Genomic DNA, 72,089 nt, shown 5'->3' with positions numbered 1-72,089 from the left:
CCGGTTCTTCTCAAGGTCATATCTCATGCGGTTGACTGCATCCAGCTCGGCCTTAAGGCTATCATTTGCAACAATCACCTCCTCGAGCTCGGCTCTAAGGCCTTCACATATCCGAGACCGCTCCTCGGCTTTCTCTTCGAAAACCCGACTGCGCTCGGTGAATAAAGCGGCTTCGGCCAAACCCATAGCATCAGCTTTCACCAAATCCAGTTCTTCTTGAAGTCGTGAAACGGTGGTCTCGAGCTCACCCAGCCTTAAGGAAAATTGGGTTTTATCCCGGCTAAGGCCGACTTTGTCAGCCTCAAGGATCCGGTTATATTCGGTCATAGCGGCTAGATCGCTCTTCAAACGGCGATTTTCGTCCTTGGCCACATCGAGCTCAGGGCGAAGGTCGGCTAGAGCGGCCGCCCGGTTCAATTCTTCCTCCTTCTCCCGAAGAAGATGCCGGTATTTCTCGGTTTCTCGGCCCTGAGCATCCAGTTAGCCCCGAAGATCGTCCATTTCGTGTTGGGCACGGATGAAGGCTTCATTGACCAACACCACACTCTGCAGATAAAACAAGTTTAAAGACTTAGACAAAGTGAGAGTAAGACCCCCAGAAATATTACATGAGCATGGTTTAGAATCTTACCCGGTTGCCCGCGTGCATACCCTCATTCATGAGGCACTGCCAGGTGACCCCGGTCATTTTACGTTTATCCGAATAGGAGACGAGGGGTCGCAAATAACTCGCTACACCCACCGGACGCGACAAGAAACTGCAGTCCTCGGGGACAGTGATCACTGCCGACCGGGTTCTCCTTGGTTCCACGCTCGGGCCCAGGAAGATATTCACCAAATTATCCCTAGCGCCGGATTCAGATGATCGGCTGGCCAACCTCATGGCCCGGGGAATAGGGAGATGATCAAAGCCCGAAGCCTCACCGGTGGCAGGGGGAGTCCTCGAAAACATGTCGTCAAAATCGTCCACCCGCAGAACCGGGGTAGATGAGCTTGGAATAGCCTCAATGTTTTCGGCGGAGGCCGAGGGCTCCGCAGTTGCAGCAGGCTCGTGCTCGGGGGACGGACGAGCTCCTGTGGGAGCGTCTCTCTCCGGTATAGGGGTGGCACTTTTATCAGCTTCAACAGTTGCCGCTTCCCCGGACCTTCTCCTTTGTAGGGGAGTGTCTTCCGAGGAAGTTTCACCTGAAATGTCGACAAAGTCAATCGACCAAAGAGGAGCTAGTGAAAGTATTTCTTCCGCACCTGAATGGGGAGTGGGAACCAAGAGACCTTCGCCGATAGAAGGAAGGGGTGGAACGGAGACCGCCTCCTCCGGTATTGGGGCCACGGAGGGAACGGAGCCGACTCTCCGAACGACGATGTCGGGCTCTGTCTCTTCCCGTGAAGGACGAGCGACGCTTCTTGCTTTCTTCGTTTTCGGCGTCTGCCCCTTCTCGGAAGGCCGTTTCCTTTTTGCGGCATCGGTAAGGACGCGGGAAGAACCCGCTGTGTCAAATTCGGACTCCGGAGCTGGAGGGGCGGCCCCCGATTCCGACCTGGGGGCTACCGAGCCCTTAGGCAAACCTAAAAACAACAAGATGATAGCAAAAATCAAAGGGCGGAACGAATAGAGAAGAGTGCAGCAGAACAGGAATGGAAGGCTACCATGATTTTGGGCGATCCATCGGCCACGAGACCAGTGAGCCCATGTCCGGTCGTCATAGGGATGCTGGGCAAGGAGCAGGGTGACCCAGTCATGAAGATTCCGGATGACCGGAGGAACGTACCCATTTGCTGGCAAAAGCAGGAAAGAAACAGCGAGAAGGCAGAATCAAAGTTTGACAAAGCAAATATCAAAGCGATCATTCGAGACTTAGGGCTTACGCTTATTATTCCACTTCTCCGGGAAAGGCATATGCTCGGCTGGGATTATGTCCTCGGTCTTCACCCGGACGTATCGCTCCAACCATCCCCGGTCTCTGTCTTCGTCCATTTTCGCGAAGAATGGATTCCGGCTGCGCTTGGCCAGTTCTATTACGCCACCCCGGAACAACCTCGGGGAGTATAGGCGTATCAAGTGGGCCAGCGTGAACTCCTTCTCGGCTTTGTTGGCCAATGACCGGAGACAAGCCACGACCCTCCAGACATTTGGGCCGATCTGGGCCAGTGTGACGCCGTAGACCCGACACATGTCGAGGATAACCGGATCCACCGGAGGGTCGAGCTTGAGAGTGAAGGGATATGTGTAAACATACAAAAACCCTTCATGGTGGTCAGAAACAGATTCATCTGGTCCGAGGGAGAAGACCCGAACCGGACGGGTTTCCCACCCGCAATCAGCCCGGACTACGTCGAGTCTCTCCTCGGTGATGGATGAGGGATACCGCCTCACGTCGAATCCCCTGTCTGAAACGGAAGAAGGCTTTTCGACCTCAAGATCCTTGCTAAAATTGAATTTGGCCGGTATGATATCCGAGGTCGTGGGCTCGAATCTAGCCGGTGACGAAGGCTCGGCCCCCGGGGACGATACCGGCGGAGCTTCATGAGAAGTGGATTCAGACATCTTATGTCACGACCCGACTAGGGGCCGTGACGAGTACCCGATACTTGTACCGAGCACTCCTTATCTATCATGTTACCTTTACCTCTTAGCAAGCCGTGTAAACAGAGCCATATTTTTTTTTTGAGCATTAACATTAGCAGCGTCATTCTGAACATAGACCAATAAACTTCGTTATCACTTTATACAACAACATTAACATGCCAAAACACCATATATCTAACTGTACTTGACTGACTGTACATATCTGCCTACGAGTCTCTAGACATAGTACACTTATACATAGAAAGGGTCGAGTACTATCGTGCCCGAGATTATATATACACAAAATAGTACCACTGAAATAAGGCTCCGGAACGACTGGAGCGCTGTAGAGTACTGCTGGCAGAGCTCCTAAGGATCAAGTCCACCTGTCTGCTGACCTGCGCGGCATGAAACGCAGCACAAGAAGGGACGTCAGTACGAATAGTGTACCGAGTATGTAAGGCATAGAAAATAATACAAGCAGTAACATAGAGTACGATTAATAATATCATGGAGTCACAGGGCATATAACGAGGCGAGAAAGTAACCTGTGCATAGGAAGGCCCCTTTTCAGGCCGGCTGTCATGTAGGCTTGTCCTTTCGTCTTTGAAACGTTTCTTTTCATAAGCATAGGAATTAACATTTATGTATTACTTATTCTCGTGTACAGAAAATAGTACATTTCAGTAACGGTACCTTTTGCTCACATTTACAGACGCCGAATACATCGGCTCTCCCAAGCCCCCTCCCCAACGGTGTCCCAACACATTACATCATATATATGTAGCATACATTATATATATATACAGACGCCGCGAACGGCTCTCCCATATCCCGCGTCCGGGCATCCCGCGTCCAGGATGGAATCCAGCTGAATCAGGTGGTGATATAACAGTGACCCTTCCCCATTCCCCATACACATATACACGTCTCATATACAATTTCTTATCTTATTTATATATACATATCCATACACATATACCTGTTTTATATACATATATCATATAAGCACACAAGAGCCAAGGAAAATCATGTATCCATCGGAGTGACGTAAGGTCGGTGACCTCCGATTACGTTATGGAATGCTAGTTATAGCTTTGTCTCACCTTGAAGGAACAAGTATTTTAAGGCGAGACTATCAACGGAGAATAGTATTACAGTAACCGTAGAATGAAATCGTGGGCATCATAGATGACCGTCATAGGCTTTGGAGTCAGAGAAAATAAAGACATAGCTAGGAAATATAAATACGATTCAAAATTAGTGCATCACTTTCATGTTTACATAAGATACTTAGCTTAGTCATCTTAGTCATAGAGTCGTTCCAGTCGTGCTTATCAAAGGTACATTCTCTTGTCTAACATTATAATTATCATTATCCTCATAGAAACATTCTCGTTAGAGTAGTCATAGTACTTATCATTCGGTAACAAGATTGGGATCAAAAGTCCCTTTTGGATTTACTTCAAGTAAGTCAACCACGACTATAGGAAAATCCGAGAGTAACGGGCCCACCTCGGGCCGGATGAGGTAGCGTATACGATTCACGTATGTTACGTGTCATAGCGTTACTTGTGAGGGTCTTAGGGTAATCGGGTCCCATTTATACAAGTTTCTAAGGGTGTAGGAGGTTTTTCCAACAATTGACACACTTTCTAGTTCAATTCTATTGAACAAAAAGGAGAAAACTTTAGGTGCGGATTCCGGGGAACCGGGTTGTCCCCGAGGCTCATACCCAACATATTACAACTAAGACATGCCATAGAAAGAAGGGTGAAGCCTTACATACCTCTTTCCGCTCCTTTAGCTATTCCAAATTCACGTTGCAATCTCGTCGAAATCTACAAATTGGTCATTTTTACCCAAAACTCTCATTAGCATACTTAGAGTAAGAATCTTAAGGAAACACTTGGCTACCGAAATTTCGGCAGCATCTCCTCTGTACATACACCATCCTCAACATTCAACATAGCCAAATTCTCAACCAACACAATCCGGGAATTCAAACCCGGCCAAACTATTAACATAATCAACAATCGCACTAACAATTCACATATTTCCTTCAATATACATAATCTCCCAATTATCAATACTTCACCAAAGTTATCAAACCTTTATTTGCGATATGAAGTCTACGATGATTACAACTTCATTTTTATTATGGAATCCATGACAACAACAATCAAACACTACATAAAAATCAATTCGATTGTCCAACACAACAACACTACATTCGGCCACCATTATCAATCAACACAACAACCAAAATACTAACTAGCACTTGCTTACCATTTCTTCATGCTTTAACACATATACACTACTATACATACAATATACACGGCCATGCACACACCATATATCTCACGGCCACAACACAACATCAATATTCTCCAAACTCATTCAACTTCCATTTTCCACATATCATTCACAACAATAACAACCAAACACTAGTTAAAACAATTGAAGCATGGCTCCTACACATACATATATGTACACGACCATATATTATATTCTTCTACTTCATGAATTTCATCTATTTAAGCATACTACAACACATATAAACCATGTATAACATATAAAACAAGATTGAAATTCACCTTTCTTCTTCAACTTCTTCACTTGTCTATGATTGGAAACTTGTATGATTATGAGTTGTTCTTGCTCCAACAACAACTCTACCTTGTTAAGCACCCTTTGCTTGGTAGGAAATGATTTTTGGAGAATTTTTATCAATTTTTCCTTGGAATTTCTACTATGGCCTAATGGCCTTGGGGTTTGTCTCCTCTTTCTTTTGTTCTTGCTTCACCTTGAATTTTCTAGAACTTGTTATGATAAAGATGACTTAGTCATCTTATTTATCCTCAAATTTAATAAATTATGGGCCAAACCAATACACATGGCCGGTTGGGCCTCTCTTTCCCCTTAAAATAAATGTCAAGCCCACTTTGTATTTTGACTAGTTCTTATAATTTATGAAAACAATTTTTTTCCAACTTCTAATTTTGCCCTTCGTCGTAAAAAAAATGCGGGATATAACATCTTAGTGGCAAGAAAGAAGGGAGAGGAATTTGAGAAAAACGGGGGAACTGGTGACGACTATAAGAGGAGGAAACAGAATTGGCTCTTTCGCGCGATTGTGTGAATCAAAGAACCAGCTACAGATCGAATAGGAAGATTGATTGGGTGAAGTGGAGATGAAAAAGTGCAGAGAATGGTGTGAAGTTGAAGAGGAGCAAATGCGTGAAAGTGGAGAAATGAGGAGGTGAAGGGCCTTTTATAGGCAAAGAAAAGGAGCAGTTACCGAGGACGACCAACCAAGGGGCGCCACGTGTCCCGTCATTAATTTGGAATGACTCGAAGCGACGTGAAAAAGACGGTTGGCAGAGGCGAACCATCCGGAGCGGGACACGTGGCCGATGAAAGCGGAGACCTTGCGCAACCGTTCCCGCCAAAACGAGAAGATAACGACGAGCTGCAAGAATCACCAGTTTTCGGGGATAATCCACTTCCCGTTACTCCAGTAGACCGCAGATCCGGGAAGTGTGGGGCTATCTGTATACGTTAAAAACCGGATATAAGCCAAACCGGTGGGACCGAAACCGAAGGAAAGAATAAGAATGCACCGGGTACTATTAGCCCTTGACCGGGGGAGTGTTTGGGCCGGAGTGGGGCATGGGCATCGACCGATCTGCCTTCGGCATTGTCGGAACGCCCAAGCCCGGAAACCCGAGTATCCGAGAACGACGACTCGAGCATTCATGGCCATTAGACCGAGTAGCCGTTGGTCCGAGTAGCCGTTGTTCCGTGTGGCCGTCGCATGCGGACCTCGCGCCAGTAGCGTGCTGCCATAGTCAACTACCTACCATGCGTGTGTCAGACGGCGCCGTCAGTCCAATCCCACCAAATCCGTGCAGGGCTGTCCTTGTCATGATTATTTTATTAGTCCTCATTTATGTGAGATCCAGAAGTATGGCAGTATAAATAGAGCATGTTCTCCTCCCTTAAGGGGGTTGGCTCCTTTTACTTTCCAAGAACATATGTAATAGAAGAATCATATATATACAATCTCTCTCTCATTCGATTCGGCCAGAGCCACCTCTTTTTATTATTATTGATTTCCCTCACCAAGTATTGCATATTGTTCATAAACGTTTATATCCCTAGCAAACTATCATCGTTAGCCGTTTTACTAAGGAGCCCTCAAATCTTTATTTTCTTTATCTAACACACATCAAGAACAAAGTATCCTATATCCGCTTATAAATTTAATTGCTTATCCGAATCCGGGATAAACAAAAATAATGATCGTCAACTCCCAATAAGTGCGTGAAGAAGAAGAAAAATAAAAAACTAACTCAAACTATACACATGGCATATTCTGATTGGATTGCATACAACTAAAATTATTGAACTAATTTTCTTAATCTCCCCTTTTCATTTTAACTTTTCTCCTTTCTCTGTTTTTCCGTTTCTTCTCCTTCTTGCTCTGTTTTTCTGTTTCTTCTCTTCCTTTCTCTTTTCTTTCTTTCTTTCTTTCTTTTCTCTTTCTAATCCAACGCATTACCAACAGATGCTTCTCCCACACATTTTATTCACCTTTTCTTTTCTCTTTTTAATTCTTTCCTTATTAGTAAAATGCTTGGCGTTAAGTTTTCCCTGACCAAATTCACCGGAAAAAATATAAATACTCAGCGAAAAACTAACGTTTTTTCGGAAAAAAAACTCCCGATCTTGTTGGTGCTTAATTAGGAGGTGAGGTTGGGTTTTTAATAGAAAAGAGATCCGAATTTTAAAGGTGTACTGAAGTTTGGTATTTCTGGCATGGCGGATCCGGGACGGCAACCGGTTTTAGTGTTGGTAAAATGTGATTATTTAAGGAATTTTAATAATTTATTAGAAATTAATTAATGTGAAAATATGATTAATAAAAGAAAACCTTTTAATAAGAAAAAAAGATAGTAAATTAAAATCAATATATTGAGATGTGGCACTGACGCGATGCTGATGTGGCGACCCGTGCACAGCACCACCAATACCAAGGTTGGTTATTTATTTTTAAGGGGTTATTAATTTTACTTCAAAGAAAATTTCAATGATTAATAAACAAAGTGAGATTTGATGATAAAAGGAGCCATTTTTCCCTGGCTCTTTGCTGGTTTGATTAGGTGAGGAAAAAGACATAGCATAAATGCTCACATGCCATTGCCTTTGAGTCATGCTTAATTTCCTCAGCCAGGCAAACAATAAGTTTGGCTCCCTTTTTTTCCTTCTTGTTGGGTTTAAGAAAAGTCTACTTAGATGTGCAGTTACCAATTCCTATTCATTTTTTTTATTACTAAATAGAATTACGGGTTTGGGAGGCAGGATCGTCGTCCACTACTGAACAAGAAAACCCCTTCACATTAATTTAATTATTCATGTATCAGCCGAAAAGTTATTGTACTTGTGGGCCCCCAGTTGTTTACCCATTTCAAACCTGATGGAAGTCTCAGTTGAATCCGAGTCTCAGTTGAAATAAGCTCAAAAAAATAATTAGGCCTATTTAATTTAGCTTATCTAAAGCAACTTATTAGCTGAAAACAGGTTATAAGCCAAAAAAAAAAAAAGTTAGACTACCCTAATTTATTTTTTTCTAGCTTATAAGCTGCAAACAGCTTATAGGCATAAGTCCATCCAAACAGGCTCTAACTTATTTGTTAATGGCATTTTAGTCCTTTTAGTTAATTGATAAGTTTGTTCTCTGCTTATGCTTATTCCACGTTAACTTTATGATTTGCTTGGAATGTCTCATACATGTCTCTACATCATCATATTAGGGGACCCACATATTAGTCATGCAGATATAATTAAATAGTCATTATAGATGACTTTATTTTTATATTTTTAGTACTATATAGGGGCCATTTGGTGCATGATATAAGGTGGACATTTCAGCACTAATTTTTTGTATCATATTTAGTACAAGGTATAAATTTATCTCAAGATAATTTTATACCTTGCACGAAACAGAGTATAAAATGGAGCCGAAAACTAATTCTGAGATATCTCACCTTATCCCATCATAGTTGGGATTATTTTATCCCACATTTCAGATGGGATAAATTAGTCTCAGGACTATAATCTCATGATTATAATACCGAAATAATTTATTCCGCGTACCAAACGATCCCATATAGGATGGACTAAGTTATCCCAATAAATGGGATTGGGTGGGATCAGAGTCCACAAGGGATAACTTATCCCCCCTTTTATCCCGTATAGATGGGATTGGGTGGGATAAGATGAAAGTTATCCCACCAACCAAACATGGGATAACTCCAATCCTATGGGACTGATAATCCCATCCTGTCTTATCCACCTACCAAACGACCACTATTAAATATATTATTCCCAAATGAGCTAATCTAACTATATCAGTATTGGTAACATGGAAAATTATAATATGAATGAATATTCTAAATAGGACAAACTCAAGGAAAATATACATATAATTTTATACTTTTTACCTCATTAAATCTCTTAAGCATCGTAGATTAATGTTATTTGATATAACATTTTGTGAGCTTAAGTTTTTACCTGTAGTTTGTTTAACATAGTATGGCTCAATAGGAAATTTAAGAAAGAAAAAAAAAACCTTTAAAAGTTGGGCCATTAAACATGTCATAATATTTGTGTAATCATAGAACTTTTGGAAGCTTGTGTTCTTAACTATGACCTAATATTTTTGTGTCTATTAAACTTCTTAAAAGGATAAAATGAGAAGTTTAAAGTTTATTTTTTTCTTGTTTAAACTTAATTGTTATCAATATAAAAACATATCATTGTTTCTAAAATAGATTTTAAGTAAAAATAAACAATAGATATACTCCCTATGTCCCAAAAAATTGTCTTAATTTCGTTGTTAGTTTGTCCCAAAAAGATTGACACATTTCTATATTTATATATAATTTAATTTTATGAGATGATTTACTAACCACACAAATATCTAAGGCTTATTTAGACCACATAATTCAAAAGTAATTTTTTTAAAATTTCGTGTCAAATCATACTAAGAATTTTTTTTTGACACACAGTAAATAGTAACAAAAAACACATTAATAAGTAAAAGATGATATAATGTTGAGCACGGGCATTTGCATCTAGTTTCTACTATATTAGAAGAGTGGGTTTGGTCATCAACCACCCACTCTTCTAATATAGTTAAACCACTCTTCTAATATAGTTAAAATACTTTAAAAAAATAAATAAGGTGGGGTCCACGTGAAGAAGTAGAAGACAATTGCAAAAAAAAAATATAGGACATTTAAATAGTGATAATAAGTTTAGAAAATGGTAAAGGTACGCTTAGAGAAAATTTAAAGAAGAGAAATTCAAGAAAAAAGAAATAACTATTTAAATTGAACACAAAAACCGCTAAAGAAGTCATAAAACCAAAAAATTTAAAACTTATACCTTTGGGTAAGGATAACAATGCACTAATTTTAGACACATACGTCTCACACAAATAATGAGGAAGAACATCAAGAAGACGAAATATAGACTGCCAAGAAACATATACAAATATTTTCTTAAAATGATGAAGTTAGTCTATGTACAACAGATTCTAACACATGAAAGCGCTTTTCATGTTGTTGACTAGAAAGAGATGATGGCATGACACTCGGTAGGAGAAAGTGTATATTTCTACTATATTAGAAGAGTGGGTTTGGTCGTCAACCACCACTCTTTTAATATAGTTAAAACACTCTTCTAATATAGTTAAAATAATTATTTATTTTTAAAAAAAAAATTAAGGTGGAGTCTACGTGAAGAATTAGGAGACAATTGGAAAAACAAAAATTAAGGTGGGTTCACGCGAAGTAGAAGAAAATTGCAAAAAACAAAAAAATGACATTTAAATAATGATAATAAGTTCAGAAAATGGTAAAAGTTTGCTTAGAGAAAATTTAAAAAAGAGAAATTCAGAAAAAAAGAAATAACGATTTAAATTGAACAGAAAAACTGCTAAAGAAGTCATAAAATCAAAAGATTTAAAACTTAACCTTTGGGTAAGGATAAAAATGCACTAATTTTTAGACATATACGTCTTACACAAATAATAATGAATAACATCGAGAAGACGAAATATAAACGGTCAAGAAACGTATACACATATTATCTTAAAATGATAAAGTTGGTCTATATACAACAGATGCTAACACATGAAAGCTCTTTTCAGTGTTGTTGAGTAGAAAGAGATGATGACATGAAACTCGGTAGGAGAAGGTGTATTTCAAATATTTCAATTGGAGAACCAAACCAAGAAAGTTATATATGAGAGAAGCAGACTAAGTAAAATAATTTATTGATATTTTCAATTAATTGAATTATAATACTTTCTATAATAAAAATTCCATAATTACATTACTAAAAGGTACTCTCTCTGTCCTAATTTAATTGACATAGTTTGACTAGGCACGAAGTTTAAAAAAAAAAAAAAAAGGAAAGATCTTTGAACTTGAAGTTTAAAACAAATCATAGATATTTGTGTGGATTTAAATCATTTCATTAAAGGAAAAAGGGGAAGTTTCAAGTTATATGATCTCTAAATATAAAAATATACCATTATTTTTTAGACAGACTAAAAAGAAAAGTGTGGTACTACTTTTTGTGTTGGGCCCGTGCTAGCATGGGCTTTCATCATCTAATTTTTTTTCCTACTATTATAGAAACATGAGTTTGGGGGTGGTTTTGTCGTCCACCTCCAACTCATGTTTAAAAAAAAAAAAAAGTGGACCCCGTATTTTAAAAAAAGTGGACCCCACCACCTCCAAACTCATGTAAAAAAATAAATAAATAAACCCATATTAAAAAAAATCAAGCAATATAAAAAAAAAAAAGTGGAACCCATATTAAAAAATCAAATAATGTTCATGTAATTTTCAAAGTATCCCCATTAAGTCAATAATGGTGGATTCATTGCCACATGCGTATCAACCCATTAGTGGGAGAAAATAAAATCATTGTACAACAAAAAATGTGGACCTCATATTATTGCTTTTCTTCAAAAGGTTAAGTAGTCAAATTATACAATTTTCTTTCTTTTCTTATATTAGCCTAACATCTAATCTAGATATTTAACTGCTATATTTCCAATTCCGCCATGTCATTTATTTATTATGTTTACTAAAGTAAATTTATTTAAAATATTTATATTTTAAAATACAATATAATTTAATTACTTTTTCATTTTTATTCTTACTCTAATAAATGTGAAAAGAGATTAATGTTGTAAAAGAAAAAATAATATTAAATGGAGATCAAATAATAAATAAGATAAATTAGTCAAATTATAATTCTAACCGATGTTTTCTTAAAAAAAACGTGCAAAAGATAACACGACAAGTAAAATGAGCTAAACCAAGAATATTCACCAAAAATTAAAAAATAGTAGTTCTTCGTATAAATAAAAAAATCAAATTTCTACTTTGTTTCATTTTAAACATGTAAAATTAATTTAATGATTTGAACTAACATAAATTTGATATAGTTTTAGAATTATCCAAATCAAAATTTGATAAAAAAAATAATAAGTATTGTTTAGGTCCAATCTACATACATTAACAATAGAATATTTTACACCTTTAAATTAATCGAACTAAAATTCAAGTGATCAACTGATGCTTAAATATTGCTATTATTTTGTCTCAAATAGGGAAAAATAGTTTCCTTTTAAACAAGTCTTCTCTTTTAAAAAGTATTAATAAATTTTCGCAAACTTTGTATTCGTAGCAAACATTAATATAACAAAGTTTTGGATACGGAGCACAAACCATAGTGTTATATTAATTGTGTTTTGAACATACAACTTATTAGTTATATAGATAAAACATTGAAGCGAATTTTTATTTAAAAAGCTGACAAAATAATGAATAAAATAATTGTAATTTGAGAAATTATATAACTAATTAACATTGATAAGAACAAATTTTGAAATAAAAGAAAAATATATGGGTCAAAAAATTAATTTGATGTATAACTATATAACATAAACTTTAGTAGAATTTAAATTAAATTTTTAAAAAATACATTTATGATGTGAGACTACACGATAATATTTTCACTAAATTGATATAAATGATAAAAATGCTTATTAACAATATATCATTGAAATTGTGAAAGAAGAATAAAAGCAAATATTGTATCATGCTAATAACTTTTTTGCTATCTATTGAGATAAATTACGCATTTGAATTATGCGCTGAACTTTTTACTTTTTATTTGTGAATGATAAATAAAAAATGATTGATCTTCAGGAGAATAATGTATAATGACTTACGGTTGTTGTATAAAATACAATTCAATCTAAGAAGCAAATATATATCTTTGCTAACCTAATAAATTTATAGCATTAAGCGATAGTGAAAAAACAGGTAAATGCTTGATTCTTAGTGCTTTACAACTTAAGAAATAAATGTTCTCATAATTAAAAAATAATAAGTTATGTTACTTTATTAAATTATACTACTAAAGTTTTGATTAGAACCAGTAAAATGTAAAAATTTCAACCGAATAAAATTTTTGAGATAAAATGAAACTAAATAATTTCCTATATGTACTATTTTAAACGAAAATATTATCATACTAATATTACGTTTATGTTAGCTCATATTAAATCTATCGCACGGGCATCAACATTTGGTTCTTACAGAAGCATGGGTTTGAAGCAGGATAGTCGGCATGATTATCTTTGTTCAAGAGTACTTTAGACTTTTCAGGGTAGAAAAAATGCAACGTTTAACCCTAAGACTAGAGAGCCACCGCATTCAAAGTATCTCGCCTCTATATCTGAAGATTTCTCCATTCTACTGTATTTCTATCTCTGTCATACATACTGCTGCTCATCATCTTCGTTTCTTTTTGCCCTTTATTTGGTCTCCTTTCAAAGTGTCTCCATTTGAATAATTTTGGTGAGTTTTCTCCACTTTTTCTTTGTAGAAGATTGTAGAATTTTCTGTATTCTTTGTTCGTTCAATGTAGAAGATTGTTGGTAATGGAACTTGATTGGGTAATTTTTAGTGTTTTCAACCATTTGGACAGTTTACACATCCATTTCTTTGCAGGGTAGTCCGTTAACCTGCAAAGATTGGTGTTCTCTCTTGAGTTCAACTCTTCTCAGCAGCTTTCGATCTATCTCCTTCTCTCATCAGATTCAATAGCATTAGACTCAGTCCGCATTTTGATATTGTGCTTTCTCGGGTGTTTTGTTGCAATTTTGCAAAAGCATTGTTGCAAAAGATTGGTCTTATTCTCATTCTTTCTGCTTAAATCTTTTGTTCGTTTAGTTTTCTGAGTAATTGAAGTGGTACTTAGTTCTTTAGTTCTTAGCTATAGGTTGCACAATTGTATTGGTGATTAACCAATTACTATCTTTCATTTTCCTACTTCATCACTTCCTCTTATGACTGTCCGAGCCAAGTGAGCGCTCAGGCTGATTTTTTCAGGGTAAGCAGTGTTGAATATGAATCTACCCTGCAAAATAGTAGAACAACAACAGCAGCAACATACCCAGTGAAATCCCACAATGTGGAGTCTGGGGAGGGTAAAGTGTACGCAGACCTTACCCCTGAAGCGAAAAACACTAATTGAATCTCAAGCTGTTATATGGTTTGCTTCTATCTGTCCATTCTTATTCTTAGGTACTTACTAGAGGTTCATGTAGTTTTCCGCTCTAAGGTTCTCCTTATACCAAGTGTGGTAGATGGAAGGTTGATCTGCTAATAACTTTACTACAAATTTCCCTAATTGACTGTATTGCTTTTTTTTTTTTTTTTTTTGTGTGTGAATTGAAATTAAGTAGTTGCTTTCTGATATCATTAAAGAGACTCATGCCCGATCTATATACAGGTAAGAACCAACAATTTTTTTAGAACAGATAGCTACTACTCTGTTACCTTCTAAAAAAAAAAAAGGGTAAAGATAGCTACTACTTTGAGGAACTGCTCTCTGAATCTCTAAGCTGATATACAAGCATAGTGACAGGTTTGACCCCGTCACTTTTTTTGAACTAATTGATAGACACTCGGTTTTCTCAGTCAATCACCTTTTTATTCATTGTAAAGTTGTCAAGTAATATTGGGAGCTCTTCTAAAATCTGTCTGATGTGGTTTGGGTGATGCCTTCAGATGTTAGATGTTACAAGTCTATTTGATTGTTGCCATGATCTTCATCCTTACCTTCAGCTTAGTGTGTGTCATACTATTGTGTTGATAAGTTGGGGCCTCCACCTATGTTTTATTATCATGATTCTCTGTCCTGTATGGGCTGGTACTGAGCTGTACAAAGCTAGAGAAACTTGCTGATTCCCTGGAAGGTAATATACATTTGATAATGGAATAATGATCAGAAGTATATGCTCTCAATGACAATTTTTTTTTATAGTTTTGGGACTTCCATATTCACGATATGCTGCTGAAGATATCCCAGTCGTCAAGAGCATAATACAGGTGTAATTCAATCTCTTCCTTCATGTCACTTGATATTATACAAACTTATTTTACACTGATGTATGTGTATAGTTTATGGTATCCTCATCCTAATATCAAGGTGCTATATGTATAATCTTTTAGAGTGTATGGAAAGATAACTTCTTCCTTCTCTGTTTTTCTTTTCTTTTTTTTTTTTAAAAAAAAAAATCATTTAGAAGGTAGGAGAAATATTCTTCATCGTGTTTGTACAAATTCGGATTTGGCTTTAGCTTATTAAGTTGCAGCCTCAAATAAGTGGCTGTGCTCTTTGAAATTTTTGGGGTATACCTGCCATTGTCAAAGTCATTTTCGTAGGTGATTTGGCTGTGCTTCTTGGCTCTTAGCTCAATGAAGTCAGGTTGTTTATTCAGTCGCTGCACAATATTTAGAATGTGCTAAATGATATATAGCGTCTGTGCTATGCTTAAGAAAAGGACTGCATTAGTATTCCATATGACCAACTTTTATTAGCATTTTAGTTTTATCCAAAGCCCAAAAAAGGTTTTAGAAGGTTAAAACATCCGTTGAGCGCCTTATGTCATTATAGATCCAAGCACTTCCCCCAGCCAGGCAAAAGGGTTAGCCTGAAGTGGTGGTTTAGCCAAAGGGGGAACATGCAACGGTTGATCTTGGTCTGTTTTGGTTGGTTTAGTCAACTAGACTTTAAATTCGTAGTCTGGGAATCATAGTGGTGATTCGGCTGCCCACCACCAGCTTCTTAGCTCAATAAAGTCAGGTTATTTAATATTATCATTGTTAAAAAAAAAAAAAAAAAAAAGAAAAAAAAAAAAGAAGAAGAAGAAGGCAGGTTATTTATTCAGTGGCCTGCACAATATTTAGAATGTACCAAAAGATATATTGTCTGAGCTAGGCTTATGAAAAGAACTGCATTAATATTCTTATGACCAAGTTTTACTACTAAAATTTTAGTTTAGTAGTCTAATATTGTGGGAAGAAAATCTATCATATCTACTTAAGAAACTGACATGATTTCTATTGCTATATGTTTTCGTTTTCGTTGTTTAGCTTTCCTTCTTTCATTTAGGGAGTGGAGGACGGATGGGATTGGTGGAATATATAAGAGGGGTAATCTTTGTGTTATATATGAAGATGTTGTCCATAAAGTGTCCTTGATATTTCATGATCAAGGGTGTAATAGTCTTTGTAGAACTGGTCCTTCTTTATTGTTAACATAATATCGTCAGATAAGGAGTGTTACGATGAATGAATTTGCTAAAAGAGAAGTGGTTTAGTACTTATTTCCTTGATAGTGGGATTGGTTCTAATCAATCCATGATTAAGAGTAAGTTTTTGCCTCAGATTATATGTCTAATGGTAGCTCGATGTTTAGGGTGTAAAAGAAGTATCTTCTGAACTAGGCTTATGAGTTATGACAAGGATTATATTGATATTATATATGACTAAATTGTATAAGCAGTTTCATATTATTTGTGTAATGGTGTTGGAGAAATTTATTTGTGTCTGATACATTTCAATTTATCTTCTCAGGGTGAACCAAGTTTTCATCTATTTGGATTCATAATGTGTGTCGGTGCAACAGCTGCAAGAGCACTCAAGTCAGTGCTTCAGGGGATTTTGCTGTCCTCCGAAGGGTAATTACTGCATAGATTTGTGTGTTTTATATATATGAGTGAATCTCTAGCCAAGTTTTGCTTTTTGTTGAATGCTGAAATGTTTCCTTTCGAATGAAGGGAGAAGCTGAATTCCATGAACCTTCCAATTTATATGGCTCCTATAACAGTTGTATTTCTATTACCAGCAACACTTTTGATGGAAGAAAAGGTAGTTGGCATCACATTGGCACTTGCAAGAGACGATAGTAGAATCATTTGGCTTTTGCTATTCAATTCCGCTCTAGCATATTTTGTAAATCTGACCAATTTTCTGGTGACAAAACGCAGGTAATATACATTTGATAATGGAATAATGATCAGAAGTATATGCTCTCGATGACAGAAATTTTTTATATTTTTGGGACTTCCATATTCACGATATGCTGCTGAAGATATCCCAATCGTCAAGAGCATAATACAGGTGTAATTCAATCTCTTCCTTCATGTCACTTGATATTATACAAAACTTATTTTTCATTGATGTATGTGTATAGTTAATCGTATCCTCATCCTAATATCAAGGTGCTATATGTATAATCTTTTAGAGTGTATGGAAAGGTAAATTCTTCCTTCTCTGTTTTTTTTTTAATTTTTAAATCATTTAGAAGGTAGGAGAAATATTCTTCATTGTGTTTGTACAAATTCGGATTTGGCTTTAGCTTATTAAGTTGCAGCATCAAATAAGTGGTTGTGCTCTTTGAAATTTTTGGGGATATACCTGCCATTGTCAAAGTCATTTTCACATTGAACTTGTTAGTTTCACTAGAAATTGGTCCAAGTATTCGCCAGTCATTTACATGACTATATGCATTGAAGGGTGTAAATTTTTTGTTGCAGATAGGTTAAAGGAATGATGTAGATGTGCATGGACAGAGGAAACTGTTTTTTGGAATAAGGTGCCATTTTAGGTGGACAGGCACATCTACTAGATTTATAAGGTGCCATTTTGGGTGGACAGGCACATCTACTAGATTTTGGTTTCATCTAATGAAGTTTGAAGTACGTTTGCACCGCAGTGTACCATTTAAGGAGTGTAGTTATTTGATTAAGTTCCTCTTCAATGTTCCTAAAGGAAATTTACATTTATAGCTTGATCATGTCTGATTGCAACGTCATTCAAGACAAGCAAAATTTTTTTTTTTTTTTTGGTCAATTCAAGATCAATAAGTTATAATTTCCATTCGCGCATCTCTGTAATTTTGATCCAAAAATGTAAAAAGTGCTCGAGTCACATGTGACATCAGGTATCTAGTTAAGTTAGATGAGGCTACCAAAGTTTGGCCACTACAAAATTATGTCCCTTAAAAAGCTTTGGTGGGCCTGACTATAATGTCCTAACAAACTTTCTTAGTTTAATACCTAGATGGACCCTTAAACTTGACATGTTTTGTAAGATAGGCATATAAACTTATAAGGTGACCAGATAGACACTTAAACTTACTCAAAGTGTATTTTTCAAGTTTTTCAGTTGTTTTGAAAACAAAAACTATATTTTTCAAACACTCACAATTTTCATGGCCAAACAAGCCCTAAATATATCACAAAATATTTTTTTTAAAATGCAAAAATAAGGCAAACGCATATACATGAGACTATAAATGTGCACTTAAACCAATAAATACTCGCTAATCGCAATTTTGCAGCTTTCAATTAACTCGGATTTTTTTTTTACACTTGAATAATTAAAAAACAATAACTTTAACCAATAAAAATCCTTAAAAAAAGAAATTTCAAATTAAGAAATTTCTAAGTTCAGTATTTCAAGTGTAAAAGAAATTTCAAATTAAGAAAACTGTAAAGCCGAGAAGAAAATTCTTAAAAAAAAAGAAATTTCTTAATTTGAAATTTCTTTTTTTAAGGATTTTTATTGGTTAAAGTTATTGTTTTTTAATTATTCAAGTTTAAAAAAAGAATCTGAGTTAATTGAAAGCTGCAAAATTGCGATTAGCGAGTATTTATTGATTTAAGTGCACATTTATAGTCTCATGTATATGCGTTTGCCTTATTTTTGCATTTTAAAAAAAATATTTTGTGATATATTTAGGGCTTGTTTGGCCATGAAAATTGTGAGTGTTTGAAAAATATAGTTTTTGTTTTCAAAACAAATGAAAAACTTGAAAAATACACTTTGAGTAAGTTTAAGTGTCTATCTGGTCACCTTATAAGTTTATATGTCTATCTTACAAAACATGTCAAGTTTAAGGGTCCATCTGAGTATTAAGCCAACTTTCTTCTACTGTTAGGCAAAAAGAAAAAGAAAATAATTAAAGCTAAAACACATTATCATTTCCTTTGGGGTAATCAAATGGCATGATGTAAGATAATCTTGTTGCTTGAAGAACAATTTTCCTCTTAAGAGTCTTGTACAGTCCCTCTAAAAAGCACTCTCTAAAACCTAGGATTATCTGAGATTAGTACCTTTTGGTCGTTGGACTCAGAAGTTTATCTCATGTGAAATTACAATTTACTTTGCGGCATTTAAAGCAGGCGGACTGACAATCTCAATGTAAGATACTCAAGAAGATCTTAAGTGCTTTCGAGCGCCCTTCGCCATAGAGAATACCACGGCCATTTTTTTTATTACATACGGGGTAGGGAAGGAAGAAATGGAGAATGGGATTGAGAAAATTTCAAAAATATACAAGTTGGTCACTTACATTGCAAAAAAATAGTTCAAAACTTACATTACAAAAAATAGCCCAAAATATACAAACATATACATACATTTGCCGACATATACACTCTTAGACACTTATACCAACATATAAGAAGGTAGATAGATAGATAGAGAGAGAGAGAGAGAGAGAGAGAGAGAAGTTTGGGTATTTTTTGTAAGAATTAAAAAAATGATTCAATTTTGCTAGCATTGTTACCCCAATTAACATATAGTGTAATTTTAACGTGGAAATTCGAACCCTCACTAACAAGATGAAAGTTCAGGTAACCAACCAACTGAGCTACCAGATCCATAATCAGGGCCATAAATTCACCGGAAAAGATATCAGAAAAACAATTTATATATAAAAAAAAAGCTTTCTAGTTCCGCTTCTCGCTTTTCCAAGGAAAAACTTATTAGAAAGCATTTGTTGGGTCGTAGGATTTTTTTCAAGGTGAGGGTAAAAAAAGTAGTAGTATTAGTAGTAAATTATGTATCAATAGTTTTTCAATTGACCCCACCTTGAGTCGTGTCGTTCTTGGGTTCTGTTTTTTCCTCTAGATGCACGAATTAACTTGCCTTTTGTCCAGATGGTATTTGGTCTACACAAAAAACCATATCGATAGTTGAAAGACAAAGCAGCAATGATAATTTATTTGTCTTTTCTCTTTTAAGAACAATTCTTTTCTAAATTAGAGGTGTCCTATCAATTGGTAAATAAAGTAAATCTAAAAATTAAGGCATGTTTATTGCATATAAGCAAAGATAATATATTTAAAGGAAGACGAAAGTTGTGACAGAAACAGTGAGGAGGCTCCTCCTATTTTGAATAGTGAAATTATTGTTATGAAATATAGAATGAATGTTCACTGCACAAATACAATGCCTCTTTTATTATCTTACACCATCTTAATGGTTCTTCCATTATCTTCCCCCATATTAATGGTTCTTCCATTATCTCATATATTGAATGCATATGTAGCACTATAAATAGAGGCATAAGTTTTCATATGTAATGTACTTAAAACACATTTTTGGAAGAATAATAAAATCTCTCCTCTTTGTCACTCTATGTTTATAGTTTTCATCCTTTAATATTATTACTCTTTTAGCTTCATTTTATAACACGTTATCAGCACGAGACTCTGCCGTTCCGAGCAAATACTTTAAAAGCCTCGAAGGTATTGACTTTCTATTTCCCTTTACTAATGACAAATCTTACTAAACGTGAATTTGGAGCCTTAGATATATTCGGCAATAGCTATATGTCTTGGATTCTTGATGCTGAAATTCACCTTAATGCGATGGGTCTGGCAGACACCATCAAAGATAAAAATGAGGCATCAAACCAAGACCGTGCCAAGGCAATGATATTCCTCCGCCATCACCTTGATGAGGACTTGAAAATGGAATATCTCACTGTTAAAGATCCTCTTAATCTGTGGAATCATTTAAAAGATAGATATGACCACCTGAAGATGGTCATACTTCTACAAGCACGTTTTGATTGGCTCCATTTAAGGCTACAAGATTTTAAAACTATTAAAGCATATAATTCTGCCATGTTTAAAATTATTTCTCAGTTGAAATTATGTGGTGAAAATATCACTGATCATGATATGCTGGAGAAAACATTCTCCACTTTTCCTGCCTCGAGTATGCTCCTGCAGCAGCAATACCGAGAAATGAAGTTCAAGAAATATTCTGATCTAATCTCACATCTTCTAGTGGCTGAACAACATAATGAATTATTAATGAAAAATCATGAAAGCCGACCCACTGGTACTGCCCCATTCCTTGAAGTGAATGAGGCAAATTTTCGCCATTCTAGGCGAGGAAGAGGTCGTGGCCCCAGTCGTGGTCATGGCCGTGGTCGAGGAAGAAATTTTAATCATGATTCTCGTCTTGCACCAAATAATACCCTTCACCACCAGCAGTGCAAAAGGAAGGATGAAAAGTATGAAGCTGTGCAAAAGCAAAATTCAGAAAATAAATGCTTCCGATGTGGAGGAAAGGGGCACTGGTCACGTACCTGTCGTACGCCAAAGCACCTAATTGTGCTATATCAAGTCTCTCTCAAAAGGGCAGAAAAGGATGCCGAAGCAAATTTTATTTCTGAAGATAATGTTGAGCCCAAGCATCTAGATGTGGCAGATTTCTTTGAACTCCCTGAAGGGAAAATAGATCATTTGATCGGTGATGGATCTGTAAAAACTTAGATATTTCATACGTGTCGTTTGTATGTGGTTATGTTTCCATGTTTATGTAAATGAAATGTATGTAATGCTTTGTCTAATCATAATATCTATTTCGATATTCACTTTGTCTATTATTTCATTTTGAAGAATCTATGGAAATTCCTCAAATTTTATTTGGATCAATGACCAATCATGAAGATATTTGTGTGATTGATAGTGGAACAACACATGCCATATTCAAAGATGAGAAATACTTTTCTCACTTGCGTAGAAAAAGGGGAAATATTAATACAATTTCTGGCAATTCGAAATTGATTGAAGGCTCCGGAAGAGCTACTATATTTCTGACTAAGGGGACGAAACTTGTTATAGAAGATGCATTATTCTCTTCTAGATCCCCAAGAAACTTGTTAAGTTTCAAAGATATCCGCCGTAATGGATATCACGCTGAGACATTAAACGAAATAAATGATGAATATCTTGCCATTACAAAGAATGTCTCCGGCCAGAAATATGTTTTGGAGAAATTGTCAACTTTGTCTTCTGGTCTGTATTATGCAAAAATTAGTACAATTGAAGCACACTCGATCGTAAACCAGAAGTTTAATGACTCAAGTACTTTTGTGCTTTGGCATGACCGAATAGGTCACCCTGGATCAATAATGATGAGACGAATTATTGAAAATTCAAATGGGCATCCACTTAAGAACCTGAAGATTCTTGAAAGTGGTGAATTTTCATGTGCTGCTTGTTATCAGGGTAAATTGATAGCTAAGCCATCACCAATGAAAGTTGGCATTGAATCCCCTGTTTTTCTAGAACGTATACATGAGGATATATGTGGACCTATTCATCCACCTTGTGGGTCATTCAGATATTTTATGTTCCTAATAGACGCATCTTCAAGATGGTCTCATGTGTGCCTCCTATCGTCTCGAAACCTGGCGTTTGCGAAATTATTGGCACAAATAATATGCTTAAGGGCACAGTGTCCGGATTATCCCATTAAGGCTATACGCCTCGATAATGCCGGAGAATTTACGTCTCAATCTTTTGATGATTATTGTTTATCAGTTGGGATAAAAGTTGAACATCCTGTAGCACATGTTCATACCCAAAATGGCCTTGCTGAGTCATTTATTAAACGTGTCACGACCCGACTAGGGGGCCGCGACGAGCACCCGGTGCTAGCCCACCCGGGCACCCCCTTAGCTTACCCTTATGCTTATATTTAGGTGAGCCACATAATTAAACATACATTTCCCTTCATTCGTTAAACTAGTCCCATTGGACGACATCACCATAATATCATAATTGGCATTTATGCCACGTCAATGTACATGGGCCAACGTGGCCGACAGAATGATATACAAAACATGGGCCAACAAGGCCAGACACATCTAAACATACATACACGTGACTACGAGCCTCTAAAAGAGTATGACATATCACATGAGCGGGACAGGACCCCGCTATGCCCATAATTATGTACACAAAAGAATAAGTACCCAAAAGCTTTGGCTCCGGAAGAAATGGAGCTCTCTATGCGATCTCGGAATAAGAAACTATGGATCAAGTCTGTCTCCCTGTGCACCTGCGGGCATGACGCAGCGTCCACAAACAAAAGGACGTCAGTACGAAGAATGTACTGAGTATGTAAAGCATGATCAGCATCAATATGAAAACATAATGAACAACATATGAGATAGCATGGGAGGGGAGACAATAATATCATCGTCATAACACTTACTTACCTTCCATAAGGACTTTCCATTTCTCATACGTATTTGTACACCTACATCATCATCCGTATTTCATGGTAGTACTCGTACCATACTTGTGCTCATATTCTTATACATGTCCTTATTCGTATTCATATACATAGTCTTATCACATTCATAGTCCTATTATATACATAGCCATTTCATATACATAGTGTTTACCTAGCGTACCCGACCACATAGGATCGGTGTTTCATACATATCCTTACATAACATACCCGACCATGTAGGTTCGGTGTTTCATACATACCTGGCCAACCAAGGCTCAGTGTTACACGTACCTGGCCCTACCAAGGCTTCAGGGTTATCCGTACCATCTGCAGATGTGTGCGCGCGTTCCGTAATCGTATACATACTTTATACATAATCATATACATATATTCTACCCGGCGTTATAAGCTCGGGGTTTTCATTATAGCCCTTCATAGGTACATATAAGCATACTAGCCCGTAGGCGTCTTTAACATCATCATTACCATTATCATCGTTACTATCCTCATCGTTACTATCATCATCATTATCACTACATCTATATCATAGGCTTACTCATCATACGAGGTGCGTAGTACAATCGTAGCGCATATCAAGGATCGTGAGCTTATGAGCTCGGAATGTCAATCATTTGAATACAACATACTCATAGAGAGGATTTAAGAGTTTGGCCAAGAAACCATGCCTTGTGAAAGAAGGGTTAGCCTTACATACCTCTTCGTCGAATTATTATACACTTGTACGTTTCCTTCCAATGCTGGCGTATATATCTTCATTAGTATTATAACAATGGCCATTAGTCATTCACGTCATCCATATTGTCTAGATTTCTCAATTTGCTTCTAATTCTCCCATATTTATGGTCATAACATCCAACTTCGTCCATTCGTCTAAAGTGTCGAGTTCATGATCTTAGTACCATTTATAATATATTCATATCACAACACAACAACATTCATGATTCAATTCAAACTATTCCTCAAAATGTCACTATTCATCATTCATGACCTAGTTGATCATATTTTCTACAATCCATGTATTTTTAATTCTCCAATACCTTATACATCATGTAAAAAACATGAATCTTACCTTAGAAGTTGTAGGAACAAGCTTGGGTTGATAATACTCCACTTTGAGCAAAACCCTAGTTTTTCTCCATTGGGATTTCTTGACTTGGATGATCCTTGATGACTTCCTTTACCCTTGATTCACTTATCTTAATGATGTTGTGTCACGCCCCGAACCATGGCCTGGACGTAACACGGCACTCGGTGCCTGACTGCATGTGACCGAGCGAACCACATGGCTTGCTGAACTATCATGAGGCATACATGAGCGGAAATATAACATGAATGCATAATGAGCCTTTATAAAACATGGTAAGTCATAATACTTAATAAAATACTTGTTTAAACATGAGTGAGCCAAAATGGTTATACGACTCCAAATGTCTGACATGACATAACTGACTTGCCTAGTCTATGAAACCTCTATCATGATCTGACTGGAAAACATACTTACTGGGACAAGGACCCCAGCATACCTTTAATGCATAACTAATCATAAAACAAAAGTTTACTAAACCCCGAATGAGATGGGGCTCACCAACAAGCTGATACGAATGTTGTCCTACTGAGTAGATGGGCCGTCCTGTATATCAGTACCTGCATCGTGAAATGCAGGCCCCCGGGCAATAAAAGGGGACGTCAGCACATTGAATGTACTGGTATGTAAAACAACTGAATGAAATAACATGGGACATGAAATAACATGATAAGAACTGAAACTGAAAACCTGGACATGAACATGAGCATGAGTACATAAACATGAAATTGAAACTGAAACTGAGTACTGGAACTGAATATGAACATGAGTACTGTAAGCAGGAGATAATCTGTAATACCGACATGATCCACCACGGGGAGAAACGTGGAGTCTGATCTCTGCCCGATCAGCTAAGCTATCTCGTACCTTGCCGGGGCACGAGACATGAATCTGACATAAATGGATCCAAATCCCTCAATGGGGAAAATATGAAGGAATCGTCCTAACTGGGCGGAGCGATCCTTATCCTACGTTGGCATACGTAGTTTCAGGCTATCTGAGCCTTCTCGGTATTAATACAACTCCCGAACATGAAAATAATATAGTTGGCTAAGAAGCCCATGACTTTCGTGAATAAACTTGTACTTGTCTTATAATCATGATTTCACGAAATAACTTGTAAACATGGTTTCATGAAATAGCTTGTAAATATGGTTTCATGAAATAACTTGTAAATATGATTTCATGAAATAGCATGTAAACATATTCTTGATTTATGAGTAATACAATAGTTCATAATCATATATTTGTAATTGACTTGAAAACATGCTTGTAACTTTCAAACTAAAATCATTAAGTTTCATATGAACATAATGAGAACACATGAGGAAGAATTCATGATTCATGGATTCAGCTAGGGTTCCTAATAACCGTAATGGAAGATTAGGAATACAACAACGAATATAGATACAAAATTCATGTACATAAATACTTAAATACGGGCTGCCAATATGTTGGATTTAGTGCCCTAAGATTTGAACTTCATGGATATCAAGGAAACGAAGCATGGGGAAGAACATAGAGATTCCCTCATGTGGATGGAAGTTCTACATACCTTAGTTGTTCCAAAATTTGAATTAAAGACTTGGATTTTGAAGAAGATTTCCTAAATCTTGATTCTTGAATCTTGAGATGGGTTTTCTTGAAAACCCTAGATTAGGAATGATTATTTCTTGTTTAGATTACAAGGATATATGTTAGAATTGAGTTGGAATAATTGGAATGGACTTACCTTGGTGTTCTTGATGTTGGAGGAGAGTAGGAGGTCGTTCTAGGGTTTGAGGGAGTGAAAAATAATGAGTTGAACTGATATGGACGGATATATAGTGTTCTGGAACATTGCAGTTTACGTCCAGCAAAATACTGGCCGTATTTTGAAATACGGGCCGTATTTTGAAATACTGGCCGTATTTTGAAATACGGACAGCACTGCCTCTCTTCAGTAAAATGGTCATAACTCTTTGCACAGATGTCCGTTCGACCCCCGTAAGATACCGTTGGAAAGGTATTTCAATGCTCTACAACTTTCATCAAGGAAGTTTTCCCAAATTCCAAACACGTTTTGAAATACGGGCCGTAAAGTGAAATACGGTCCGTATTTAACCATATGACCTCAAAATGTCAAATTCCAGAATGTTCAGAAATTCTTGGTTTCAGTTTACGGGCACTGTTCATGGTCGTAAATTGGAATACGACCACTGTTCATGGGCGTAAACCACCATATCACAACTGAACGGAAAAATTTCAATTCCAACATTCTTTATCTGATGTTCTAAGTCTAGGATCGTGATCAAAACCTTCATTAAAGGTACGGGGCGTTACAATATCTCCCCCTTGGGATCATTCGTCCTCGAATGATGGGTCATGGTTAAGGATATGGTTGGACATGGCTTGAATACATGGACTTGAAGAAACATCACATGGAACATGGAAAACTGACATGACATAGTTTCATGAAAACATGAGTGCTAAAACGTGAGACATGAATAGAGAATACATGAACTTGAACGTGAAACGTGAGGCATGAATACATAAGGGACATTATAACAATTCTCCAAAATGTCCTTAATCCATCATTAATTCGATACTCGTAATTCTTGCCCGACATACAACATATACCTTGCTTTCCTTAACAACTTTCGTCTCCTACCTCCAATGTCTTTGAAATCTCATTTCGAATCATTAAATATTACTTCTTACTCGTCAACATGTCATATACGTAATACCCTTCGTGGGTCTATTCGTGGTACGCTAACGGGGAAATTTACAAGGTGTAACATTCTTCCCTTTTTTTTTTTTTTGGAGCATTCGTCCTCGAATGTTAAACATTCGGGATTCTACAAAAATTTTGCCAGAGTTTCCCCTGTAATATGGCACTACCAACCTGTCACAACAGTCCATAATATCATTGCCTCATATGGCTACATCACAATAGCACTATAAATTGGCCACACACGACCAAAAACATGAAAAGAAAGCTTACATACCTCAAAATCTTGGTGCTTCATCATAAATCTCTTCTGCGGGCTGAAACAAATGCGGGTACATGGATTTCATATCCTCCCCGGCTTCCCATGTAGCTTCCTCAACTTTCTGACTCCTCCACAGGACTTTCACTGAGGCTACTTCCTTAGTTCTCAACTTGCGAACTTGACGATCAAGAATGGCTACGGGGATCTCCTCATAAGTCAACCCATCCTTAACTGTTATAGTATCAGTAGGAACAACCAACGATGGGTCTCCTACACACTTCCTCAACATGGACACATGAAATACGGGATGTACAACAGCCAAGTCTTGTGGCAACTCGAGTTCATATGCCACTAGACCGACCTTTCGTAGAATCCTGTAAGGTCCAATATATCTGGGACTTAGCTTCCCTTTCTTGCCAAATCTCATAACACCCTTCATGGGTGAGACTTTAAGGAACACCCAATCATCAACTGAAAATTCTAAATCCCTTCGTCTCACATCTGTATAAGACTTCTGGCGACTCTGAGCTGTTTTCAAACACTCTTGTATTAACTTGACTTTCTCCATAGCTTGATAAACCAAATCTGGTCCTAACAACTCTGCTTCACCTACTTCAAACCAACCAATAGGTGATCTGCACCTTCGCCCATACAGAGCTTCAAATGGTGCCATCCTAATACTAGCATGATAACTGTTATTATAAGAAAACTCAATGAGAGGCAAGTGATCATCCCAATTACCTTTGAAATCCAAGACGCATGCTCTCAACATATCCTCCAGAGTCTGAATAGTACGCTCTGCCTGGCCATCTGTTTGTGGATGAAAAGCTGTGCTGAGGTTCACCTTGGTACCCAATCCTTTCTGAAAGGATTTCCAGAAATTCGCTGTAAACTGAGCACCACGATCTGAAATGATGGACACTGGTGTCCCATGCAATCTGACAATCTCACTAACATACAGCTTGGCAAAATCTTCTGCTGAATATGTAGTCTTGACTGGCAAAAAGTGTGCTGACTTAGTAAGCTGGTCAACGATCACCCAAATAGAGTCATGTCTCTTAGCTGATCGAGGTAAACCTGATACAAAATCCATATTGATAATTTCCCATTTCCAGACAGGAATATCAATATTCTGAGCCAAGCCACCAGGCCTCTGGTGTTCGGCTTTCACCTGCTGACAGTTCAGGCACTTAGCTACAAAATCTGCCACATTCTTCTTCATATCGTTCCACCAGTAAATCTCCTTGAGATCATGATACATCTTAGTGGAACCTGGGTGAATGGAATACCTGGAATTGTGAGCTTCTGACATGATTCGCTCTCTGAGTCCATCTACATCTGGGACACATAATCTGCCTTGGTACCTCAAGGCACCATCATCTCCCCCTTGTTCAAAAGCCGTCGTCTTATGCTTGTGAATCCCTTCCTTCAGCAGCAACAAATAGGGATCACTAAATTGTTTTTCCTTGACTTCAACGACTAAAGAGGAAAGAGCACTATTCTGAACAACCACACCACCATCCTCGGAGTCCAAAAGTCGAACTCCTAGATTGGCCAAACGGTGAACTTCCTTTGTCATAACTCTCTTATCCATGTCCACGTGGGCTAAACTTCCCATAGAATGCCGACTAAGAGCATCAGCTACAACATTCGCTTTCCCCGGATGGTAGAGAATATCCACATCATAATCCTTAAGCAATTCGAGCCATCTCCTCTGTCTAAGATTTAGCTCCCTTTGCTTGAAGATATACTGCAGACTTTTGTGATCTGTGAAAATATTAACATGCACTCCGTACAAATAATGACGCCATATCTTAAGTGCAAAAACTACAGCTGCCAACTCTAAGTCATGAGTCGGATAATTCTTTTCGTGAACCTTGAGCTGACGAGATGCATAAGCTACAACCTTACCATGCTGCATTAAGACACATCCGAGACCAACTCCCGAAGCATCACAATAAACCACGAACCCTTCAGTTCCCTCTGGCAAAGTCAAAACTGGAGCAGAAGTCAATCTCTTCTTCAACTCCTCAAAGCTTCGCTCACAAGCATCTGACCATTGGAACTTAACTTTCTTCCGTGTCAACTTAGTCAACGGAGCAGAGATAGAAGAAAATCCCTCTACGAAGCATCGATAATAGCCTGCCAGACCCAAGAAACTTCTTATATCAGAAACTGAGGTGGGTCTGGGCCAACTCCTTACAGCGTCAATCTTTTGAGAATCAACTTTAACACTTTCACCCGAGATCACATGGCCTAAGAATGCCACTGATTTAAGCCAAAACTCACACTTTGAGAATTTCGCGAAAAGTTCGCGATCTTTAAGAGTCTGCAATACTATTCTGAGATGTTCTGCATGATCAGCCTCATTACGGGAGTACACCAAAATATCGTCAATGAAGACAATGACGAATAAGTCGAGATAAGGCTTGAAAACCCTGTTCATAAGATCCATGAAAGCAGCTAGCGCATTTGTCAACCCAAATGACATAACAAGAAATTCAAAATGGCCATAACGGGTTCTGAAAGCTGTCTTCGGAATATCAACTTCCTTAACCTTCAACTGATGATAGCCTGTTCTGAGGTCAATCTTGGAATAACATTGGGCGCCCTGCAGTTGGTCAAATAAGTCATCTATTCTAGGAAGAGGGTACCTGTTCTTAATGGTGACCTTGTTCAGCTGACGGTAGTCTATACACATGCGTAAATAACCATCCTTCTTTCTGACAAATAAGACTGGTGCACCCCAAGGCGAAACACTGGGCCTAATAAACCCCTTGTCAAGAAGATCCTTCAACTGGGCTTTTAACTCTTTTAACTCTGTTGGAGCCATTCTGTATGACGGAATAGATATCGGCTGAGTATCGGGAAGTAAATCAATTCCAAACTCAATCTCCCTGTCAGGAGGGACTCCTGGAAGATCTTCGGGAAAGACCTCTGGAAATTCATTTGCAACTGGTACAGACTGGAGAGTTTGAGTTTGGGCATCAGAATCCTTGACTCGAACTAGGTGATAGATATAACCCTTGGAAATCATTTTTCTGGCTTTTAGGTAAGAAATGAATCTACCCCTGGGTACTACGGAATTACCCTTCCATTCTATGACGGGCTCATTAGGAAACTCGAATCTTATCACTTTAGTTCTACAACATACTGTAGCATAACATGAAGCTAACCAATCCATACCCATGATCACATCGAAGTCTACCATTTCTAATTCCGCTAAATCAGCTATGGTTCTGCGGTGATAGACTAAAACTGGGCAACCCCTGTACATATGTCTAACTGTGAGTGATTCCCCAACTGGGGTGGACACCTCAAAGGGTTCATGTAACGTTTTTGGTTCAAACCCAAATTTCTTAGCAACAAATGAGGTCACATAAGATAAAGTGGATCCTCGGTCAATAAGGGCATATACGTCGGAAGTGAAAACTGTTAGTGTACCTGTGACAACATCTGCACGAGCTTCTGTATCCTGACGGCCTGTCAATGCATACAAACGGTTTCGCCCACCGCTTGTGTTTCCAGACCTAGCTGCATTGTCCCCCCGCTGGGCCTGATTATTACGATGAACTGCTGGATTCGTGGGCTGCGCCATGTTACCTCCGGTACCTTGCCTAGCTGACGGACAATCTTTCTGAAAATGGCCTCTCTGGCCACAACCATAACATATATTCATGCCCATGCGACACTCACCTGAGTGTCTCCTATTACACTTGCCGCATATCGGATGAGTATAAGTCGACTGACCCCCACTAGCTTGAGAGTACGAACTTGATGGCCTGAAATTCTGCTTCTTATCATTGCGAAACTTAGGAAGTGGGGCACTTGCTGTGGACGGAGCAGGTACTGCTGACCTGTTCTTAAAGAATTTCCTGTTTTGGTTCCCGCTGAACTGTCCGGTAGACTTGACCCTCTTGTTGAACTCCTTGTCTTTCTCTTTTTGTAAGTTTTCTTCCTCCTTTAGCCTTGTCTCGTTGCCCTGCACAAAAGCAACCATCTTGGAAATAGTCATTGTCCCATTCTGTGCAACAATATTGGCTCCATCATACAAATGGGAATCAAGACCTCCAACAAATCTTCTCACTCTTGCCCTCATATCGGGTAACATGTGTGGGGCATGCTTAGCCAAGCTAACGAACTCCAAATAGTAATCTTGAACTGGCCTGCCATTTTGTTTGAGCTTCAGGAATTGTTCAGCCTTAGCCTCTCTGACCTCTACTGGCATAAAGTGGTCTAGGAATGCACTAGCAAATTCATCCCATGTAGCATCAGACGCATTCTCACCTCGGGACAATTCCCAAGATTCATACCACGTGTTAGCGATGCTCTGCAGCTGATGAGCTCCAAAAGTAGCTGCTTCGGTTTCTGTAACTGTCATAATCCTGAAGATCTTTTGGAGAGCATCAATGTAGTCCTGAGGGTCTTCATCTTTCTTTGTCCCCGTAAAGACTGGGGGATTCATTCTGAGAAAATCCTTCGTCTTAGAAGACTCTCCATTACCTCCTGAACTTGACCCAGATTCCTGACGTTGGGCCTGAGCTGCTACCAGCTGGGTGAGCATGTTGATAGCACTCCTAACATCCCTGTCTGAAGCACTAGGAGGCGTAACGGTAGGGGCGGCTGGAGTTGTTGCCTGAGTCGGAACAGTATCTTCGTGAGCTACTTCAGGGGCAGCCCTTTGGCTGGTGGCTGTGTTTTTCTTCTTGTAAGTTCTTTTGTAAGGCATTTTCTGAAAAAACGAACACGCACGAATTAGGAAGTCATCCTAAAAATACTGCTCTAACTGCACGATCTAGAATATGAAAGAAATGAGACAATCCTGAATGTCTTGGTGGTCAACTGTTTATATGTATGGGGCCCTCACACATATAAAAGTGACCCCACTGGACACGGTTTCATAGACTCCCTAAAGACACTTGAACCTAGGCTCTGATACCAAGCTTTGTCACGCCCCGAACCATGGCCTGGACGTAACACAGCACTCGGTGCCTGACTGCATGTGACCGAGCGAACCACATGGCTTGCTGAACTATCATGAGGCATACATGAGCGGAAATATAACATGAATGCATAATGAGCCTTTATAAAACATGGTAAGTCATAATACTTAATAAAATACTTGTTTAAACATGAGTGAGCCAAAATGGTTATACGACTCCAAATGTCTGACATGACATAACTGACTTGCCTAGTCTATGAAACCTCTATCATGATCTGACTGGAAAACATACTTACTGGGACAAGGACCCCAGCATACCTTTAATGCATAACTAATCATAAAACAAAAGTTTACTAAACCCCGAATGATATGGGGCTCACCAACAAGCTGATACGAATGTTGTCCTACTGAGTAGATGGGCCGTCCTGTATATCAGTACCTGCATCGTGAAATGCAGGCCCCCGGGCAATAAAAGGGGACGTCAGCACATTGAATGTACTGGTATGTAAAACAACTGAATGAAATAACATGGGACATGAAATAACATGATAAGAACTGAAACTGAAAACCTGGACATGAACATGAGCATGAGTACATAAACATGAAATTGAAACTGAAACTGAGTACTGGAACTGAATATGAACATGAGTACTGTAAGCAGGAGATAATCTGTAATACCGACATGATCCACCACGGGGAGAAACGTGGAGTCTGATCTCTGCCCGATCAGCTAAGCTATCTCGTACCTTGCCGGGGCACGAGACATGAATCTGACATAAATGGATCCAAATCCCTCAATGGGGAAAATATGAAGGAATCGTCCTAACTGGGCGGAGCGATCCTTATCCTACGTTGGCATACGTAGTTTCAGGCTATCTGAGCCTTCTCGGTATTAATACAACTCCCGAACATGAAAATAATATAGTTGGCTAAGAAGCCCATGACTTTCGTGAATAAACTTGTACTTGTCTTATAATCATGATTTCACGAAATAACTTGTAAACATGGTTTCATGAAATAGCTTGTAAATATGGTTTCATGAAATAACTTGTAAATATGATTTCATGAAATAGCATGTAAACATATTCTTGATTTATGAGTAATACAATAGTTCATAATCATATATTTGTAATTGACTTGAAAACATGCTTGTAACTTTCAAACTAAAATCATTAAGTTTCATATGAACATAATGAGAACACATGAGGAAGAATTCATGATTCATGGATTCAGCTAGGGTTCCTAATAACCGTAATGGAAGATTAGGAATACAACAACGAATATAGATACAAAATTCATGTACATAAATACTTAAATACGGGCTGCCAATATGTTGGATTTAGTGCCCTAAGATTTGAACTTCATGGATATCAAGGAAACGAAGCATGGGGAAGAACATAGAGATTCCCTCATGTGGATGGAAGTTCTACATACCTTAGTTGTTCCAAAATTTGAATTAAAGACTTGGATTTTGAAGAAGATTTCCTAAATCTTGATTCTTGAATCTTGAGATGGGTTTTCTTGAAAACCCTAGATTAGGAATGATTATTTCTTGTTTAGATTACAAGGATATATGTTAGAATTGAGTTGGAATAATTGGAATGGACTTACCTTGGTGTTCTTGATGTTGGAGGAGAGTAGGAGGTCGTTCTAGGGTTTGAGGGAGTGAAAAATAATGAGTTGAACTGATATGGACGGATATATAGTGTTCTGGAACATTGCAGTTTACGTCCAGCAAAATACTGGCCGTATTTTGAAATACGGGTATTTTGAAATACGGACAGCACTGCCTCTCTTCAGTAAAATGGTCATAACTCTTTGCACAGATGTCCGTTCGACCCCCGTAAGATACCGTTGGAAAGGTATTTCAATGCTCTACAACTTTCATCAAGGAAGGTTTCCCAAATTCCAAACACGATTTGAAATACGGGCCGTAAAGTGAAATACGGTCCGTATTTAACCATATGACCTCAAAATGTCAAATTCCAGAATGTTCAGAAATTCTTGGTTTCAGTTTACGGGCACTGTTCATGGTCGTAAATTGGAATACGACCACTGTTCATGGGCGTAAACCACCATATCACAACTGAACGGAAAAATTTCAATTCCAACATTCTTTATCTGATGTTCTAAGTCTAGGATCGTGGTCAAAACCTTCATTAAAGGTACGGGGCGTTACATGTTGATCCTAAAATATCCTTGAAAACTTATGTAATAAATGTAGAGAGAAGTGGTGCAATGTGGAAATGAAATAAAATAAGTGTTGGTCCCTTTATTTAATGACTTGTAAAATCTGTGCTCAGATGAACAGTGGTCGTCCATCGTGGTTTACGGCCCGTATTCCACTATACGGCTCGTCCACCATGGGCATATTTAACCATTTCCAAAACCAGAAGCTTGGCTGCCTGCATGGTGGTTTACGACCAGGGTTTACGGGCCGTAAATCACTTTACGGTCCGTCCTCCAGGTCGTATTTTACCATTTCTCGCCTGGCAGAGAGTTGAAGCCTTGCATGGCAGTTTACGACTGCCAGTTTACGGACCGTATACCAATTAACGGTCCGTATTTTGCAATTTACGACCACTGGGCAGTTGAAATTCTGCAACTTCCCATATTTTCTTGGGCTTCTCATTTTAATTACCCACGTCCATGCACATGCATTACTCACCTTATATCTCATCTTAACTTAGCTAACTTTCTCGTCTCACATCGGATACTTTCGAAATCTCGCCTAAGGTCATCAAACGTCATTTCTTGCTCATTGACATCATGCACTCATATTCATTACTAGTTCATTCTCTTACGTACCAACGGAAATTTTTCCGAGGTGTAACAAAACGACTACAATTGATAGCAAGACCACTACTTATGAAAACACGGTTGCCCACTACCGTCTGGGGACATGCTATCTTACATGCAGCATCTCTTATTCGTCTCAGACCGACTCATTATAATAAATACTCCCCGTCACAATTAGTATTTGATCATGAACCAAATATTGCTCATCTCCGAATCTTTGGTTGTGTTGTATATGTGCCTGTAGCACCACCACAGCGCACTAAGATGGCCCCCCAAAGAAGGTTAGGTATATATGTTGGGTTTGAATCACCCTCTATTATTCGCTATCTTGAGCCATTGACGGGAGATTTATTCACTGCTCGATTTGCAGATTGTCGATTTGATGAAACAAATTTTCCACAATTAGGGGGAGAGAGAAAAGAAATCAAAAGAGAAATTGTGTGGAAAGTTCCATCACTATATCATTTTGATCCACGTGCCCCCATATGTGAACAGGAGATCCAGAAGATCATTCACTTGCAAAAAATAGCAAATCAAATGCTAGACGCATTTACTGATTTGAAAAGGATAACTAAGTCACATATCCCTGCAGAGAATGTGCCTATCCGAATTGATGTCCCAAAGGGAAAATCTACTAGTGTCATAGCCTCTGAATCTCATGCACGCCTGAAGCGTGGTAGGCCATTGGGTTCTAAGGATAAAAATCCTAGAAAAAGAAACACAAAAAATGATCAAAATGACACTATGAAAGAATATCATGAAGATATTCAAGATCTGACTAATCCTGATACTCCTGAAGATATTAGGGAACCCGAGACTCAAGTAAATAAAGAACTATCATTGAGTTCTTTTGGTGATGGGATAAATTTGAATCGATCGAAGATTATGGTGGATAATGTTTTTGCATATAATGTTGCACTAAATATTATGAAAGACATTGACGATCAGGAACCCCAATCTGTCGAAGAATGTCGACGAAGATATGATTGGCCAAAATGGCAAGAGGCAGTTCAATCAGAATTGGATTCACTTTCCAAACGTGAGGTTTTTGGACCTGTAGTCCAAACGCCTAATGGTGTAAAACCAATTGGCCATAAATGGGTTTTAATGCGAAAAAGGAATGAGAGAAATGAAATTGTGAGATACAAGGCACGCCTTGTTGCACAAGGATTCTCTCAACGACCCGGTATCGACTATGAAGAAACATATTCACCCGTTATGGATCGCATAACATTTCGATATCTCATCAGTTTAGCTGTACATGAAAATCTTGAAATACATCTGATGGATGTGGTTACAGCTTACCTTTATGGCTCACTTGATAATGAAGTCTATATGAAAATTCCTGAAGGATTTAAAATGCCTGAAGCAATTAACTCAAAGTCTCGGGAGATGTATTCAATCAGATTACAAAGATCGTTGTATGGTCTAAAACAATCAGGGCGCATGTGGTACAATCGCCTCAGTGAATACTTGGTAAAAGAAGGTTATATAAATGATGCCATTTGTCCATGTGTTTTTATTAAGAAATCAAAATCAGAGTTCGTTATAATCGCTATTTATGTTGATGACATAAACCTAATTGGAACTCCAGAAGAGCTCCAAAAGGCGATTGAATATTTAAAGAAAGAATTTGAGATGAAAGATCTGGGAAAAGCAAAAGAAAAGCAAAACTTTGTCTTGGTTTGCAGATTGAACATTTGACAGATGGGATCTTTATCCATCAATCTGCTTATACCGAAAAGGTTTTAAAACGATTTTACATGGACAATGCGCATCTTTTAAGTACTCCAATGGTTGTTCGCTCACTTGAAGTGAGTAAAGATCCGTTCCGACCTCAAGAAGAAAATGAAGAGCTTCTTGGTCCTGAAGTACCATATCTTAGTGCAATTGGTGCACTTATGTATCTTGCTAACGCTACAATACCTGACATAGCGTTCTCTGTTAATTTGCTAGCAAGATATAGCTCTTCTCCTACACGAAGACTTGGAACGGAGTTAAGCATATATTGCGATATCTGAAGGGAACTAGCGATATGGGCCTGTTTTATACTAACAAAGGTAGTACAGATCTTGTTGGTTATGCAGATGCAGGTTATTTATCTGATCCACATAAAGCTCGATCTCAAACAGGCTATCTGTTTACATGCGGAGGTACTGCTATATCATGGCGATCCATAAAGCAGTCCATTGTTGCTACTTCTTCGAATCATGCTGAGATAATAGCTATTCATGAAGCAAGTAGAGAATGTGTGTGGTTGAGATCAGTGATACATTTCATCAGAGAAAGATGTGGCTTGAAGTGTGATACAAAATTACCCACAGTATTATATGAAGATAATGCTGCATGCATAGCTCAATTAAAAGGAGGATTTATAAAAGGAGATAGAACGAAGCACATTTCACCAAAGTTATTTTTCACACATGATCTCCAGAAGAATGGTGATATTGATGTGCAACAAATTCGTTCAAGTGACAATCCTGTAGATTTGTTCACCAAATCTTTTCCAACTTCAACTCTTGAGAAGATGATATTCAAGATTGGAATGCGAAGACTCCGACATCTGAATATTGATCTTCGTCAGGGGGAGTGAAATACGCGTTGTACTCTTTTTTCCTTAACCAAGTTTTGTCCCATTGGGTTTTCTTGGTAAGGTTTTTAATGAGGCAGCTCTCAAAGCGTATTACTAGATATGTGTACTCTTTTTCCTTCATTGAGACTTTTTCCCACAAGGTTTTTCCTAATAAGGTTTTTAACGATACACATCATCTATGGACATCCAAGGGGGAGTGTTATGAAATATAGAATGGATGCCCACTACACAAATATAATGCCTCTTCCATTATCTTCCACTATCTTAATGGTTCTTCCATTATCTTCCACCATATTAATGGTTCTTCCATTATCCCATATATTGAATGCATATGTAGCACTATAAATAGAGGCATAAGTTTTCATATGTAATGTACTTAAAACACATTTTTGGAAGAATAATAAAATCTCTCCTCTTTGTCACTCTATGTTTATAGTTTTCATCCTTTAATATTATTACTCTTTTAGCTTCATTTTATAACAATTATTATATTCTCAAAGTTTTAAAGGTTGCATTTTCAGCAGTACCTACCATCTGGACCATGCCACATTGAATGAAGCAAATTTTTTAAATTTTTTATTTTTATTTTTTATGATGGTATTTAGACCAGTTTAGGTGCATCTCAGTTGTTCATCGGATATCTACTACCTCCCACGAGTACAAGTACTGTGCAATTGCCCACCAAATATTAGCAGATAAAAATAAATCAACTAGTGTTTTTTGTTGAGTACCGAGATCTAATGATCAATATAGCCCTCTAGAAGGAATCTTTCAGGGTGAAAAGCAAGATGTTTGACCTACCGGGTGTAGCCTTGGTCATTCCTTTCTAGAAAAGCGAAATTAGAAGCTGACCATAGGAGTCGCTATTTTAAAGCTGGCAAGCGATATCTGGGCTTGTTTAGGTGCATCTTAACTGTCCAATCATACCTACTATCTCCCACCAACATAGGTGTCGTGTAACTTTACCCTCCAAAACATAAGCAAATGGAAAGAAACCAATTAGTGCTTTTTGTCACAGAAGTTACACAATCAGCTGCTCGACCAAATTCTTTTTACAGCTCTAGCCAATATACATAATAGACATATTATACATTTGTCGGCTATTTTTTGACTGGATGCCTATTTATGTTAATTTTTCTTTTTTGTTTCTGCGGGAATTTGAATCTCAGTTTATATCCAAGGTTGCATACTTCATTAACTACTAGATCACACTCTTGAATGCTAGAATAAAACAAATTATCAGTCTGATACCGGAATAAAAGCAAAAGAATAGGAAAATAGGAATACATTTTGGAAACCTTAAAGAGAAAAAGAATCCAAAACTTTTTGAATGTTGCTTTACATCCCCTTTCTAGAGTGACAACATAAACAAAAATTGTGGCTAACAAAAGTTTTGACTTAAGCAGAAGAGGGGTCAGCTGAGTCAGATGCGGCTGCTCTTTTCTTTGCAAAATATTCCTCAGCTCTAGCAAGGTTCTTAGCAACTGATGGTTTTACCCATTTCTTTCTCCCTGGTAAAACAGTCAATGAACAGCCAGCAGCCTCTAATTTCTCCTTTGCTGATGATGAAAAGGCGCGGGCCTTAAAGTTGAGTTTCACGCTTAGCTCACCGTCGCCTAAGATCTGGAAATGAGACACAAATCGAAGACATTATACAGTGACCTCTCTATAATAGTCATCCTTTATAACAACATTTCACTATAATAGCCAAAAAATATCCAGACAAATGACGCCGTTGTAAAGAGGTTTGGTTTGTAGAAATTAATATAGATAGGTGATAGCACTATAATGTCATTAGGCTTACAGAAACTATGTTATACAACCTACAAATCATCATAGTTTTGTTATATAATCTACTTTTAGGTGAACATAGGGGTTTGGGGAGTTGGATTCGATAAAAGAGGACTTTCGGATTTATGCATGGTTGGTCATCACTGGGACATGAAACCAAATTCTTGCACAAAGGAGCTGAACAAACTCAAAAAGGTTGCTTACAAAGCCGTGGTATTCATATACAACAGCGAAAATTTAAGTGTAAAGAAGCAGATGAGATATCCAGACAATTTATAGAACCATATTCCATCTCTTATAGTATTTGGCGAGCCAGGAAGAAGTATACCCTGAAGAGTGAATAGTGTGAACTTTGAAACTAAAATTGACCAATGCACTAGTTCACTAGATGTCCATACACATGCTGTCATGAGAGGAAGTATACAGTTGACACTTCCAGTAGTTTTGACCAATATTATTATTCCATTAAATGTTCGAAATAATCATGTGAACTAAAACCTCATGCATTCAGAAACTGCCCCAAAAACAAAAGTTCTTCCGTTAGAACTATAATCGCTTTCCCCTCATTCCCATACACAGGATAAAAGAGGGAATTATAGGTTTAGCTTTTAGTTGTTTCAAAAAAAGTGGTGAGCCTGTGGGTGAGGGTGTTTCATCTGAAACAGTAAGTTTCAGATTCCTCTGGTCAGGTAACAGTATACAGAATTATGAAGCCAGGAGAAGCAAGGAAGCCGATATTATACAATTGAATATGTGCTTCAATTCAAACCATAAGCCATTTCTGCCTTAATAGTTATCGCACCAATGCTTTCTTCACACTAGGCGATTTCTTCCCATCTGTCCAAACCTTGGTGGACAGAGTTGCCCGATATCTATGCTGGTGGGAGGTAGCAAGTACTTCGTGGAATTAGTCAAGGTGCGCACAAGCTAACTGGAATACCACAAATCTAAAAGAAAAACAAGGGATGGATTTCACTTAAGGAAAAATAGTCACTTCAGCAAACAGCAACAACCTACTGTGGCACATAATACTATCTTCCAACACCCGGGCAAGAGGTGGTTTAGTGATTTGTTTTGATATGACAAATTTTATGACTATTTATAATTAAAAAGAAAAAGAAAACATGCGACTAAGTGTAAGAACTTATTCTTCGTGGAATCACAGGTACAATTAAGAAGCAAACTATTGTGGAAAGCATAAATACCCCTTTTCTCTTTTAAGCTAAGGGAACCAACTGGGGAAAGACACTATCTAGGTATGGAGAACCAATGAGAGGAATCTCAACTATACCAAATTGTTCAAATGGATATTATGGTTTGGGAAACTAGAAAAATATTCGTGCACAGTATCACATCAAGAGAGCAGGACTTAATAACTTATATTCTTACTTCTTTATGGTTATTTTACTTAAAGACAGCACTACACCTTTATCTATAAATTAACCCATAGCTCTGGGAATATGCTAAATACACATTGTAATGATTTCTTGCTTTTTAACAGTGTCATTCAGAAATGAATGGGATAATCTTGTCTTTGTTTCCTTTTGAAAAAGTTTAATATTTCATACATTTAAAGAGAATTATTTTTACTAGCATTTGTAAACAGTGGACAAGAGCAGGTAGATAGTTCTTGACCTCATGCTATACATGGCCTAGATAAATGAACATGTTGTTTAGTGTTTACAGTATACATACCGATAAAAAAAGTATGTACCCTGTTTAACAGCCTTGATGTATCTAATTAAGTGAAAGTAACGGAACAATGGAAAGTTGAGTCTCTGATTCAACAAGAGCTAAAGATACTACTTTGGCTTATGGCAACAAAGAAAAATCTTCATTTTCCTACTTTTTAGTTAATAGCACTAAGGTGTAGACACAGGTAAAGCAGAATGCACAGAGTCGGCCTCATAGGCTGACCATAACTAGAGGCGGATCTAACCTTAAAGTATTGGGTTCAATAGCTTTTGCCCAAACCCTGTATTTTGTATTAAGAAATCTATAAATATTTACTGTAACCTAGTTATCATTGTATATTAACTTCCTGTTGCTGCAGGAATCCATATAATTGAAATCTTGAATCCGCCTTTGACTATAACATTCTCAAGCCTCATATCAACCATACGCCTCATATCGCAATTAACTTAATTAATCAATCCCATGGGAAGATCTAAGCCACGCCCTATTGCTATAAGTATTGAAAACTCATGTCCGAATAAATGCTTTGTGTTTCCTTCTTCCTCGTTTTCTTTTTGGGAGACGCAGCTTCGTCAATGCAAATAGTCATGATGTCTCGTGCAAATTAAACCTTTCAAGATTAATTCACTAAGTTGAGAAAATAAGTATTCACCGATTAAATGATGAAGATTCGTTGTGGAACCAACATGCAACAAAGATAAATGTATAGTACCTTTAGTGGAAGTCTCCTTTCTCTCCCTGAAGGATTTATTAAACCCTTCTGCTTGAGGGACTCAAGTGAGACCTCTTCCCCTTCTTGAAATCCTGCCTCTTCTATGTCCTTCAAGTTCACAGGTACATATTTGGGAAGTCCAGCAGACATGCCTTTACAAAATTCAAATGCTCAGGTTAGCTGGAATATTGACATAATTTATGCATATATAACCAAACAACACTGTACTCCACACTCTACACGGGGTAAACGAATGAGCTTAGATTAATGAAATCGATATGCTTACACACATTCTACGTGCCAAGGTAGGGGTAAGGTCTGCGTACACTCTACCCTCCCAAGACCCCACTTGTGGGATTAAACTGGGTACGTTGTTGTTGTTGATATGCTTACACATGCATATGTTGGCATGGTAACTGAAATAAGAAACAAGGAAAAAACTCTTTGCCATTGTAGCACCAGCAAAAATAGAGAAAGAACTTTTTTCTTTTCACTGGATATGTTGAAAAGCTTTTGAGTTCTTACTTTAATCCAAATCTTTTTTAATAACACCAGCAAGGTATTCAGAAACAACTGGTATTCCTTTTCAGTAACTATACCTTTTGCACATAAAAATGAACTTCATCTCACAGAGAGCTCTGTCTGCTTAAATTACATAAACAAGTTTGAGCCCACAGAAACTTCTGCTAATCTATTCAGTAGGCATGGTACTTGTAGGTCATATTGATCTTGTTAACATAGGATAGTACTCTAAAAGACAAGGTATTCGTCCTTCTACATTAACTCTTTTAAACCCCCGTAGTAGGATTAGGAGAATGATACAAAGAGTAGAAGAGGTTCCTAGATAAAGTAATTAATGACTTCGCATCATCCTTACACTTCTGAGTGCAGTCATATACTAATTACAATGTGAGGTCTTAAGGAGATGTATAAAGGAAATGACTCAGAGATAAGAGATGACCATGAAGTAGATTAACTTTTGATTTGAAATTATGAACCTTCTAATATCATTAACGTGTTTAATTTAGCTAGCTTATTCTATCTGCTTCTAATAGGTTATACAAATGAAATTGCTAAACAGCAATCTTTAGAATATGAGAAACGGGTGGCAAACATCTATGGTTGATGATATTTTGACAGATTAGCATAACCTGAGGGAAATCCTTAACTAAAGCAATTAATCACCTTATGAAACAGAATAAAGACCAGATTGGAAGTTTTACAAAGAGCACTATCAATTACTTCATTTATTAAGTTAAAATTGCCCAAAATAGTCAAAGTTATGACAAATTAGACATTTCAAAGTTGCCACACAACTCTAGGCATAACAATCATAATGCGAATGGGTACAAGTTAGGCTGAAATGAGAAGACAGTTATGAATCTGCTTAGTCATACCAACAACTTGACATATCGACAAAAAATACTTGGTTCAATATCCAACAACTCAACCTATACAAAGGGAATCAAGCCCATTGACTAGGTTGGAGATATAAAGCTTCCTTGCAGGTTTGTGCAGTTAATTCATTCCACATGTCAACATATTACAGTGCACCAACTCCATTCACAAACTCAGTTTTAGTTCCAAAACTTACTCTGAGTAGAAATGGGACTTATTTTAGTAGGCACTGGAACAAGAGAAAATTTTGGCCAAAGAATGGCTCTCATTCTTCCAAATCAAAAGAAGAAAGAAAGAATGGTTTATCTCATTTTAATTTTCCTTGTGGATCCACTTTCATTAGTTGCTAAAAAAGAACCCTCGGAATGGTGTATAGAATGATTATACTCGAAAACAGACTACGAGTCACCTTCTTTGAGCAATACTTTAGTTTTCAGGGAGAAATTGTTAAAAGCATAGGATAAAATATTACTTCCTTGTCCGAATACTGGACTGCTTTAATGCTTCTTGCAAGCCAACCTTATGGCTAAAGGAAAGTGAAGACCACTCAAGTGCCACATTTAGACTAGAGGGTCGAGGCTCTGACATTCTTTCAAATCAAAGAAAGAATAGCCCTTTGACTTGAGGGCCTTAACACCTCCTTAAAATGAATTTTCAAATCCTTTTTCTTTAGTATTGCAACTGAGAAAAGACAGATTTTAAGATACTCTGGCTTGATGTTGTCTAACTGTGCATAGCTTTGTTTCTTGCTGCAATATGTTGATCTTTGTGAATAAACTTCTTTAGATTAATCATCAGTATAGTTGAAGAACCTTATATTGGCAAGTATACATATGCATATATCCACCAGATGGAGATAAGACTTTTTATCATCCAATGCAAATTTGACTCCGTAGTGACAAATAACCAGAAGGAAAAATAAAAAAGTTTATAAAGAAAGAAACACATAGTGCACCCAAGCGAGTGGCCTTGTTGTTAATACATTGGGTTGAGAACCATGGGGGTCTCAGGTTTAATTCCATCTATCCAAGTCTTTGTGGATAGATTTATCTGGCACTTGTGCTGGCGAGAGATAGCAGGTACCCCGTGGAATTAAGTGCATGCAAGGTGGCTCGAACACCACAGTTATTAAAAAAAAAACACATTGTCAAGCTAAAGCTATAAGTTCTATAACAAACTAAATGCACTTATCCATAAACTCTTCAAAGCAAAACTATAACACAGCAAAAGGACACAGAAGCAAACAACAAACACAGAAAAATTAAATCCAAACAAACTAAGAGTGCATGATGCAAAATTGAGCACATGATAAAATGTTTCTATTAGACAATTCCAACTCAAATTTTGGAAAAGCTTTTGCACATGTTCTCAAGCATTCATTACGTAGATAAGTTAACCACTTAAAATATGTCGCCTCCTTTAAAGTTATCATTGTCAAAAAAAAATATGTCATCTCCTTTAATTATATACAGTAGCCTCAATAAGCAGAAAAACTACAAGCCTGTCCCAATTGAGTATGATATGTAAGTGACATATTTTATGCAGTTAACCCCAGACCCCACGTTGTGGGATTTCACTGGGTTGTTGTTGTTGTTGAACTTATTTACGTAATAGCGCTTGAAAATGCGTGAAGAAGCTTTTTCAAAATTTGAGCAAAAAATGTCTAGTAAGAACATGTTATCATGTGTCAAGGTGCTCAATTGAAAAAAGGCTGTAGTTCAAGTGTCTAAATATATTGGCGAGTTTAAGGGGGTTATGGATGTATTCTGCCCTATGTATTCTTATTGTTTGGATTTAGTTTTTCAAAAAATGTTTTCTAATTTTCCCATGTTCGTTGGTCAAAATCTTTGGAAAATATTTTCTCTAGGAAAACAAATTCCTTAAAAATGAGGAAAATGACTTCCCTGGTGGAAGTACAGAAAACAAGTTCCACAAGTGGCATTTCACATTGATTATCTCCTTCCCATCCACCCAATGTCCCCAACCCCTACCACTTGACCACCCCACCTCCCACCACCTTGAAACCCCACCCCATCCCATCCCCATAGTTTTTTACTAGATTACATATAAATGCTTCTCGAATAATATTTCTTTTTTTGCTTACTTACCAAATATTGAAAGATAAGTAAGAAACCCTCTTGTTTTACAAGAAAACATTTTCTTCCGTACCAAACACACCCATAGTTAAGCTAAAGCTATAAATTCTATAACAAGCTAAATAATTTATCCATAAACTCTTACGGGTCGTTGGTAGGACGTATTAGAGAAAATAACTTTGATATTATTAACCCTTGTCTGGTAGTGTTTTCAATATGTATAACTAATACATGGTATTAGTTATACACCCTATTTAGTATTATTCTTATACATAGTAAACCATGGCATTAACAATAGTACTATTCCTATTCTAATACGCCATATTCAGTACTATTCATATTAGAATACACTCTATTCATATAATACAACAAACCAAAAAACAACAACGAACCCAGTGTAATCAATCCCACAAGTGGGTCTGGACAACAAACCAAGCGGACGATAAAATATAATGTCAACGTCACTAATCTCAGCATTACTAATACACCCTATTCGGTACTATTCTCATACACAAGGACACAGAAACAAACAACAAACACAAAAAAACAAATCCAACACAATTATGTTAAACCTATGCTAACAAAATTACCTCCAGCAATTCCTCTCAATTTGGGAAGTCTCCTATGAAGAGGCATTTGAACCCCGTAAAATCCCTTTCTAACCCATGACATTAACAATATCAGACTATTCCTATTCTAATACACTCTATTCATTTAATACAACAAACCAAACAAAAAAGAAATAATCCCAGCATTACTAATACATCCTATTGAGTACTATCCTTCTAGACTCTACCAAACGACCCCTTAAATGCAAAATCATAACACTGCAGAAGGACACAGAAACAAACAACCACCACATATAGTTAACATAACTATATTGAAGCTAAGTTTAAGAAATTACCTCCAGCAATTCCTCTCAACTTAGGAAGTCTCCTATAAAGAGGCATTTGACCTCCTTCAAATCCCTTTCTAACACCAGGTCCAGACCTTGATTTTTGACCTCTCATTCCAAAACCACAACTACCACCTTGTCCAGCTGAATGTCCTCTACCTTTCCTCTTTCTATTTTTAGTAGCCCCAGGTTGTGGACCCAAGTTATTCAGCCTAAATCTAACACTTCCACTTGCAGAATCACTTCCAGGAGCACTAAAAGCTGAAACTTGATTGAAAACAACAAATGGGGTTCTTGTTCTTGGCTTAGATAACTTGATTGAAGGAAAAAAATTTGAACTTGACTTCAAGATTCTTGTATTTCCCTGGAAAAAAAAATGATATGGGGATAAATGAAATGTATAATAATTTGACAAATTGGTGCTCCCTCTGTCCCAATTTATGGTATACATTTTGTATTTCGACAGTCAAATTTGAACATACAATAATTTCTTTTTACATATTTAGAAACTACAAGTACTATAGGTCACAATAATTAACAATTTAAAATATTTAAAGGGCATACGAATGAATTGCGGTCAAAGATTTTCTTGTTGGACTCTCAAAATATGAACAGTATCTCATAAATTGGGACAGAGGGAGTAAAAGAAAGAGAAGAAATAATTATACCTTGAATGATGAAGAAATGTGGGGAATAATGGAGGAGACTGAGAGGAGAGACGCCATTGTTGATAAGGGGAACTCAAAAGGATATGTTGAGTGTCCACAAGCAAAAGAAAAAAAAAGTGATTGAAATTTTAACGGATAGGGGTGGTTATTATTGGAGGTTTTTTTATTTGAAAAAAAAATTAAAAAAAATTGGTTACTCTGTCATCAATATTTTCATTTTTTTTTGCACGGATTATTCTTCGAAGGCGTTGGTATTTAATTTTTGCTCTTTGCTTAAAAAAGTGACTCAAAATACTTTGAAGTTTTTGATCGAATGCCCGCTTAGTAAGAAAAATAATTTCACAGTGCAAGGCTTCGCGAAAATTTTACCTTATAAGGCAGAATTTTTGTTTTTTAGCTCTGCCGAAATTCTAGGCCTAACTTTTTACCCGAATAGACCTAATTTTGCTATAAAACTCTGCTTTGTGATTTTCTTTTTGACTGAGCATGAATTCTAACCCAGAACCCTGGAATATTTTAGGCGAAAGACACAAATTAAAGACCAACAATTTGAGGGACAAAAATTAAAGACCACCCCCAATAAGGACAATCGTGCAAGTTATCCCAATATTTTTGATAAAATTTTATGGCCTGGCCAATTTGGATGCTGCCATTTAAGTGGTAGCCCAATATATTAAATTTTGTGCAGAAATAGCGGGTATGAAGCTTGTACGCAAATTTCAGATAAAATTGTGTTTTGAATGATGCTGATTAATAAAGATATCATGTCAGTGTTTCGGTTATTTGTATTGTAAACTGAGGTATCATAGATGAAATAGATGAGGTATCATGTGGAATGAAAAAACATACCACGAGTGAAATAAAATAATTACATGTTGAAAATGAATAAATTAAATTGAGGTACCGAATGAAATGGATGAGATACCATAATTAGCATAATGAAATGAATAATTTACAAATTCAGACTTACAAGCTTGACAATATCAAGATAAAATTTTTGAAGTTTGCGACTACCAAGCCAAGTTCCAAACATTTTGTTTGAATCTTGGGACGGTCAAGCCTAATTGCATATGCAAATGCTAAAAATTTGGAACTAACCTTAGTCAAATTTCAGAAAAATATAATATATTATGTCTTTCGGCTATGTTTTTGGGTATGATTATTTGTATCAATTTCCCCTTTTTAAATTTCTGTATTGATCCATGAACGCATTGACATTACGGTATCATATAATTAAGTTTAGTCCAACAATACAAACGTTACAGCCCTTTCTGTTGAGGGGCCTCATGGATCCTTTTGGGCCCATATTAAAGCACAAGGCTTATGCCTAATGGTAAAGTGGGCTCACTGATGAGAACTGATCATAAGGCCCAATTAACCTTTTATGGATCCATCAAAATGATGATAGCTGCACTTGGTTTAAATTAATTTCAAGAACAATGAATTTATGTTAAACAACAATGGACTTGTCAATGAAAGAGAGTCAAAATGTTACGCCTTTAAGAACCCCTATTACATAATCTTTTTTAAGTTTTAAGCCTATTGAATATGTTTTATAATCCTAGATTTTGTTTAAAAAATTAAACAAAACAAAAGACATCGATTGTGCATGATCAATGTAGGTCACAATATATACTCATATGTTATCCCGTCAAAACGACACAATTTCAGTTCCTTTTTAGTATGTTAAAAGAATGACATCTTTTTATATTAAACATAAATATAATATCAACTAAAAAAGGAATAACATCTTTTTATATTAAAAAATAGTAATATCGAACTTTTCCATTTTACGTTTAATAATAAAATTTTGATTCCATAAAAATATCATTACATGTTTAAGAATACAATTCCAGATGTCTCTCTTTCTATTTTGAACTTCTTGCTGGAAGAAACAGGTTGACATAAAATGAACGGTGGGAGTATATTTTTGGATAATGGTGATACACAGAGGCGGAGTAAGGATTTATAATTTATGGGTTCTGGACTTGGCACTAAATCCCATAGTTCGTTATAGTTATTCAGTTCATAGTAATTTAGAGATATATAATGGATTTTCTAATACATATAGGGAGTCTAAACAAAAGCTGGCTATAATGAGTTCATCTGAATCAATGCCTAATATTATAGATCTGTCCCTATAGTTATGCAAACCTTGACTACTCTACCGGGTTAATTGCCACATCCTAACAGTACAAGTACTGAATAACTACCACACAAACCATACTTATTTTTTTTTCACCCCTTCCCCCAGGAGCTCCCCCTTTTTGCTCCTTTGGGAAGTCCATAGAGCTAGTTAAGATTCTTAAGGAGAGGAGGATTAATATAGTTTGTGTCCAAGAGACCAAATGGGTAGGATCTAAAGCTAAGGATGTGTACGGGTATAAGTTATGGTTCTCAGGTAAGTCAATGTATAGGAATGGGGTAGGCATTTTAGTAGATAGTGAGCTAAGGGACCAGGTCGTAGAGGTTAGGAGGGTCAATGACCGAATGATGGCGGTTAAGTTAGTCATGAAAGGGTTTATCTTGAACTTTATTAGTGCATACGCGCCACAAGCAGGCTTGGACAAGGAGGAGAAGAGGCGTTTCTGGGTAGATTTGGATGAAGTGGTGGGAGGTATACCGCCCACCGAGAAGTTATTCATAGGAGGAGATTTCAATGGACACATCGGCTCAACCTCGGGGGATTATGATGATGAGCATGGAGGTTTCGGCTTCAGAGTCAGGAATGGAGGAGGAGTCTCACTTTTGGATTTCGCTAAAGCTTTTGGATTGGTGATAGCCAACTCGAGTTTCCCGAAGAGGGAGCAGCACTTGGTAACCTTTCGTAGTTCGACGGCTGCGACGCAGATAAACTTTTTGCTCCTTAAATGAGAGGATAAAGGTCTTTGTAAATACTGCAAGGCCATTCTGAGTGAGAACCTTACGACCCAGCATAAGTTCTTGGTGATGGATTTGGAGATTATGAGGCAGCAGAAGAAGAGGCTCGTGGATGACCAGCCAAGGATCAGGTGTGGGAGTCTGACTTTGTCAAGTGCCCAGGAGATGAGGAAGAAGTTGATGGCTATGGGGGCTTGGAAGAGTAGGGGGGACACGAGCAGTATGTGGGATAGGACGGCGAGCTGCATTAGGGAAGCAGCTAGAGATGTTCTGGGAGTCTCGGGAGGTCGCCGTGCTGGGCGACAATGGGACTGGTAGTGAAATGGAGAAGTCCAAGGGAAAGTGGAAGCAAAGAAGGTAGCGTATGCGAAGTTGGTAGACAGTAAAGATGATAAGGAGAAACAGACGAATAGGGAAAGGTATAAGATTGCGAGAAAGGAAGCGAAGTTGGCAGTTTCGGCGGCAAAAACGGTAACTTTTGAACGCTTATATGCAAAACTAGAGGATATAGGCGGGGATAAAAAGTTGTTCAGGCTAGCCAAAGCAAGGGAGAGAAAGGCACGGGACCTGGATCAAATAAAGTGCATCAAGGACGAGGATGGCAAAGTATTGGTAGAGGAAGCTCTCATTAGACGGAGATGACAGTCACACTTCCATAAACTCTTGAACGAGGAAGGTGACAGAGACATTGTGTTGGGAGATTTGGAGTACTTTGAGAGGCGTCGCGATTTTGGGTATTGTAGGAGTATAAAGGTAGAGGAGGTTAAGGGTGTTGTTCGTAGGGTGCGCAGGAGAAGAGCTACCGGGCCTGACGAGATCCCTGAGGAGTTTTGGAAGGGTGCGGGAAGGGCAGGTTTGGAGTGGTTAACTGGATTGTTTAATGTTATTTTTAAGACGGCGAAGATGCCTGAGGAATGGAGGTGGAGTATGATGGTTCCTTTGTATAAAAACAAGGGTGATATTCAAAGTTGCAACAACTATAGAGAGATCAAGCTGCTAAGCCACACTATGAAAGTGTGGGAAAGGGTGGTGGAGATAAGGGTGAGAAGAGGCGTGTCCATTTTAGAGAACCAGTTCGTATTCATGCCGGGGCGCTCAACTACAGAAGCCATCCGTCTTGTGAGGAGACTGGTGGAGCAGTATAGGGAGAGGAAGAAGGACTTGCACATGGTTTTCATCGACCTAGAAAAGGCTTACGATAAAGTTCCAAGAGAGGTTTATAGAGATGCTTGAAGGTTACATGTTACACCCTGTATCTTAGAACTAAGGTTAGACTCATATCATTAGAGTTTTAGTGGAAAAACTGAAGGTTTGAACGTTTTGCGAAAATGGTTGATTGGCCTATTTCGGGCAGCCATAAATCTTTGATTAGTTGGGAATTTGGGAAAGTACCCTTAATGAAAGTGTACTACATAGAAATACCTTTCTAACGATATAAGGACCAGGCCAATCAGAGATCGGAGCAAGGATATATGATCGTCTCAATATGGCTAATAGTAAGGCTCTTAAAATTCTATAGAATCAGCTAAGTTTTCGATATGTCTGCCTTCCAGTCAAATTTCATGAAAATCCGTTGGGAATTAGAGGAAACTTAAAGCATAAAAATTGTAGCCCTTTGAAATAGCTTTCCAACTGTATATTGTGGAGTCCAAACAGAGCTCTGTACAAGAAGTTATGTCCATTTTACCTAACACTGTGCAGAACCGACATAGGTCCCTTGTGAGGGCGTGTGCGCTGGACCCGCGTCGCGCACCGATCGCACAAAAACCCCATCTTTGAATATTGACCTGCAGGGGGTCGTGTGCTGCATGTGCGTCGTGGGCCCATCGCATAACATGTCGGGTTTCGGGTCAAAAGCCGGGATTTCGCGTTTTAAGTTATATTTAAGCTTGGGGTTTATTTCCCTAACACCCCTAGTCACGAAAAATCACCCTAAAGTCAGAGGGAACAAGTCCCAAGCCTCAAGAATCCTCCAAGGTAAGTTTTATCATGATTCTAAATTGAATTCAAGTCCCTAATCTCTTTCTAACTTGAGTAAACCCTTCTAATCGATAGAGTTGTGAGTGGAACATTATTGTTGGGCGTGGAAACCCTAGAACTCGAATTCAAGAGGATTGAACGTCAAAAAGGTAATGCTTCTACACTCTGATCATTCATAATAGTGAATTGATGAGTTCTTGAGAGAATAGTAAATGGGTTTAGTAAAGAGAATTACACGAACTATAGTAGGGTTTTGGATTGTTGACTTGAGATTTTTATAATCATATGGGTGATGGAGAATGATGTTAATTACACCTAATGGAGATTGTAGAATCACCTAGAAGTAATAGAATGAGAATTGGGTGAAGAAACACCATTAATGGAGATTGTGGAGCTTTATGCCAACTAAGTGTTTGATAAAATGCTTAGATGACGAAAGCATAGATATTATTGCTAATATAAAATCCCTTTGAGTTGTATTGATATAGATCAAAGTTGAAAGGGTTGACGAACATTGTATTACGCTCAAAGGCTGGAATTAAGGTATGCGAGGCTAACTATCTACGTTAGGGAATGTTCATGGTTCTCCCTACGCCTCATTCTTCATACTTGTCAGTAATTTGACTCAGAATACAGTTTAGCCCCAGTTTCATGATATGTTGTAAAACTGTTATCTTCTAGGGTTGCAGTTACAGAATTCGTTCATGGTTGTCACTTTGAATATTATGAACTCAATACGTAATCTTTATAGACTTATATATTGTTACCATATGAGTCTCAGTCTAGAAATTCAGTATGCTCAGAGACAGTCAATGTTTTTTAGTTCAGTCCGACATGTCTATTTCAGTTCAATATTGTTATGGTCTCAGTCTTTATTAATTAACTATAATTGAACATATGTGATTTTACCCAAAGGCACAGTCTTATGTATAGGTATACATGGCCGAGGTCATTGACTGACACATTACTAGGTTGTGCATTTATTATTAGGCCGAGGCCCCACATATACAAGCACAGATAATACAGATGATTCAGATACAGAGCAGGGAGTATTCATATCTCCACTTCCTTGCTATTACAGTTACATTTACAGTTATCAGTTTCAGTTTCAGTAATTTATTGCTTCAGTTGCTTTACATATCAGTACAATTCAAATGTGCTGATGTCTTTTTTTATTGATTGGGGGCCTGCATCGCGATATACAGGTTGACGACTCAGCTATTTAGGAGTGCACGTATCAGCTACTGGTGAGCCCCAAATTCCTTCGGGGCGTTGTCAGCTATCCAGTTATTTCATTGTATAGACAGCTCTATTATGCAGTACTCTTAGAAGCTTTATAGACACAGCCCAGACAATCAAATATTTGTTATGTTAGCCTTATAGACAGTTATACTCAGTTGTTCAGTTGTTTTGGTTTAGCCATGCTGGCTACTGTCAGATATATTCAGATTGTCTAAGTATTTCCGCATTATGATATTTCAGTCAGACTTTTAGTTAATCAGGATGTGTTAGTTTTATTTTATAAATCAGTTATGTTTTCGTATCACATGTTGATTCAGCCAGCCAGTTGGTTCGCTCGGTTACATGCAGTCAGGCACCGGGTGCTGTGTTATGTCTAAGCCCAGGTTCGGGGTGTGACAAAGCTTGGTATCAGACCACTAGGTTCAAGTGTCTTAGGAAGTCTATGAAGTCGTGTCCAGTGAGGTCTCTTTTATATGTGTGAGGGCCCCACATATATAAACAGTTGACCACCAAGACATTTAGGAATTGTTTCATTTCTTTCATACTCTAGTTCGTGCAGATAGAGCAATGCTTTTAGGAATTCTTCTGACTTGTGCGAATTACGTATTTCAGAAATGGCTCTGAAAAGTAAGTACAACAAGAGAAATACGGCCACTAGCCAGAGGGCTACCGTTGATGCAGCAACAGAAGGGGGCACTCAGGCCCAGACAGCCGCCACAGCTAATGCCGCAGCTATGCCTCCCAATACTTCGGATGCGGATGTTAGAGGAGCTATTCAGCTGTTCACTCAAATTTTGGCAAATCAGGCCCAACGACAGGAAACGGCCCCTAGCTCAGGTGCTAGTAGTGGGTCAAACAGTTCTAAGACTCAGGAGTTTATGCAGATGAAGCCGTTAGTGTTCACACGGTCAAAGAAGGAGGAAGACCCCCAGAATTTCATTGATGGACTCCAGAAAATATTTCGTGTGATGCATGCTACTGATACAGAGGCAGCAGAACTCGAAGCTTTCGAGCTGCAAGATGTGGCCCATATTTGGTATGAGGCATGGGAACAGTCCCGAGGGGAGGATGCATCCGCGGCCACTTGGGATGAATTTGTAGTCGCTTTCATTGAGCACTTTATGCCAATTAAGTTCAGGGAAGCCAAGGCTACAGAGTTTGAGAATCTAAGGCAGAAGGACATGACTGCTCAGGATTATTACCTCAAGTTCGTGTCATTGTCCAGACATGCTCCTCACATGGTTCCTGATATGAGAGTCGTGGTTAGAAATTTTGTACTTGGACTTAAACCCGAGTTGCATAGGGATGCCAACACAGCTGCTCAGAATGACAAGATGACTATTTCTAAGATACTGGCATTCGTGAAAGGTAACGAGACTAGGCTGAAGGAAGAAGAAACCCTGCAAAAGCAGAAAGATAGGGAATTCAGTAAGAAGGCTAAGTCTACAGGAAATTTCAGTCAGGGAGGAAGAAACCGCCAGTTCTTCAAGAATAGGTCATCAGGACCTACTCAGTCTACAGTTAGTGTCCCATCTCAGAGGTCCAAGTTTAGCCAGAAGAGTCATAATTTTGGAGCAGCTACATATCCTCCTTGCAGCAAGTGTGGAAGAAGACACCCAGGGGTGTGCCGATTGGGCACGAATGGTTGTTTCGGGTGCGGTCAGCAGGGACACTATCTGAAGAATTGCCTATCCGCAAGACAGAATACTTAGGGTAATGCAGCTCAGTCCACAAATTCAGCAGCTTCCCGAAATTCCCAAACCCAGCAGGGGCGCGGGGCAGCAAAGTCTGGTAATATGAGCCGTGGTCAGAACCGTCTGTAAGCACTGTCAGGTCGCCGGGATACAGAGGCGGTGGTCATAACCGTCTTATGTATAGGTATACATAGCCGAGGCCATTGACTGACGCACTACTAGGCTGTGCATTTATTATTGGGCCGAGGCCCCACATATACAAACACAGATAATACAGATGATTCAGATATAGAGCAGGGAGTATTCATATCACTACTTCCTTGCTATTATAGTTACAGTTACAGTTATCAGTTTCAGTTTCAGGTTTATTATTTTATTACTTCAGTTGCTTTACATACTAGTACAATTCAAATGTGCTGATGTCCTTTTTTATTGCTTGGGGGCCTGCATCGCGATATACAAGTTGACGACTCAGCTATTTAGGAGTGCACGTATCAGCTACTGGTGAGCCCCAAATTCCTTCGGGGCGTTGTCAGCTATCCAGTTATTTCAATTTATAGACAACTCTATTATGCAGTACTCTTAGAAGCTTCATAGACATATCCCAGACAGTCAGATATTTGTTATGTTAGCCTTGTAGACAGTTATACTCAGTTTTTTAGTTGTTTTGGTTTAGCCATGTTGGCTATTATCAGATATGTTCAGATTGTCTAAGTATTTCCGCATTATGATATTTCAGTCAGACTTTTAGTTAACCAGGATGTGTTAGTTTTATTTTATAAATCAGTTATGTTTTCATATCACATGTTGATTCAGCCAGCCAGTTGGTTCGCTCGGTCACATGCAGTCAAGCACCGGGTGTCGTGTTACGTCCAGGCCCAAGTTCGGGGCGTGACACTATAGGTGTACCTATAGCGTACATTAGGGCGATCAAGGACATGTATGAAGGAGCCAAGACCACGGTAAGGACAGTGGAAGGAGACTTGAAGCACTTTCTAGTGGAGATGGGGTTGCACCAGGGATCAGCTCTTAGCCCATTTTTATTTGCCTTAGTGATGGATTGCTTGACGTGACAAATTCAAGGTGAGTTGCCATGGTATATGTTATTCGCGGATGACATAGTCTTGATTGACGAGACACGCAGCGGAGTAAACGCTAAGCTGGAGGTTTGGAGACAAACTCTGGAGTCTAAAGGGTTCAAGTTGAGTAAGACCAAGACAGAGCACATGGAGTGCAAGTTCAGTGACGTGACACATGAGCTTGCGTGAAAGTGAGGCTTGGTACCCAGGCCATCCAAAAGAAAGGAAGTTTCAAATATCTCGGGTCTATTATACAAGAAAATTGAAATATTGATGATGATGTCTCACATCGTATTGGTGCAGGGTGGATGAAATGGAGGCTCGCTTCAGGAGTGTTGTGTGATAAGAAGGTGCCACCAAAACTTAAAGGCAGGTTCTACAAAGTGGTTGTGAGACAAACTTTGTTGTACGGGGCAGAGTGTTGGGCAGTCAAGAGCTCTCACGTCCAAAAGATGAAAGTTGCGAAAATGAGAATATTGCGATGGATGTGTGGGCACACCAAGCGATATAGTATTAGGAATGAAGATATCCGAGATAAGGTGGGAGTGGCATCAGTAGAGGAGAAGATGTTGGAAGCGGGGCTGAGATGGTTTGGGCATGTTACACCTCGAAAAAATTTCATGTCGTTGCATAGTGAATGGACTGATGTAGGGTACGAAGTATACGATGTTTCTATAAGTAAGAAATAGTATTTAAATGGTCCTAATTGAGATTTTAAAGACGTTGACGCGAAAGAGGAAAGTTCGTTAAGAGAAGCGAGGTATATGTTGTGTATCGGAAAGGATTTTCCAGGTACCGAACTAATGTTGGCTTGATGATGTCTTAAGGAAGAGTTATAATGTCCCTTAGATTGTTAATAAAGTGTTAAACAAGTGCCAAGAAGGTTCCATAAGGATTCGAGATCAAACGAACGACGAGGACAAATCCGGAGAAAGGGTGGATTGTACGGTCATATATACGGACCGTATAATTTATATGGCCCGTATATCTTACCGTAGAACCTTTCCAGAGAGGGTTGACAATTTGGAGGAAATGTACGGTCCATTATACGGCCCGTATAAATTATACGGTCCGTATAGTAGACTGTATAATTCGGGTCGGGTCCGAATTCTATTTTCTATATATGTATGATCCCTCTTTGTTTTTCTCATTTTCCACCTCCCAACACTATTTAAACCTCTAGAACTTTCTCCATCTCACACTAACACATATTCAAGAGAAGAATCAAGGATCAACCATCAAAAATTGGTAGGATCAAGGGTGTGAATGCTTCCTAGTGTTGCTAGAAGTTGAGAATCTCTTTGGTATTGGGGTTGAGTTCTTTTCAAGTGGAGTATTTGCTTTAAAAGACCATCTCTGCATGACCAAAGGTGATTTTTACAATTGTTTCATGTTAGTAAGGGTGTTAAGTAGTTGAAGACTTGAATTAGGAACAAATATGGGATATGAACCCAAATATGCAAATAACGGTGTGTTGGGTTGAGAAGTAGTTTGAGTTATGGTCTATGGCGTAATATGAGTATAATCTTGTTATGAATGGCGCTAATGATGTTGAGGAAGTATTATGTGAATGATAAACATGATGTTGTATTATAGTCATGGCTATGGAGGATCTTGGAAGTGAATTTGGAAGTTGAATAATATCTAACTCGAAGAAATTTACGTATTATGATATTGTGGGTGTTGTTATGATGTTTGGGAATTGTTTTATTATATGAGGATAGGTTGTCGGAACAAAGGAAATGCTGCCCAATTTTTGTTAGCCTTAGTCGCTTTAGTTTAAGCTTAAGTATGCTTCCAACATTTTAATCTTCGTACGAACCCTTTTGTATGTAGAATCGTGAACGTTGGAGGAAAGCGTTTGATTGATAAAGTTGGAGAGCCGTAAAGGTATGTTAAGGCTCGTCCCTTTTCTTTCAAAGGCATGATCCTGCGTTATGTTTTTAATAGTATATTTCCATGTCCACCCTGATTTAAAAAGCTAGAAGTTCACGACTCAAAGGCATGACTCCTTTCCTGATGATCCATAAGTGTTTTCCAAAATGTCCGTATGTTCCAAATCAAAGATTTGTGATTCCGTAAACTCTTATGACAACAACGATGAACATGTTTTTTTTAATGACAACGATGATGTCAAGGAGAAAAATATTCCCATGATGATTATGATGATGACGATTTCACGTTCAAAAGTCCCAAGCTTATGATTTCAATGTGAATATGAAAATGTTGAGTTGTTTCTTGATTTTCTCAACTTTATTCATTGTTGATGGTCTCACCTTATAATAATTGTTCCTTCAAGGTGGGACAGAGCGATGATGATCATTCCATAATACGATCAGAGGTTACCGACCTTACGTCACTCCGATAGGGTTATAACTTTCTTTGGGCTCTCATGCATGCTACTTATACTATATGTGTATATAATATATGTATATGTATATGGAGGACACGGGAAAAAGGTCGAGGCGCTATAGACGCATGGCCACCTGATCAGCTAGTATATTATGACATCGTCCCGGACGCGGGATACATAGGTTAGATGGATCGGGCCGTTCGTTCCGCCGAAAAATGATATGCTTTTGGATCGGGCTGCACGTTCCGCAGCAACTCTATTTTATGTATACGTATATGAGAAATGTTTTTATGAAAGGAAAGTTAAGCATGCATGGTATCCACCTTAAGAGGCACTCAGATGTTCAGGTTACCCTTTTCCCTCATGATATGCTCCATGTTTCTTATTATATTATTGTTCATGCCTTACATACTCAGTACAATATTCGTTCTGACGTCCTTTCTTTTGGACGCTGTGTTCATGCCCACAGGTAGTCAGGGAGGTGGCCTAGATTCATAGGTGCTGATCAGCGAATTCACAGGAGCACTCCACTATTCCGGAGGTGTTACTTATGATCATATTCTTTTGTGTATAGATATTTGGGCACGACGGGGTCCTGTCCCGTCTCTATGTTTAGTACTCTAGTAGAGACTCGTAGATACGTATGTGTGGGTAGTAGATGTCCCATAATGATTATATTATGCCTTTTTATAGTATTTTTGGTAGCCATGAGGGCTTATGTATATAGACATGTGTTGTTTTAAAGATTGTATATGTTCAGGGTGAGTATGATGATTAGCCTAACGAGAGGTGCTCGGTAGTCAGCTCCGGGTACCCGTCATGGCCCCCTAGTCGGGTCGTGACAGGGCAATATGAGGAGGAGAGACACAGATGCCCCAGTGCAGAGGTGTGAGAGGTTAGCTACGCGGATGGTTTCAGAAGAGGTAGGGGTAGGCTGAAGAAGTATTGGGGAGAGGTGCTTAGACAGGACATGGCGCAGTTTCAGCTTACCGAGGACATGACCTTAGATAAGAGGGTATGGAGGACTTAGATTAGGGTAGAAGGCTAGTAGGTAGTCGTAGTTTTGATCTATAGTCTATTTTCCTTTGATTTTTGCTACTATATGTTGTTTCTTGTAGTTCGATTATCTTATTTATCTGTGGCAGCTATTGCTTCCTTTTTTCAGACTGCTCTATCATGACTTATTCGCTTTCTTTAGTTTCATTTTCATTTTGCTTTGAACTGCTTGTGCTTATCTGACCTTTTCTCGTCATGTTTTCTCTTGAGCCGGGGGTCTTTCGGAAACAGCCTTCCTATCTTTCGAGATAGGGGTAAGGTCTGCGTACACTTTACCCTCCCCAAATCTCACATTATGGGATTTCACTGGGTATGTTGTTATTGTTGGTGACTTGAACTCACAACCTTTGGTTTGTGGGTGAAGGGTGCTTACCATCTGTCACACACCATAGCTGAGCTAGGCATATGGGAAAGACATAATATTAGATGCGTAGCTAGTAAAATAACGTAAAAATTAAATCAAATAATGCATCTTGTGAAACAGGCAATAGATGCAGGTATATGCTTGTCTATCTGACTATATATAAAAGTGGGAGTTACTAAGGCATTCTTGTAATGAAACTCAAAACTACGTCAGTTTCAAAAAGGACAATCTCTTATATGAAAACTTCAGCAATAAAACACAAATCGTGTAAGACAACAATAGATACATGCAACTGTACATACATGCAGAGAGAAAGCCAGGACTTGTTTTCATATTTGATAAGGATGTAACAAGCTAGGGGTTATAGTTTAGTAGGTGAAAAAAACACTATGGGCCTAATTGCATATATTTTTTTTTTTTTAAATGAAGATGCATGATGATGATTGATTAAAGGCGTGGCATCAATTTTGAAACCACAATGATCTTGCTGCAAATGATTAGTCGTTTTCGTCTTGAATTTCGTTTGATTCCCAACTTGTTTCCATTGGTCAATGTAGATCTCCATTACTCATTCTTCCTTTTCTTCTTGAGTTTTTTTACGGAGAATCTTGGCGTAACGGTAAAAATTTCATCATGTGATTAGGAGGTCATGAGTTCTAAAGCAGCAAAAACAACTTTTGTAAAAATGAAAGGTAAGACCGTGTGACTAAAACATAATATGGTCCAGCCCGTTTCAAAACGTCACACAAAACGAAAGCCTAGTGTACCGGACTGCTATTTTTTTTATTTTTTATTTTTCTTCTATTTATTCGCCGTACTTAACTTTTATGTAAAAATTTTGCTCTCACAGTCAACAGTATCCACAGTGAACTAATTAATTAAGTAATACATGGCCCAACAGTAAGACTCATAGGTTTATCTGGAGATTTAATATGTGAAACTCACATCGCATTTTATGGCCACCAAATTAAGCATAGACTTCTCATTATGTATGCATTTTCAAAACTACGAGTCAAGACAGTAAAACCCGTTCCACTCCATCACTTTATCCCTTGAACAATGGGCTTTAATATCTCTCTGATACAAGTCGTTAAGCTAAGGCAATCTAGCAGAGACTCATAACATGATAAGATACTATTCGTTTAGGTATAAACCACAGGATTTTTCCAAAAATAAAAAATAAAAAAATCGTTTACTATTCAGAGTACCACTATGCTTATAATGTAACTCCTATTTTTAATTTACTGACGTGAAAATTTGTCCACATACCCCGTACAGTAGGCCATGTGATAGTTTTTCAAAATTAATTTGGACCTTTTAACCATAATTGATGGTCTCCTCTCCTTTAATTTCACATTTTTATTTTTGGTACTAACACTTTTGGGGTGAAATGATTTTCAAAAGAAAAAGAAAGGAAGAAAGAAAAAAAATATGCATGCATGTTTCACAATCATCTTTTACCATTGTTGTAACAAAAATTTACATGTTTGTTGTGGTGCATGTGCGTGTGAAAGTACGTAAATATTTCACAAATATAGTCACCCCGTAAGTTGATTAACTTTAGATGTGAAGAAGCACTGTTTCTTGCAAATATGTTAGCAGCTTTGACCACCAATAGCTTTGCATGCATAAAAGTGCACCCATAATAAATGTTTGTCTTCGACAGGTATCTGTCAACTTAAGGGTGTGTTTGGTAGTACTTCCTGAAAATAATTATTCTTTCACTAAAAAGGAAAAAACGATTTTCTCCACTTATGTTTTTATCTGAATAATTCATTTGGAATAGTTTCTAATTTTTAGGAAGTGTTAAATAGCGAGATAAATTATCTTATGGAGAAATGTTCTCGGTTGTTTTTGTAGAATTATTTTTTCTGCGAATACAAACTCGCCCTTAAGATGGAAAACAAGTTCCTTCAAAAATTAGAAAAATGACTTTCCTAGTGATAGTACGAAAACAAGTTTCATAAGTGGCATTCCACGCTAATTATCTCATCACTTCAATCCTCCCAGGATATTCACTAAGGAGATTCGAAATATAAAAAATTAAGCAAGCACATGACCTCCAATTTTCCCCTTATATATGCAGTATAATTTCCGGCGAAGGGAGTTCCAATGAACCCCATGCCCTTTGTAGCTCCACCTACACCATTCCCACCTCACCTCCAAACCAATTCCTCCCCCCCCCCCCCCCCCCCCACCTCTTAGGAGAATATTTTCTGCTTACCAAACATCAGACAATACGTAAGAAAGTCATTTATTCTAGGACATTTGTCGAGAAAAAACACTTTCATTCATACCAAACGAGCGCCTTTAATATCTTTTTTCTAACTATAAATTTCTGATCATACAACAAATGTGAAAATAATAATAAAAGTACAATCTAGCGAGTATAAATAAGTGTAAGCAAGTGTTGGGCTAGATAAGGTGAAATTTTAGCTAAATTTGGGTATGATTGAAGAAGGACATTGAACAAAGCATTTTCAAAAACCAAACGTACCACACGAGAGCTGCTACATTTTGATACTGATGATACAGATATACTGAGTACTAAGATGGGTATCATTTCCTGATGAAGTACAAATGAATTGGCTCTCTAAGTTTTTGGACCTTAGTCTTTTCTTGGAAATTATTCTTTGGTCAATTTAAAACATTTACTTGGTCCTCTATATATGTAAGTGTGAATGTTTCTTTTCAGAATTATTCAGAAGTTGGAAAGGGTATTGGATTTTCCATTGAATCTTATGTCTATTCACTAGTCACTAACCAGAGAGTACGTGGGAGAGTAAGTGTGAGTCTCAATAATATTGACAGATAAGTGGGAAAAATAAAAAATTTAAAAATAAAAATATATGTAGTAGTAGTACATTAATTTTAGGTTACATTAGTTTACTAGAGATTCTTCATACCTAACTCCAGTTTAACTATTGTTTTAGTACTACTGATATTATCAAGTTTATTTTTTAGGTCAAATAACTAAATAAGAAGTATTCAAGCAATCTGTTGGATCATGGATATTGCTACGGTTTGTATTGCATTTGGTTTTGGTTTTCCACATAGTTTCCAATATCCAGATTGGGGTCTGATTAAATTCAAATTCGCACCTGAAAGTTCCACATGAAAAACGCTCCCTAACAAATTAAAAACTACTTTATACCCAAGACTCAAACCCAGGATATATCCCTGATTAAGGATAAAGGGGTACTTACCGAATTTGTATTGCTATAATGTCTTGCCATCTCATCTTAGTTGTTAGAGAGAAAATTCTTTTAATTAATTAACTATATGTCTCAACATAATAAAATATTACTTATATTTTAGTTTTTGGACAATGATAATGAAAGACACTAAAAGAAAAGAACAAGAAGAAATTCCCGCCCAGTTAAAGATTCTAATGTTTTGGTTAAAAACAGTGGAATTGCTGTAACGGCTTGTTGCGAGGGTATAAGTGTCGTGATCCAGAAATTAAAGTCAGGATACAAATTATAACCTAATATACAAAAGCCTATGGCCTACTGTTTGATCCAATCTTTTCTATTTGATGAATATGCATAGAATTTTTTTTTAAATTATGTATTGTACACAGAATGTAATTTCTTCTTTTTACAGTAATAGTGTAATTTATTTCCTATGTCTAATTTATGTGGAACATTTTTTTTTTTGGTCTGTTAAAAATAATGTAAAATTTTACATTTAGAAATAATTTAATTATAAAATTTTCATTCATCCTTAATGAGATGATTTATAACGATATATCTCTACAACTTGTAAGAAGTAACTTGTCATAGCAGGTTACATCTTTGATTTACTACATACGAGTCGCACTTATAAGGAACAATTACATATAGTTATGTTTTAGATGCTATATAATCAGTAGCATAGCCAAGAATTGTCTTAGGAGGTATCAAACTATAAAAAAGTAAATACACAAAAAAAGTAAAGGAGATTTAACATATATAGAAGTTTTACCTATCTACACAGCCTAATTTTTTGATAAAAGAGTGTCAATTGACATGACCCTTGGATAGGAAAGACTCTTCCGCCAACTACAGCAATATTAGAATTCTTTTATAGTCAATGGGCCGAGCTAGAGTTCCGCCTACGAGTTTGATAGAACTTAGTAGTTTTAGCTCAAATTCTGTATTTGTGTTTAAAAATCCACTCAATTTAGATACATAATTTATGAAGAACCCAATAATTTATATTTTTTAAATTTCAAACCCTATAAACTTCAAATTCTAACTGCACCTATAATATCAGTAAAAATTAATGAAACTAAAGAGAAAATGAAGGGGGAAACATGCAGCAGCTTTAAACATATCCCTAAGAAAATGTGGGTTTGCATGAGAGCAAGCTGACTCTATGAATCTCTCTCTCTATAATATGTCGACTTTAGCTGTTGGCACTTTCTTTCTTTCAGATTTAAAAATCTTTTGAGACAGTTTTATTGATGCAACTTTTTTAGTGTAGTCTCCGCTCTCTGGCAGGACCTAATTGCCCATTGCATTTTCCCCAAGATTCCTAATCCATCCATCCCAATTTAGCTATTCCACTTTCTTTTTTTAGTTTATTTGAAAAAGAAATACTTAATAAATTCTTTATATTAAAGTATAACTTGTCTAGTAGGTTTGCCTTTGAAGAAACTATCTTTAATATATATTACTTACTAAATTTTATATTGTAGTATTATTGAGACTAATTCATAATTAAAGGAGGTGACATATTTTAAGTGGGTAACTTGTCTACGTAAGAGACATTTGAGAACACACGCAAGGATAAAATTCATAATTAAAACCGGAAGTGTCAAGTAGAAACACTTTATCATATGTTCAGATGCTCAATTGAAAAAATTCATAGTTCGAATGTTCAAATAAAATTTGCTGATAAGTTTGAGAGACTATCGATGTATTAGCCATCAAAATGCATAATATAAATTAGAATGGAGGAAATACGACATATCAACTCGTATTCGGAGTCCCTCCACTCGTAATAACAAGAGGTCTCGGGTTTGAACCCCACAGAATGAAACAAATCATGTTGGGACCGATGCCCCCAAAAATGGGCCTTGCAACGGGTGAATTCGAATTTAGTCGGATTTTAATACAGATACCCGATATCGAGTGAAAAACTTAAAAAAGAAACTCATATCTTGGAAAACTAGGTGTTTTTTTCTTTTTCAGAAGGTGCAGGAATAGGATGGAGTATTATATATTAAGTAGTATATAGGAGTAGGGGTATCTAAGTGGCTAGTAGCTAAAGGATCTTTGTCAAAGCTACAGTGTTGTACCTTTCGTCAGTACAAGTCTCGGGATTTCAGCTCTAAATTAACCAAAAGAAAGAAAGAGAGAGAGACTAAACGTTGAGTGCTTCTGTAGCTCTCTAGTTGTGCAACAGTAGTAAAGCACCTTAGGTCGTTAGAATAGAAAAATAATAGTATAAGAGAGTTACTACGTGCGAATTCCATATCCTATTAACTTGTACTCTTTTGTTCAAAAAGATTATCCTCCATTTCTTTTTAGTTTGTATTAAAAAAATTATGTTTTTTTTATATTTAAAAATAATTTAATTTTATGAGAGAATTTACAGCCACACAAATATTTAAGACTTATTTTGAATCACACATTTCAAAAATCTTTATTTATTTTTTAAATTTTATGTCAAATCAAAAGAGGAGAATCCTTTTGGATGAAGGGAGTAATTATTAACAATACAAAGTTGAATAAGGCCAACCAAACAACGACATACATAGTAATTAAGTTATGTGGTGATTAATCTTTTTTTGATTGGATATAAATTTAAAGAAAGAAAGAGAGTCTTTAGAATTTGTAGTCTGAAATACGTCATAGATATTTTTGTGACTATAAAATCATGTCATTAAGAGTAAATGAGAAATTAAAGTTAAATGTGTTAGCAAATGTAAAAACATGTCATTCTTTTTTGACATAGTTGTATACGGGTAAAACCGAGGATACAGGCACGCTCGGTTTTCCGTTGTAATGATTATGCTCGGTCATGATACGACCGTCTCACCGGGAACGAGGCTTCAAGTTCGGGCCGGGATGAGGCGATAAAGGAAGGGCGATTGACTGCCATCAGCGAGAGACTGAAATATCCGTCCTCAACCGGATATTTCGGCGTCAATCTCGGCAAAACAGCTGTCACCAGATTTATTTGCTTTATTTAGAATTGTACTAGGGTTAAAACTCCTCTACTTTATAAAGAGGAGGTTATCATTCATGAAGGGGGTTGGCAATATCAAAGAGAGAAACAGTTTACATCAACAATCATAAGAATCTTTTTAAAAAACCATTCCCATTTGTTCTTAAGTTCATTTTTATTATACTTCGTGTAAGTTCTTAACCAAAGGTATCGACCTCGGTTTCTATACCCGAGATCAGACGTCCTTAACAGTTGGTCAGATCTGCTTCTCTGTTCACTTATTGGCTTATCCGCTATTTAATCTTGAATTGAATTTAGCCACATATCTTTGGCATCACGCATAAATTTAATTATTCTCCGTTTTAAGGTTAAACAATAGTAAAAAGGAAACTCTTTCACATAAAATGAGACATATTAGTAGTATTTCATGCGATATTTTATGTTGTGCTTATCTAGGTTAATATGATAGACCCAACTCCCCTAGGGTAACGATAGAGCTAGGATATTCACTAAAGAGATTCAAAATAAGAAGTAAACACAAGAAAAAATTAAGGGAGTCCAACATCTCTTATATATACATAAAAAATAATACTTCTATTAACCTTGTATATATACAATAATTTCCGACAAAATATATTCGGATAAATCTCTTGCGGCCCTAGCTCCCCCCTGTCTTAGGGTAGCACCATATTACAACCCGGCCCTAAACTTTAATATCAGAGTTCAGAAGTAACCACGACTTTTTTTTTTTTCCTTTAATAACACAAATCAAAAAGTATCTCAAAAACTCATTAACTTGAGATTGACCGATGGACTTATATTAGTAAAGTATGATAATAAGTAGTACAGTACTAAAGTACTTTTATGTTTTATGTGCCATGATGGAATTCACAGGTTGCTGCTGGTTCTATTAGAATCTTTATTATACATGTTAGGGCCTATAATGCTTAGGTTTAGTGGCCATAAGTATGAAAAAAGTTGATAGTGTTGACTTGCCAATAGAGTTGCCAATTTTTTGCTGCTTTCATTCAGAGTCACAGACACCCTATTAGCTAATACTAGCTGTTTTTACTTTTAATTTGCACACACACAAACATAGCTTGTACTATATTGTAGAGCACTAGCTAGCTATAGCTGAAGAACTTGATAAATTTTCTCATCTAGTTGTTTAAAATCATATGCAGCTTTTGGCCGTTTCTGTAAAATGTTCCCACAGCCACCCTAACTTCAATTTGGTAATTCTTGGGTACATAAAACTAGCCTTAAAAGGAACAGTTGAATACCTATATCATGCATAGAGTAGTGTTGTCTATCATAATACAATTTAAAAAGAACTTGACATTATAGACCAGGTGTAGTAGTGCGTTAGTCATTCAATTTCGAGTTTAACTACCAATATTAACCGACAATGTAAAGAGTTTTTAGATTATTATGTGACATATATGTTAAGTTTAAGTTATTGTCAATACAAGAATTTTTTAGTAATATCAGGTAGCTCAAAAGGATATCTATATGAAATTTGTATCAGGTTAATTACTTGTTTCAACTAGTAAAGGTGATTCGATGGTGTAATAATTTCTTACACTAATAATGTATATAACATTTTATACATCATCGGTGTATATGTTACTTGTTATAACAAGTAAAAATAATTTGATAGTGTAAATATTGCTTGTTTAAAATAATGTGATAGTGTAAAAATAAGACAGGTTAATTACTTGTTTCAACTAGTAAAGGTGACTCGATGGTGTAATAATTTCTTACACTAATAATGTATATAACATTTTATACATCATCGGTGTATATGTTACTTGTTATAACAAGTAAAAATAATTTGATAGTGTAAATATTGCTTACACTAACAGTGTATATTATTTAAACTCTACAGCAAAGTCTCAAAATTATTTTTTTCACGTTAAAGTAACTGAACTTAATAACTTACTAGAGCAGAGCAAAAAAAAAAAAAAAAAGAGCAAAGCCAGTAAACTTTACTCACTATAACACTAAAATTGCAAAATTATTTTTGTCACATAAAGATAACATAATTTTACCCTCTATAAAATGGTAAATTACTATTTAAATATTATTATAACAAAAGCTTCTTCAACATAACTTTACTAATAAGGGGTCGTTTGGTTGGAAATAAGTTATCCCTAGATCACTTATCCTGGAATTAATTATTCCGGGATTAGTTATTCTACTCTCCTACAGGGATAAAATAACACTATAATTCTGGGATAACTAATCTCGGGATTAGTTATGCTGCTATTTTATCCAAACCGAACGTGGGATAAACTCATCTCAAATTTAATCCCTCGATTATTTATCCCTTATCCCTCGTACCATACGAGCATACAGTTGGTAAAAGTTTTATGACTTCATTATTATATTGGAAAAATTCAGGTAATTTAATAACGATAATTAACAAGTTGACAACCTTAATGCGGTGACAAAACAGTTTTATGACTTTATTGTAACAGTAATACAAAACTGTTTTATGACAAAACAATTTTATGACTTTATTGTAACAGTAACACAATGCAAAACTAACAGACATTTGCTTCGGCATTTCCTTACTGATCTTGAGTGTAATAATAATTATTTGAGGACTAATAAAGAAGAGGAAAAGATACATGAAACAAATGGTTCTCTGTGTTTTGACTGTTCAAGGAGGAAAGTGTTTTTAATACTAAAGCAAATCCCTGGCTAATAACAGTTTCTTCAAATTACTATCAAGAAAGTGTTAGGAAAATGAGCTTACATTATTTAAAATATTTTCTTTATATTTCAACTATTTCGGGTTGTATGGTAGTCCATAAACGTGCGCCCAATTAGAGTGCGATAATTGGTATTGGGCCGTGCACTTTATGTGCTGGTGGGTCTAGTAAGGCGGTGAGTGTAGGCTTAATCCAATGAGGCTCATAATGGGTGGGCCCATTAGGATTTCAATATTGCAGCTAAGTCCCCTCCTCCAACCCTATATAAGGCACCTCTAGGCTCTTCTGTGTTATCACTTTAGAGATACAATAAAATAGGTGTGAGGTTGCTGTCCCATTGACGTCGCCTTAATGAGAAGGGTAATAGGGAGGAAGACCTAGTCTGTTCTGCTGTCAATTATGGCTCAAACAGGTACGCCGTTCTATCCTACTAATCTCTTATAATTTTGTGTCCTATTATCATGTTTGATCTTGGAATTGTCATGTTAAATATCTTACATGTGGTATCAGACCCTAAAAAGCATAATTTAGGATCAAAATTTTATGATTAATAGAGATTAGGGTTCTGTAACCCGAAATTGGTTGCTGTAATTTCATGTTGAAATTTTTGAAGAAACGGACTGGGACCTTAAGGCTTTTATTCCTCTCCTTGAGACCTTTGATTTGATAGGTGGCTTATTTTCTAACTTCAAATATTGAGAGAGTAATTGCATTTTGAAGTTTTAGGGTTTATATGAACAAACCCATTTGAACTCTTCCTTAAATCTTGATTTGTGATAAAAATCGATTGAAATCTTGTTATGAATTTTGTTATGATGTTGTTGATGACTGAAATATTGGATCACTTGCAAGATATTGCTCAAGGAAGGGCTAAATTTAAGTTGCTTTCAAGAAATACATTGAAGTTTATTTCTAGTATTTTTGGCCAAAATATTAGGATGAAATTCTGTCATTTTTTTAACAACATTGGTTGTGGAATTTTGTTGTGCATGATTCTGATGTGTGGTTGATTGGAAAGTTGTCATCTTACCGGAAATTGCACTTTTCCGGCGAAAAGAAAAAAAAATATTTCAAGTTCATGTATTGGTCATTAAAATCATTGTTTTAAATCTGATTTAATGTTGGTATAATATGCAAAAACGTTTTTAGACTTTATTCCATTGTAATTGCTATTTATTATATCAGTTACAAGCTTTAAAGTTGGTGTTTATGTTCATTATTAATGAACCCATTGATTGAAACATTTCAGATTCAAAACACATTCCCTTTAGTTTATTTTTTGTAATAAATGGGTTTAAAGTGTATTTTAATGATTTGACTTAATCAATATTGATAAAATTGAAAGAACTTGAATTTGGGTTTGAATGGGTCAAAGAAAAACCATTTTTTGGGTTTTGACCCTGCTGGAGGTAGAAGAAGGGTCCATCCCCAATCTTCTTAGAAAATCCCACTCTCGCCCACAGGAGAGAGAGATACACGCTCCATTTTCCTGATGTCATTTCAAGCTGAATTTTTGTGTGCAGAATTGTCCAAATTTTCCCATAATTTTTCATAATTTTTCGAGCTCGGAAAGTATGTATTTCGAATTTATTACTTCTGAAACTTTGGAAAATCACAAAAACTAATTTCGGCCATAGAATTTGTTGAAAATTTACTGGAAATTTATATGAGTCATTATAAATACATGGGGGGATTTACACGCCTGGAACGGACTCTGAATAATTATTCTCTAGTTTTAGAATATGTTAAGGTTCGTTTATGTTGAAATTAGAAAGAAAAAAAAAACTATTTCATAATTAAATTGTTGTTCGAATTGCGACTTGGTGTGGTACATTTGAGATGTGAACATGAAAGGCAATAATTTTCTAAATAATATTATTTAATTAATTTATGTAGTTATCTACCCAAAGGGGGTAATTTTATGAGTTAATTAATTCATCATGAAGTAATTTTGGCTGAGATTTGATTAAAGAAAATCTTCCACCCAAAGGGGATTATTTTGTTTATATCATTATGCCTCGTGGGAGGTGTGTGACTTAGAAAAGTTTATTTACCCAAAGGAGATAAATTTTTCAAAGGTTACTGTATCTTAATTTTCTTATATTCTCATGAAAGGGTGCGTGATCAGTTGTGTCTTTGATTTCTCTACCCAAAGGGGAGTTAATAATTATACAACTACTTGCACATATTTTGGTGAAAATATATTGCCTTAATTAATCAAGTTGCATTTATTTTAGTCTCCTTTACAAAGAACAACAATATTGCTGAAATTGAAATCCTGACTGGATCCAATTACAAAAAGTGGAAACATGATGTGGACTTTGCTTTTGAACTGGTTGAGATGGATATGGTTATTGTAAAAGATGCACCGACAGAACCAACTGAGGAAAGTAATGTCGAAGAGAAAAATGAATATGCTAAATGGGAAAAATTGAACAGGTTGTGCTTAAAGGCCTTAAAAAGGTCAATTGTTGAGCATTTACTGGGGTCTCTGCCAGAAACAAATAGCTCCAAGGAGTTTTTTGAAGCTGTTGGTGAGCGTTTTCAAGTTTCTGATAATGCTGAAGCCTCAAGATTGATGGGTGGGAGTCCGTCAGTTTATTTTGAGAATGGTCTCTATGCAGAATAAGTTGAAGAACTTAGATGTGACTCTTCCTGATAGTTTCATTGTTCATGAAGCTCTTTTACAGTTTTCGTCACAATTTAGTCAGATGAGGACTGCTTATAATACAAGCAGCCAGCCATGGACTATTAATGAGCTCATTACTAAATGTGATGCCGAGGAAGCAAAAGTGAAAAGAGAAAAAGTGGCATCCACTAATGAAAAAGTAGAATCAGCTAACATGGTTTCTGCAAAAACTTCTGGTAACAAGTTCAAAGGAAAGAAAAAGTGGCAAGGTCCTAAAAAGACTCAGGCTTTCAAAGGAAATGGTAAAAGTAGAAAACCTAACAACAATGGCAATCAAAAAGGTGTTGATGGGAAATGTCATTTTTGTGATAAGAAGGGTCACAAGATAGCAAACTGCTTCAAGTTTAAGGCTTACAAAGAGAAGCAAAAGGTTGATCAAGGTGAGTTTGCTTATGTTTGTTTGGAAGCTAATTTAGCTGATGCACCAAAAGATTCTTGGTGGTTAGATAGTGGTGCTACTATTTATATCAGCACTGTTTTGCAGGGGGTAAGAGATCAGAGGAAGCCAAGTCTAAAGGAAGCAAAAGTTAGAGTTGGAAGATGCACTTTTCTTGACGTCGTGGTTGTTGGGACGTTCTATTTGGAGCTAGATAGTGAATTCAGCTTGTTTTGAATAATGTGTTTTAAGTTCCAAAATTTGGAAGAAACTTAGTTTCTATTTAGTTGTTGGACAAGGCTGGTTATGTTATGACTTTTGGTAATAATAAAGCTGAAATATTCTATGACTCCAAATATGTTGGTATTTGTCCTTTAGTTGATGGTTTATATAAATTGCCTCTGACTCTTAACTCCTCATTTCATGTTGAAGCCGGAAATTCTAAGCGGTCTTTAATTAAAGAGAAGTCTCGAATACTTTGGCATAAACAGTTAGGTCATATTTCT

At 37.1% G+C, this 72,089-nt stretch overlaps 1 protein-coding gene and 1 long non-coding RNA gene across 6 annotated transcripts; one reads left to right on the top strand and one right to left on the bottom strand.

Moving 5' to 3' along the window:
* Nucleotides 1–13,212: 13,212 nt before the first annotated feature.
* On the top strand, nucleotides 13,213–17,966 carry LOC132641768 (uncharacterized). 5 transcript variants are annotated; one of them, XR_009582965.1, is made up of 6 exons: nucleotides 13,213–13,515; nucleotides 13,669–14,918; nucleotides 14,987–15,051; nucleotides 16,582–16,685; nucleotides 16,785–17,127; nucleotides 17,544–17,965. It is a non-coding gene; the product is annotated as an uncharacterized LOC132641768 (long non-coding RNA). The 5 variants fall into 5 exon arrangements; XR_009582967.1 differs by having other exon boundaries at nucleotides 13,669–15,051; nucleotides 16,785–16,912; nucleotides 16,995–17,127; XR_009582966.1 differs by having other exon boundaries at nucleotides 13,214–13,515; nucleotides 13,669–15,051; nucleotides 16,785–16,875; nucleotides 16,995–17,127; nucleotides 17,544–17,964.
* Nucleotides 17,967–38,998: 21,032 nt separating this feature from the next.
* LOC132641767 (large ribosomal subunit protein uL15c) lies at nucleotides 38,999–47,155 on the bottom strand. Its single transcript, XM_060358854.1, has 4 exons — nucleotides 46,998–47,155; nucleotides 46,339–46,693; nucleotides 41,941–42,092; nucleotides 38,999–39,365 (listed from the first exon to the last, which is right to left on the bottom strand). Exons 1-4 carry the CDS (start codon nucleotides 47,052–47,054, stop codon nucleotides 39,141–39,143), a joined length of 789 nt encoding a protein of 262 aa, XP_060214837.1. The 5' UTR covers nucleotides 47,055–47,155; the 3' UTR covers nucleotides 38,999–39,140.
* Between the last annotated feature and the right edge of the window lie 24,934 nt (nucleotides 47,156–72,089).

This window comes from Lycium barbarum, chromosome 5, assembly GCF_019175385.1.
Source record: "Lycium barbarum isolate Lr01 chromosome 5, ASM1917538v2, whole genome shotgun sequence".
Lineage (NCBI taxonomy): Eukaryota > Viridiplantae > Streptophyta > Magnoliopsida > Solanales > Solanaceae > Lycium > Lycium barbarum.
Note: the sequence above shows the minus strand (reverse complement) of the source record. Positions and strands in the feature narration are given on the sequence as shown.

What these genes read in the sequence shown, in the direction of transcription:
- LOC132641767 (XM_060358854.1), bottom strand. Translation starts at nt 47,054, where the DNA reads ATGGCGTCTCTCCTCTCAGTCTCCTCCATTATTCCCCACATTTCTTCA. An exon ending in GTTGAGAGGAATTGCTGGAG is followed by an intron (nt 42,093 to 46,338) that starts GTAATTTCTTAA and finishes AATTTTGTAAAG; the next exon opens with GCATGTCTGCTGGACTTCCC. An exon ending in AAAGGAGACTTCCACTAAAG is followed by an intron (nt 39,366 to 41,940) that starts GTACTATACATT and finishes TCTCATTTCCAG; the next exon opens with ATCTTAGGCGACGGTGAGCT.